Source organism: Tinamus guttatus, unplaced genomic scaffold (genome assembly GCF_059628265.1).
Source record: "Tinamus guttatus ecotype Peru unplaced genomic scaffold, ASM5962826v1 Tinamus_guttatus_pri_ptg000010l, whole genome shotgun sequence".
NCBI lineage: Eukaryota > Metazoa > Chordata > Aves > Tinamiformes > Tinamidae > Tinamus > Tinamus guttatus.
In genome coordinates this window covers 1,884,510-1,953,740 of record NW_028288544.1, presented here as the reverse complement: position 1 = coordinate 1,953,740, position 69,231 = coordinate 1,884,510, and positions in this window count along the sequence as shown.

The following is a 69,231-nucleotide window of genomic DNA, read 5'->3' as shown; positions in this document are numbered from 1 at the left end:
CACGTAAAAGCCCCGGGAAGTCACCTTACAGACCTTCCCGGCTCTGACGTTCTCACTGCATGCAACGAGCAAGGCCTGGGGACAACGAGAGTGAGCGGAAACTCTTTAGTCACGGACACGGAGGACTTTGGGCAGTTCAGAGAGCAGGCCGGCTGCCAGTGACGAGCAGGAGCGGCTGCGAGCCGCAGTGCTGCTCAGGACCTTCTCCTCTGCAACACTGCTGTGTGCCTCCCTGGTGCCTGCCCTCGGATGGCAGCAACGGGCAAGCAGCTCCCAGCAGCCTGCCTTCCTGGTTGCTAAAACCTTCCTGAATGTTCTTGTCTTTCTCCTCTGCCGTTCCTGCAGGTACCTCGGCAACATTCCTTCCCTGGCAGCCCGTGAGACTGCAAGAGGCCTGGGTAGAGACGAAGGACGGGAGGAGAGTCCTTATCTGCCGAGCAAGCATCTGAAAGCAGCTCCCCACCTCTTGTTGTTCAGCCCCAATAAAACAGTCATTTTGTCTCCTCGTCTTCCTGGGTCGTTGTTTCCCCTCCTCTAGCACCTCTTGTGCCTCCAGCTGTGCAGCCTGATGCACGCCTTCACACAGGCTTCCCCATGCTGCCTGTGCCCTTGCAGTGGGCACTGCAGGGCCAAAGACCAAAGGAACCTTTCATGTGCTGTGTGTGAGGTCCCGCGACTGCACTGTGCTCTGCCCACGGCAGCTGCCAGCAGAAGCGGCCGTGCTGGGCTGAAGAGCCCGGAAATGGGCACTTTTCCTCACGGGAAGGGCTGCCCTCCTCAGTGCTCAAAAAGCCCCTCCCGGCTCTGCAAGGAGATGCAAACACGCACGTCGGCTTCCTTGCGGCACCGGCCAAGGGCAGCCTTTGGCTGCTTCTCTTGATCGCTCTTCAGACGCTGCCATTGAAATGCCTGAAGAATCGGAATTCTACCGACTACAGAAGCCAGAACAACAAGAGGAATGCATGTTCACCTTGGTGGTGCTTGCTGAAACCACTTCTGAAACTCGCATCACCTTTTCATTCCCATGCTTTTCCTCTTGCTGGACTTCCCGTACAGTTCCCTGTGTTCTTGCGTGTTCACTCGCTCTCTGTCCGTGTTCCATGTAGCAGTGATGATGTATTTCTTCTGTATTGATGCACTTGCATGTCTAGAGGGAGTAAGGAGCTAAAAGCTAGACTGAGCAGTCTTTCGTCACCCACCGTTTTGAAAGCAGAGAGTGTTTTTCTGCATTCTTGGGTTCCAGTGGTTCCCAACACCAAAAGAAAGGAAAACAAAACACACTCCAACTCGTTTTCCTCCAATTCAAGCGGAACCTACTGGGCTTCCCTTTGTGCTCTGTTGCTTCTTGTCCTCTCACTGCTCGCCACTCAAAAGACTGTGGCCACATGCTCTCGACACCCTGCCTTGAGGTATGTATACACGTTGAGAAGATATCCTCTCCATCTTCCTTTCCTGAGCCTGAACAGGCCCAGCTCTCTCGGCCTCTTCTCACAGAAGAGATGCTCCAGTCCTCTAATCACCTCTCAAGCTCGTCGCTGGACTCTCTCCAGTAGCTCCATGTCTCCCTTGCCCACAGCGGCGAATTGCTGGCCCATGCTCAGCTTCTTTTCCACCAGGACACCCAGGTCCTTCTCGGCAGAGTTGCTCTCCAGCAGCTCAGCACCCAACCTGTCCAGGTGCCCCGGCTTAGTCCTCCCTACGTGCCGCACACGGAGCTGGCCTGTTTCGAACGTCAGAGCTTCCTCTCTGCCCGATTCTCCAGCTTGCCCGGATCCCTGGGGTGTATCTGCCATGCTTCCCACATTTGCATCATCCTCAATCCCGCCAAGGACACACTCTGGCCCTTCAGCCAGCTCAGTGAGGAATACATTGAACAGGATTGCAAGCAATACGGACCTCGGGGGGACACCGCTAGCTACAGGCCTGCAACCAGCCTCTCTGCCACTCATCACAAAAGGCGGAGCTCTGCCATTCAGCCAGTGCTCACACGCACATCGGTGTCCACCCATCTAAGCCACACTTCCTCAGCTTGCCTGTGAGCAGCCGATGGGAGACGCTGTCAAAAGCCTGGCTCCAGGCAAGGTAGACAACATCCGCTGCTCTCCTCTCCTCTTTCCTGTCACTTATTCCATCAGAGAAGGTGATTTCATGGAATAAACAACATTTCCCCTTGGTGAATCCATGCTGACTACTCCTGAGCATCTCCTTGTCCTCCGCATGCTTAGAGACCATATTGAGGATGACTTGTTCTTCACCTCTGCAGGGACGAAGCTGAGGCTGACTCACCTGTACTTGTTTCCTTGCCCTTTCTAGAGACTCACGAGAATTTGCCTTCCTTCCTCCTCTCCACGACCTTCCAAGGATGATGGAGAGCGCCTTAGCAATATCATCCACCAGCTCCTGCAGCACTCTGAGGCACGTTGCCTCCAAGCCATGGAGTGCTGCCTGTCAACTTCAGCTGAAGGATCTCTAAGTGCATCTTCCTCAAACAAGGGCACATCTTCCACACTTGTCCTCTTCTCTCCAGGCTCTCCAATTCCAGAGGGCTGCCCTTAGGGATAGACTGAGGCAAAGGTGGCATTCAGGCACACCGCCTTTTCTGGGCCTTTTGGAACCAGGGCACCCACCCCCTTCACCACCACACCCACATTCTCCCTACTCTTCCTCTTGCTACTGAGCTATTTCTAGAAGCCCTTCTGCTTGTCTTACCAAAGAAGTTGCCAAGGCTGTTAATCAGCCCTGCTGTGGGAACAACAAAGGCAAACTTTCTCTCTGCAGACAGGAAGGCTTGCCCCTGCTCCAACAGCCTTGCCTATAGAGGCTATTTAGGCAAGCTGGACACCCACCAATCTGTGGGCTCCGAGGGGATGCACCCGCACGGGCTAAGGGAACTGGCGGGCATTATTGCTAAGCCGCTCTCTGTCCTTTTCGAGAGCTCAGGGAGAACAGGAGAGCTGCTGGACAACTGGGAGAAAGCCACCGTCACTCCAGTCATCCAAAAGGACAAAAGGAGGAGCCAGGCAACTAGAGGACAGTCAAGTTCACCTCCACCCTTCAAAGGGCATAGAGCAGCTCATCCTGGAGGCCTTCTCCAAGCATGTCTAAGCATTTCTCTAAGCATTGCGCAGGAACCTCAAAGGTAATTGTGTTTTCCTTCTCTAGGCAACTCTGAACTTAAGATTCACTCAAGTGCAGGTACGCAGGGACTATCCTTTTTTTTTTTTTTTGGCAAGCACAGCATCCACCTTTCCTCAACAGATCATTTCCTCCTCCTTCTTCTTACCCTTACAGATGCTGCTGACTGCAGAAACATTTGGTAAAGTGATTTGTAGTGCATGATGAGGCATCTGAATGTGCTGCCTGCTCTCAAGTGTGCTTTCGTCCAGTAACATGAATGTGTGTTGCCTACAATGTGGCTAAAGTACTCTTAAGAGCCTTCTCTATCCGACCTTTCTGCAAACGTTAATGCCTGCACAGAGAGACCTCAGCAAGGTCTCAGGCCACGCAGAACTGGGCTCGCTGCTGATACCTCGGTGGCTGTGCCACATTTCAGAAGGAACTCAACAGGCTGGAGAAATGGGCACAGAGGAACCTCATGAAGTTCAACAGTGGCAACGGCAAAGTCCTGCCCCTTTGGAGTAACAATGAGAGGCACCAGAACAGGCTGGAGTGCAACTCTGCAGAGAAGGATGTGGTGGCAGTCTTGGTGGGTGACAGATTGACTAGGATCCAGAATGGGGCTTTCAGAGCAAACACGGTGATGGGATCCTGGGCTGCTTTAGGCACAGCGAGTGGAAAGAGGGGATGCTCCCCTCTACTCAGCCCTGCTGAGGCCGCATCTGAAGTGCTGTGTCCAGTGCTGTGTCCAGGGTGTCCTAGCACAAGACAGACACGGACATGTTGGAGAGGCTCCAAGCGAAGGGACACAAAGATGAGGAAGGGACGGCAGCATCTGACATATGTGGAGAGGTGAAGAGAGCTGGGCTAGTTCAGCCTGGAGAAGAGGGTGCTCGTGGAGCATTTTACCAAGGTGTGTAAGTATCTGGTGGGAAAGAGTGAAGAAGATGGAGCCAGACGCCCCCCTGGACATCCCCAAGGAGACTGCTTGTGTAGGACATCATCTCTACGTGACCGTCTAGAGTGTTCCTGTTAAAAGCCTTTCCTCTTGAGTGCTGCTACCAGCACCACCGTGCCAGAGATGCCGCACACACCACCTGGACACAGAGCAAAAGGGCCCTTTTTGCCCTTCCCCGGGCATGCTCTCTGCCTCCACAGAGGCCATCGGAGGCTTCTTTTCTCTTTCCGCAAAGACAAAGGGAGAGCCAGAGCCAGAGCCAACAGCCAAAAGAAGTGTGTGCGTGGCTTTTTTTCAACATGCTCGGCACCCAAGTCAGGCTCTCCAGTGCTTCGGAGAAGCCCTGGCTTAACGCAAACACACTGTGACTGAGAGGCTTCCTGCAGCTTTTGGAAGCTCTGCAGAGCAGCATGCGGAAGAGCCTCTGGAGGAGTCCCACTCCCAGCCGCTACCGCTCTGCAGCACCCCAAGGAAATCCAGAGGTGTTGGAGGGGCGGGGCGGGTGGAGAGACTCCCCTTTCCCTGCCTGGAGACCCCACATGGGGACCGCCCGGAGCTGCCCCCGGCCCGGCCACCGCATCACAGTGTGCCCTGGGGGCTCCCGCTGTGACCTCAGCCACGGCCACGGGCGCCCGGCCCTCAGTTCGGTGCTGTGCCAGCGTTGGGAGACACAGGCTCCCGGTTTGGTGGCACACTATAGCATCGAGCGCTGGTGGTTTCACCTGCCTGCCCAAGTCACCATGGGGCAGGCAAACTGCTGCGGCCGCAGGGCCGATCCCGGCCCCGCTCCCGGCACGCAGCCCGAGCCCGGGACGCCTGGCGCCCACCATGGGCTCCATGGGAGGAGAGCCTCCGTGCCCCCAGCGCTGCAGAGACCCTGCGTGGCGCGCAGGAACCCCCGGATCCTGCAAAGCGGCCACGTCTGGGTGATGCGGCAGCGGCGGGCCAAGATGAGGCACCTCCTCCTTTTTCCAGAGGCCATCGCTGTGGCCAGCCTCAAGTAAGAAGAGCAGCCCCCGCCGCGCTTCCTGCCCACCTTTGCCTCTTCCACCAGTCCAGGGCCCTCCTGGGCACGCAGGGAATCAGCAAGCGGCGCTGCCCCCTTCCCCAGCACCGCACTCTCGTGACTCCTGCGGCTCCTGGGGACGCAGGAGGCTCCTTTCCCCTGCCCAGGCTTGCAGGGACACCCCCAGGCTCTGGCCCCGCCACGGCTCTGCCCTGGAGGCTGCTCTGGCAGCCCCCGCCACGGCCAGCTCCAAGGCAGCCCCTGCTCTTGCTCCCGCCAGGTGCCGCACCGCCTTCTGGCTCAAGCACGTGGTGCTGCTGAGCCAGCTGTGGGTGCTGTGCGGCGAGGAGCAGGCGCCCAGCGAGCCCCGCGGCAAGAGGCCGCGGAACAGGGAGGAGGACGAGGAGTGGGACGAGGATGAGCCTTTCAGCCTCTCCTGTCCCAATAACCTTGTCCTGGTGTGGCCAGGCGCAGTGCGCATTGTCACCTTCTGGTGAGTCCTTGCGCCTTCCCCGGCGGGCAAGGCACAGCCTCAGCGGCAAGGAGGCAGGGAGGGAGGGAGGGAGGCAGCCTCCTTTGCAGGAGGAAGGTCAGAGCTCAGCCCCAGGCTCTTGCCCCAGGGAACCCAGGGCGCCTCGCACGCCCTCCTGCCTCTGTGAGCGTGCCCGTGGCTCTGCAGCCCAGCGTAGGTGCTGGCTCGCAGAGAGCTGTGCAGCAAAGCGCAACTGAGGCACGCGCAGGTGTGCACAAGGCAGCCTCTGTCCCCACCACGGACACTGCGGGGGGGGTGCAGAACAGGGGGCTTTGGCTCACGACAGCCCATGGGAGCGGTGCCCAGTGGGTGCCACATGTCTGGGGTTGCGTGTGTCCAGAGGGGGAGCAGCAGCAGCAGGGCCTGAGGCTGTTTCTCCCGCGCTCTGCAGGTCACGGCAGGCGAAGGAGTGCTGGCTGCAGGCCATGCTCAGGTGAGCCCTCACAGGGGATGCAGGGAGCTTCCCGGGTGCTGCAGGCAGCACCAGGGCTGGGGGTGGTTGGGAGCTCCAGGTGGAGCTGTCCCCAGAAACACAGCCGTGCTCTGGGAGGAAGGGACAGCCAGCGCGGAGCTGAGTCCCCACCCAGAGCAGCATCGGGAGCTCAGCCTGGTGCCCGCGAATGAGCTCCATGGCCACGGAGCCCTCTGCACAGCTCCGTGCTTCCATGGACGGCCACCCAAGGTGATGCTCTGCGCTGCTGTGCGCAAGAGCCTGCAGAGCGCAGGAGCAGTGCAAGGGGATGGCTCCAGAGCGGAGATTCCAGCAAAGCGAGGGCTGCGCCAAGCTCTCCTGCTCCGGGGTGGTCTGGAGGCATTGGGCTGGTGGCTGGGAGGGAGCAGAGGGTGCTGGGGCTAACAGAGCTCTTTGTTTGTGCCTGCCATGCCTAGCCGAGGAGAGAGGGGACCCAGGGTGACGCGCCTGCCCTCCCTGCGCTTCCTCGTGGAGGCCGTCCGCTCCTCGAGCGCTGTAAGTGTGGCCAGGCCCTGCGTCCTGCCAAGAGAGCCCCTTGCCTTGCAGAGAGCCCCTGGCACAAGCTGCTCACACCGCTTCTCTGTTCTCTTGCCTAGGGGCTGCCTGCAGAGACGGTGCGGAGCCTGGTCTTGGCACACGTAAGCAGGGGCTCCCTTCTCGCAGGCCCTGGCCGGCCGCTGGCGGGAGGGAGGTGTCGTTGCAGGCTGCAGAGGGGCCCCGCGCGGCGCAGTGCGCGGGAGTCGCCGCGCTGCTCGCAGCTGCAGCACAAGCCTCGGCCAGGAGCAGCGCCGGGGGCCACAGAGGCGCTGTCCCTGCCGCACCAAGGGCGGCAGCTGGCTCAGCACCTCTGGCTTCTCCCTGGAGCCTCTTGCACCTGGGGGCCTTGCTGAAGCAGCTTGCTGGAGGCCTGTGTGCTGCTGAGCGGCGCCTTTGTAAGCTGCGTGTCTTTCCTGCAGGCTGAGGCCAAGCACTACCGCGTCCAGCTCCCGGACGCCCTGGAAGAGGGAATTTGCTCCTCGACGGGTGAGTTTGCAAATGACACCGTGCAGCCGCCCTCTGCCATAGGAGATGCTTGGTAGCTACGCTCTGTGTGCACTTTGTGCCCTTGCCCCATGGCCCTCTGCCAAGAACTCCTGGTGTAAACCTTGGCTTCTAAGAGCTGCTCTGGGAAATGTCCTTGCAGGAGCCGTAGCCCGCAACGTGCTGCAGACATCAGTGAAATCTAGGGAGCCGGCCCCATCAGAGGGGACAACCTGCTCTCAGCTTTAGGCTGCCTTCCAGCTGTTGCTTTTTCCTTCATTGAAGTGCCGTTGCAGCCCGTTCTTTAGCTCTTGTTCTCCCTCGAGAAGTAGGAGGCTTAAACGTGATGACTTGGAGCCAAACAGCATGCAACAGGGAGCTTTTCCTTTGCAGAGCCGCCCTCAGAAGAGCAACTCAGCGAGAAAGTTGAGTTGCAAGGGGAGAGCCAGGAGGTGAGATCAGCCTCTCCCCTCTCCGCCGGGACACCCGGAGGCGGAGACGTGGCTGTGCAAGCAGCACTCTTAGAGGTATGGGGCAAGGGGCGGGCCGCGGGAAGAGTCCAAAGGCCCCCTCATCACAGAGTCCCCGCTGGTGCTCGGCCAGAACTGGCAAGGGGCCCCTGCGGGCACAACTCAGCACAGGGGCTTTGCTGCTCCTCCTGTATCTGCTGCGCTGTTAAGGCACATCGTGATCAAGGGCCTTCTCTCTCTCTTTCTGTGACCGCCATGCTCAGCCGCTGGACTTCGACGCGAAGGTCCAGCCATTGCTGGAGTGGCTCGTGGGCAAGGCTGTGGAGCAAGCTTGCCTGGAGCTGGACGTGGAGGAAGGGCTGGCGCACCCCAGCAAACAGCAGTGCACGTGCATAGAGGGGTGCAACGCCAAGCTCGCCGAGCGCCTGGGAGAGCAGCAGAGGTGCTGCACACAGGAGAAGGTAGGAGCGACTAAGAGCCGCAGGAGCCTCTGCTAACGCTGCTGCTAAGAGACACGTTTGCAGCAGGGTCACACAAGCTGTGCAAGAAGGGGACTTTGCCCCAGAGGCTACTGGCGGCTTGGCCTGCCCACCCTCAGCTCACCCCAGTGCTCCCCATCAGCTTCCAGAAAAGAAGCAGCAAGAGTTGAGGGCCCAAACGTCTCACGTGCAACACTGTCTTAGCAGGAATGCCCCACAGAGCAGCAGGCGTCTGTGCTGCAGGAAGAGGGCAAGAGCCTGCAGCAGAGTGCAGCCCAGGCGCTTGCTGAGTGTCATCTGGCTCCTTCCACCTCCTCCAGCCTGAGCAGCCTCCACGAGCACCAGCGTGTCAGCGACCCAGCACAGACTGGTTAGTATTGGTGGTGTATTGCCTAGATGACCTGAGGAATAGGGCACGTAAAAGACCCGGGAAGTCACCTTACAGACCTTCCCGGCTCTGACGTTCTCACTGCATGCAACGAGCAAGGCCTGGGGACAACGAGAGTGAGCGGAAACTCTTTAGTCACGGACACGGAAGACTTTGGGCAGTTCAGAGAGCAGGCCGGCTGCCAGTGACGAGCAGGAGCGGCTGCGAGCCGCAGTGCTGCTCAGGACCTTCTCCTCTGCAACACTGCTGTGTGCCTCCCTGGTGCCTGCCCTCGGATGGCAGCAACGGGCAAGCAGCTCCCAGCAGCCTGCCTTCCTGGTTGCTAAAACCTTCCTGAATGTTCTTGTCTTTCTCCTCTGCCGTTCCTGCAGGTACCTCGGCAACATTCCTTCCCTGGCAGCCCGTGAGACTGCAAGAGGCCTGGGTAGAGACGAAGGACGGGAGGAGAGTCCTTATCTGCCGAGCAAGCATCTGAAAGCAGCTCCCCACCTCTTGTTGTTCAGCCCCAATAAAACAGTTATTTTGTCTCCTCGTCTTCCTGGGTCGTTGTTTCCCCTCCTCTAGCACCTCTTGTGCCTCCAGCTGTGCAGCCTGATGCACGCCTTCACACAGGCTTCCCCATGCTGCCTGTGCCCTTGCAGTGGGCACTGCAGGGCCAAAGACCAAAGGAACCTTTCATGTGCTGTGTGTGAGGTCCCGCGACTGCACTGTGCTCTGCCCACGGCAGCTGCCAGCAGAAGCGGCCGTGCTGGGCTGAAGAGCCCGGAAATGGGCACTTTTCCTCACGGGAAGGGCTGCCCTCCTCAGTGCTCAAAAAGCCCCTCCCGGCTCTGCAAGGAGATGCAAACACGCACGTCGGCTTCCTTGCGGCACCGGCCAAGGGCAGCCTTTGGCTGCTTCTCTTGATCGCTCTTCAGACGCTGCCATTGAAATGCCTGAAGAATCGGAATTCTACCGACTACAGAAGCCAGAACAACAAGAGGAATGCATGTTCACCTTGGTGGTGCTTGCTGAAACCACTTCTGAAACTCGCATCACCTTTTCATTCCCATGCTTTTCCTCTTGCTGGACTTCCCGTACAGTTCCCTGTGTTCTTGCGTGTTCACTCGCTCTCTGTCCGTGTTCCATGTAGCAGTGATGATGTATTTCTTCTGTATTGATGCACTTGCATGTCTAGAGGGAGTAAGGAGCTAAAAGCTAGACTGAGCAGTCTTTCGTCACCCACCGTTTTGAAAGCAGAGAGTGTTTTTCTGCATTCTTGGGTTCCAGTGGTTCCCAACACCAAAAGAAAGGAAAACAAAACACACTCCAACTCGTTTTCCTCCAATTCAAGCGGAACCTACTGGGCTTCCCTTTGTGCTCTGTTGCTTCTTGTCCTCTCACTGCTCGCCACTCAAAAGACTGTGGCCACATGCTCTCGACACCCTGCCTTGAGGTATGTATACACGTTGAGAAGATATCCTCTCCATCTTCCTTTCCTGAGCCTGAACAGGCCAAGCTCTCTCGGCCTCTTCTCACAGAAGAGATGCTCCAGTCCTCTAATCACCTCTCAAGCTCGTCGCTGGACTCTCTCCAGTAGCTCCATGTCTCCCTTGCCCACAGCGGCGAATTGCTGGCCCATGCTCAGCTTCTTTTCCACCAGGACACCCAGGTCCTTCTCGGCAGAGTTGCTCTCCAGCAGCTCAGCACCCAACCTGTCCAGGTGCCCTGGCTTAGTCCTCCCTACGTGCCGCACACGGAGCTGGCCTGTTTCGAACGTCAGAGCTTCCTCTCTGCCCGACTCTCCAGCTTGCCCGGATCCCTGGGGTGTATCTGCCATGCTTCCCACATTTGCATCATCCTCAATCCCGCCAAGGACACACTCTGGCCCTTCAGCCAGCTCAGTGAGGAATACATTGAACAGGATTGCAAGCAATACGGACCTCGGGGGGACACCGCTAGCTACAGGCCTGCAACCAGCCTCTCTGCCACTCATCACAAAAGGCGGAGCTCTGCCATTCAGCCAGTGCTCACACGCACATCGGTGTCCACCCATCTAAGCCACACTTCCTCAGCTTGCCTGTGAGCAGCCGATGGGAGACGCTGTCAAAAGCCTGGCTCCAGGCAAGGTAGACAACATCCGCTGCTCTCCTCTCCTCTTTCCTGTCACTTATTCCATCAGAGAAGGTGATTTCATGGAATAAACAACATTTCCCCTTGGTGAATCCATGCTGACTACTCCTGAGCATCTCCTTGTCCTCCGCATGCTTAGAGACCATATTGAGGATGACTTGTTCTTCACCTCTGCAGGGACGAAGCTGAGGCTGACTCACCTGTACTTGTTTCCTTGCCCTTTCTAGAGACTCACGAGAATTTGCCTTCCTTCCTCCTCTCCACGACCTTCCAAGGATGATGGAGAGCGCCTTAGCAATATCATCCACCAGCTCCTGCAGCACTCTGAGGCACGTTGCCTCCAAGCCATGGAGTGCTGCCTGTCAACTTCAGCTGAAGGATCTCTAAGTGCATCTTCCTCAAACAAGGGCACATCTTCCACACTTGTCCTCTTCTCTCCAGGCTCTCCAATTCCAGAGGGCTGCCCTTAGGGATAGACTGAGGCAAAGGTGGCATTCAGGCACACCGCCTTTTCTGGGCCTTTTGGAACCAGGGCACCCACCCCCTTCACCACCACACCCACATTCTCCCTACTCTTCCTCTTGCTACTGAGCTATTTCTAGAAGCCCTTCTGCTTGTCTTACCAAAGAAGTTGCCAAGGCTGTTAACCAGCCCTGCTGTGGGAACAACAAAGGCAAACTTTCTCTCTGCAGACAGGAAGGCTTGCCCCTGCTCCAACAGCCTTGCCTATAGAGGCTATTTAGGCAAGCTGGACACCCACCAATCTGTGGGCTCCGAGGGGATGCACCCGCACGGGCTAAGGGAACTGGCGGGCATTATTGCTAAGCCGCTCTCTGTCCTTTTCGAGAGCTCAGGGAGAACAGGAGAGCTGCTGGACAACTGGGAGAAAGCCACCGTCACTCCAGTCATCCAAAAGGACAAAAGGAGGAGCCAGGCAACTAGAGGACAGTCAAGTTCACCTCCACCCTTCAAAGGGCATAGAGCAGCTCATCCTGGAGGCCTTCTCCAAGCATGTCTAAGCATTTCTCTAAGCATTGCGCAGGAACCTCAAAGGTAATTGTGTTTTCCTTCTCTAGGCAACTCTGAACTTAAGATTCACTCAAGTGCAGGTACGCAGGGACTATCCTTTTTTTTTTTTGGCAAGCACAGCATCCACCTTTCCTCAACAGATCATTTCCTCCTCCTTCTTCTTACCCTTACAGATGCTGCTGACTGCAGAAACATTTGGTAAAGTGATTTGTAGTGCATGATGAGGCATCTGAATGTGCTGCCTGCTCTCAAGTGTGCTTTCGTCCAGTAACATGAATGTGTGTTGCCTACAATGTGGCTAAAGTACTCTTAAGAGCCTTCTCTATCCGACCTTTCTGCAAACGTTAATGCCTGCACAGAGAGACCTCAGCAAGGTCTCAGGCCACGCAGAACTGGGCTCGCTGCTGATACCTCGGTGGCTGTGCCGCATTTCAGAAGGAACTCAACAGGCTGGAGAAATGGGCACAGAGGAACCTCATGAAGTTCAACAGTGGCAACGGCAAAGTCCTGCCCCTTTGGAGTAACAATGAGAGGCACCAGAACAGGCTGGAGTGCAACTCTGCAGAGAAGGATGTGGTGGCAGTCTTGGTGGGTGACAGATTGACTAGGATCCAGAATGGGGCTTTCAGAGCAAACACGGTGATGGGATCCTGGGCTGCTTTAGGCACAGCGAGTGGAAAGAGGGGATGCTCCCCTCTACTCAGCCCTGCTGAGGCCGCATCTGAAGTGCTGTGTCCAGTGCTGTGTCCAGGGTGTCCTAGCACAAGACAGACACGGACATGTTGGAGAGGCTCCAAGCGAAGGGACACAAAGATGAGGAAGGGACGGCAGCATCTGACATATGTGGAGAGGTGAAGAGAGCTGGGCTAGTTCAGCCTGGAGAAGAGGGTGCTCGTGGAGCATTTTACCAAGGTGTGTAAGTATCTGGTGGGAAAGAGTGAAGAAGATGGAGCCAGACGCCCCCCTGGACATCCCCAAGGAGACTGCTTGTGTAGGACATCATCTCTACGTGACCGTCTAGAGTGTTCCTGTTAAAAGCCTTTCCTCTTGAGTGCTGCTACCAGCACCACCGTGCCAGAGATGCCGCACACACCACCTGGACACAGAGCAAAAGGGCCCTTTTTGCCCTTCCCCGGGCATGCTCTCTGCCTCCACAGAGGCCATCGGAGGCTTCTTTTCTCTTTCCGCAAAGACAAAGGGAGAGCCAGAGCCAGAGCCAACAGCCAAAAGAAGTGTGTGCGTGGCTTTTTTTCAACATGCTCGGCACCCAAGTCAGGCTCTCCAGTGCTTCGGAGAAGCCCTGGCTTAACGCAAACACACTGTGACTGAGAGGCTTCCTGCAGCTTTTGGAAGCTCTGCAGAGCAGCATGCGGAAGAGCCTCTGGAGGAGTCCCACTCCCAGCCGCTACCGCTCTGCAGCACCCCAAGGAAATCCAGAGGTGTTGGAGGGGCGGGGCGGGTGGAGAGACTCCCCTTTCCCTGCCTGGAGACCCCACATGGGGACCGCCCGGAGCTGCCCCCGGCCCGGCCACCGCATCACAGTGTGCCCTGGGGGCTCCCGCTGTGACCTCAGCCACGGCCACGGGCGCCCGGCCCTCAGTTCGGTGCTGTGCCAGCGTTGGGAGACACAGGCTCCCGGTTTGGTGGCACACTATAGCATCGAGCGCTGGTGGTTTCACCTGCCTGCCCAAGTCACCATGGGGCAGGCAAACTGCTGCGGCCGCAGGGCCGATCCCGGCCCCGCTCCCGGCACGCAGCCCGAGCCCGGGACGCCTGGCGCCCACCATGGGCTCCGTGGGAGGAGAGCCTCCGTGCCCCCAGCGCTGCAGAGACCCTGCGTGGCGCGCAGGAACCCCCGGATCCTGCAAAGCGGCCACGTCTGGGTGATGCGGCAGCGGCGGGCCAAGATGAGGCACCTCCTCCTTTTTCCAGAGGCCATCGCTGTGGCCAGCCTCAAGTAAGAAGAGCAGCCCCCGCCGCGCTTCCTGCCCACCTCTGCCTCTTCCACCAGTCCAGGGCCCTCCTGGGCACGCAGGGAATCAGCAAGCGGCGCTGCCCCCTTCCCCAGCACCGCGCTCTCGTGACTCCTGCGGCTCCTGGGGACGCAGGAGGCTCCTTTCCCCTGCCCAGGCTTGCAGGGACACCCCCAGGCTCTGGCCCTGCCACGGCTCTGCCCTGGAGGCTGCTCTGGCAGCCCCCGCCACGGCCAGCTCCAAGGCAGCCCCTGCTCTTGCTCCCGCCAGGTGCCGCACCGCCTTCTGGCTCAAGCACGTGGTGCTGCTGAGCCAGCTGTGGGTGCTGTGCGGCGAGGAGCAGGCGCCCAGCGAGCCCCGCGGCAAGAGGCCGCGGAACAGGGAGGAGGACGAGGAGTGGGACGAGGATGAGCCTTTCAGCCTCTCCTGTCCCAATAGCCTTGTCCTGGTGTGGCCAGGCGCAGTGCGCATTGTCACCTTCTGGTGAGTCCTTGCGCCTTCCCCGGCGGGCAAGGCACAGCCTCAGCGGCAAGGAGGCAGGGAGGGAGGGAGGGAGGCAGCCTCCTTTGCAGGAGGAAGGTCAGAGCTCAGCCCCAGGCTCTTGCCCCAGGGAACCCAGGGCGCCTCGCACGCCCTCCTGCCTCTGTGAGCGTGCCCGTGGCTCTGCAGCCCAGCGTAGGTGCTGGCTCGCAGAGAGCTGTGCAGCAAAGCGCAACTGAGGCACGCGCAGGTGTGCACAAGGCAGCCTCTGTCCGCACCACGGACACTGCAGGGGGGGGTGCAGAACAGGGGGCTTTGGCTCACGACAGCCCATGGGAGCGGTGCCCAGTGGGTGCCACATGTCTGGGGCTGCGTGTGTCCAGAGGGGGAGCAGCAGCAGCAGGGCCTGAGGCTGTTTCTCCCGTGCTCTGCAGGTCACGGCAGGCGAAGGAGTGCTGGCTGCAGGCCATGCTCAGGTGAGCCCTCACAGGGGATGCAGGGAGCTTCCCGGGTGCTGCAGGCAGCACCAGGGCTGGGGGTGGTTGGGAGCTCCAGGTGGAGCTGTCCCCAGAAACACAGCCGTGCTCTGGGAGGAAGGGACAGCCAGCGCGGAGCTGAGTCCCCACCCAGAGCAGCATCGGGAGCTCAGCCTGGTGCCCGCGAATGAGCTCCATGGCCACGGAGCCCTCTGCACAGCTCCGTGCTTCCATGGACGGCCACCCAAGGTGATGCTCTGCGCTGCTGTGCGCAAGAGCCTGCAGAGCGCAGGAGCAGTGCAAGGGGATGGCTCCAGAGCGGAGATTCCAGCAAAGCGAGGGCTGCGCCAAGCTCTCCTGCTCCGGGGTGGTCTGGAGGCATTGGGCTGGTGGCTGGGAGGGAGCAGAGGGTGCTGGGGCTAACAGAGCTCTTTGTTTGTGCCTGCCATGCCTAGCCGAGGAGAGAGGGGACCCAGGGTGACGCGCCTGCCCTCCCTGCGCTTCCTCGTGGAGGCCGTCCGCTCCTCAAGCGCTGTAAGTGTGGCCAGGCCCTGCGTCCTGCCAAGAGAGCCCCTTGCCTTGCAGAGAGCCCCTGGCACAAGCTGCTCACACCGCTTCTCTGTTCTCTTGCCTAGAGGCTGCCTGCAGAGACGGTGCGGAGCCTGGTCTTGGCACACGTAAGCAGGGGCTCCCTTCTCGCAGGCCCTGGCCGGCCGCTGGCGGGAGGGAGGTGTCGTTGCAGGCTGCAGAGGGGCCCCGCGCGGCGCAGTGCGCGGGAGCCGCCGCGCTGCTCACAGCTGCAGCACAAGCCTCGGCCAGGAGCAGCGCCGGGGGCCACAGAGGCGCTGTCCCTGCCGCACCAAGGGCGGCAGCTGGCTCAGCACCTCTGGCTTCTCCCTGGAGCCTCTTGCACCTGGGGGCCTTGCTGAAGCAGCTTGCTGGAGGCCTGTGTGCTGCTGAGGGGCGCCTTTGTAAGCTGCGTGTCTTTCCTGCAGGCTGAGGCCAAGCACTACCGCGTCCAGCTCCCGGACGCCCTGGAAGAGGGAATTTGCTCCTCGACGGGTGAGTTTGCAAACGACACCGTGCAGCCGCCCTCTGCCATAGGAGATGCTTGGTAGCTACGCTCTGTGTGCACTTTGTGCCCTTGCCCCATGGCCCTCTGCCAAGAACTCCTGGTGTAAACCTTGGCTTCTAAGAGCTGCTCTGGGAAATGTCCTTGCAGGAGCCGTAGCCCGCAACGTGCTGCAGACATCAGTGAAATCTAGGGAGCCGGCCCCATCAGAGGGGACAACCTGCTCTCAGCTTTAGGCTGCCTTCCAGCTGTTGCTTTTTCCTTCATTGAAGTGCCGTTGCAGCCCGTTCTTTAGCTCTTGTTCTCCCTCGAGAAGTAGGAGGCTTAAACGTGATGACTTGGAGCCAAACAGCATGCAACAGGGAGCTTTTCCTTTGCAGAGCCGCCCTCAGAAGAGCAACTCAGCGAGAAAGTTGAGTTGCAAGGGGAGAGCCAGGAGGTGAGATCAGCCTCTCCCCTCTCCGCCGGGACACCCGGAGGCGGAGACGTGGCTGTGCAAGCAGCACTCTTAGAGGTATGGGGCAAGGGGCGGGCCGCGGGAAGAGTCCAAAGGCCCCCTCATCACAGAGTCCCCGCTGGTGCTCGGCCAGAGCTGGCAAGGGGCCCCTGCGGGCACAACTCAGCACAGGGGCTTTGCTGCTCCTCCTGTATCTGCTGCGCTGTTAAGGCACATCGTGATCAAGGGCCTTCTCTCTCTCTTTCTGTGACCGCCATGCTCAGCCGCTGGACTTCGACGCGAAGGTCCAGCCATTGCTGGAGTGGCTCGTGGGCAAGGCTGTGGAGCAAGCTTGCCTGGAGCTGGACGTGGAGGAAGGGCTGGCGCACCCCAGCAAACAGCAGTGCACGTGCATAGAGGGGTGCAACGCCAAGCTCGCCGAGCGCCTGGGAGAGCAGCAGAGGTGCTGCACACAGGAGAAGGTAGGAGCGACTAAGAGCCGCAGGAGCCTCTGCTAACGCTGCTGCTAAGAGACACGTTTGCAGCAGGGTCACACAAGCTGTGCAAGAAGGGGACTTTGCCCCAGAGGCTACTGGCGGCTTGGCCTGCCCACCCTCAGCTCACCCCAGTGCTCCCCATCAGCTTGCAGAAAAGAAGCAGCAAGAGTTGAGGGCCCAAACGTCTCACGTGCAACACTGTCTTAGCAGGAATGCCCCACAGAGCAGCAGGCGTCTGTGCTGCAGGAAGAGGGCAAGAGCCTGCAGCAGAGTGCAGCCCAGGCGCTTGCTGAGTGTCATCTGGCTCCTTCCACCTCCTCCAGCCTGAGCAGCCTCCACGAGCACCAGCGTGTCAGCGACCCAGCACAGACTGGTTAGTATTGGTGGTGTATTGCCTAGATGACCTGAGGAATAGGGCACGTAAAAGCCCCGGGAAGTCACCTTACAGACCTTCCCGGCTCTGACGTTCTCACTGCATGCAACGAGCAAGGCCTGGGGACAACGAGAGTGAGCGGAAACTCTTTAGTCACAGACACGGAGGACTTTGGGCAGTTCAGAGAGCAGGCCGGCTGCCAGTGACGAGCAGGAGCGGCTGCGAGCCGCAGTGCTGCTCAGGACCTTCTCCTCTGCAACACTGCTGTGTGCCTCCCTGGTGCCTGCCCTCGGATGGCAGCAACGGGCAAGCAGCTCCCAGCAGCCTGCCTTCCTGGTTGCTAAAACCTTCCTGAATGTTCTTGTCTTTCTCCTCTGCCGTTCCTGCAGGTACCTCGGCAACATTCCTTCCCTGGCAGCCCGTGAGACTGCAAGAGGCCTGGGTAGAGACGAAGGACGGGAGGAGAGTCCTTATCTGCCGAGCAAGCATCTGAAAGCAGCTCCCCACCTCTTGTTGTTCAGCCCCAATAAAACAGTTATTTTGTCTCCTCGTCTTCCTGGGTCGTTGTTTCCCCTCCTCTAGCACCTCTTGTGCCTCCAGCTGTGCAGCCTGATGCACGCCTTCACACAGGCTTCCCCATGCTGCCTGTGCCCTTGCAGTGGGCACTGCAGGGCCAAAGACCAAAGGAACCTTTCATGTGCTGTGTGTGAGGTCCCGCGACTGCACTGTGCTCTGCCCACGGCAGCTGCCAGCAGAAGCGGCCGTGCTGGGCTGAAGAGCCCGGAAATGGGCACTTTTCCTCACGGGAAGGGCTGCCCTCCTCAGTGCTCAAAAAGCCCCTCCCGGCTCTGCAAGGAGATGCAAACACGCACGTCGGCTTCCTTGCGGCACCGGCCAAGGGCAGCCTTTGGCTGCTTCTCTTGATCGCTCTTCAGACGCTGCCATTGAAATGCCTGAAGAATCGGAATTCTACCGACTACAGAAGCCAGAACAACAAGAGGAATGCATGTTCACCTTGGTGGTGCTTGCTGAAACCACTTCTGAAACTCGCATCACCTTTTCATTCCCATGCTTTTCCTCTTGCTGGACTTCCCGTACAGTTCCCTGTGTTCTTGCGTGTTCACTCGCTCTCTGTCCGTGTTCCATGTAGCAGTGATGATGTATTTCTTCTGTATTGATGCACTTGCATGTCTAGAGGGAGTAAGGAGCTAAAAGCTAGACTGAGCAGTCTTTCGTCACCCACCGTTTTGAAAGCAGAGAGTGTTTTTCTGCATTCTTGGGTTCCAGTGGTTCCCAACACCAAAAGAAAGGAAAACAAAAAACACTCCAACTCGTTTTCCTCCAATTCAAGCGGAACCTACTGGGCTTCCCTTTGTGCTCTGTTGCTTCTTGTCCTCTCACTGCTCGCCACTCAAAAGACTGTGGCCACATGCTCTCGACACCCTGCCTTCAGGTATGTATACACGTTGAGAAGATATCCTCTCCATCTTCCTTTCCTGAGCCTGAACAGGCCAAGCTCTCTCGGCCTCTTCTCACAGAAGAGATGCTCCAGTCCTCTAATCACCTCTCAAGCTCGTCGCTGGACTCTCTCCAGTAGCTCCATGTCTCCCTTGCCCACAGCGGCGAATTGCTGGCCCATGCTCAGCTTCTTTTCCACCAGGACACCCAGGTCCTTCTCGGCAGAGTTGCTCTCCAGCAGCTCAGCACCCAACCTGTCCAGGTGCCCTGGCTTAGTCCTCCCTACGTGCCGCACACGGAGCTGGCCTGTTTCGAACGTCAGAGCTTCCTCTCTGCCCGACTCTCCAGCTTGCCCGGATCCCTGGGGTGTATCTGCCATGCTTCCCACATTTGCATCATCCTCAATCCCGCCAAGGACACACTCTGGCCCTTCAGCCAGCTCAGTGAGGAATACATTGAACAGGATTGCAAGCAATACGGACCTCGGGGGGACACCGCTAGCTACAGGCCTGCAACCAGCCTCTCTGCCACTCATCACAAAAGGCGGAGCTCTGCCATTCAGCCAGTGCTCACACGCACATCGGTGTCCACCCATCTAAGCCACACTTCCTCAGCTTGCCTGTGAGCAGCCGATGGGAGACGCTGTCAAAAGCCTGGCTCCAGGCAAGGTAGACAACATCCGCTGCTCTCCTCTCCTCTTTCCTGTCACTTATTCCATCAGAGAAGGTGATTTCATGGAATAAACAACATTTCCCCTTGGTGAATCCATGCTGACTACTCCTGAGCATCTCCTTGTCCTCCGCATGCTTAGAGACCATATTGAGGATGACTTGTTCTTCACCTCTGCAGGGACGAAGCTGAGGCTGACTCACCTGTACTTGTTTCCTTGCCCTTTCTAGAGACTCACGAGAATTTGCCTTCCTTCCTCCTCTCCACGACCTTCCAAGGATGATGGAGAGCGCCTTAGCAATATCATCCACCAGCTCCTGCAGCACTCTGAGGCACGTTGCCTCCAAGCCATGGAGTGCTGCCTGTCAACTTCAGCTGAAGGATCTCTAAGTGCATCTTCCTCAAACAAGGGCACATCTTCCACACTTGTCCTCTTCTCTCCAGGCTCTCCAATTCCAGAGGGCTGCCCTTAGGGATAGACTGAGGCAAAGGTGGCATTCAGGCACACCGCCTTTTCTGGGCCTTTTGGAACCAGGGCACCCACCCCCTTCACCACCACACCCACATTCTCCCTACTCTTCCTCTTGCTACTGAGCTATTTCTAGAAGCCCTTCTGCTTGTCTTACCAAAGAAGTTGCCAAGGCTGTTAACCAGCCCTGCTGTGGGAACAACAAAGGCAAACTTTCTCTCTGCAGACAGGAAGGCTTGCCCCTGCTCCAACAGCCTTGCCTATAGAGGCTATTTAGGCAAGCTGGACACCCACCAATCTGTGGGCTCCGAGGGGATGCACCCGCACGGGCTAAGGGAACTGGCGGGCATTATTGCTAAGCCGCTCTCTGTCCTTTTCGAGAGCTCAGGGAGAACAGGAGAGCTGCTGGACAACTGGGAGAAAGCCACCGTCACTCCAGTCATCCAAAAGGACAAAAGGAGGAGCCAGGCAACTAGAGGACAGTCAAGTTCACCTCCACCCTTCAAAGGGCATAGAGCAGCTCATCCTGGAGGCCTTCTCCAAGCATGTCTAAGCATTTCTCTAAGCATTGCGCAGGAACCTCAAAGGTAATTGTGTTTTCCTTCTCTAGGCAACTCTGAACTTAAGATTCACTCAAGTGCAGGTACGCAGGGACTATCCTTTTTTTTTTTTTTTTTGGCAAGCACAGCATCCACCTTTCCTCAACAGATCATTTCCTCCTCCTTCTTCTTACCCTTACAGATGCTGCTGACTGCAGAAACATTTGGTAAAGTGATTTGTAGTGCATGATGAGGCATCTGAATGTGCTGCCTGCTCTCAAGTGTGCTTTCGTCCAGTAACATGAATGTGTGTTGCCTACAATGTGGCTAAAGTACTCTTAAGAGCCTTCTCTATCCGACCTTTCTGCAAACGTTAATGCCTGCACAGAGAGACCTCAGCAAGGTCTCGGGCCACGCAGAACTGGGCTCGCTGCTGATACCTCGGTGGCTGTGCCGCATTTCAGAAGGAACTCAACAGGCTGGAGAAATGGGCACAGAGGAACCTCATGAAGTTCAACAGTGGCAACGGCAAAGTCCTGCCCCTTTGGAGTAACAATGAGAGGCACCAGAACAGGCTGGAGTGCAACTCTGCAGAGAAGGATGTGGTGGCAGTCTTGGTGGGTGACAGATTGACTAGGATCCAGAATGGGGCTTTCAGAGCAAACACGGTGATGGGATCCTGGGCTGCTTTAGGCACAGCGAGTGGAAAGAGGGGATGCTCCCCTCTACTCAGCCCTGCTGAGGCCGCATCTGAAGTGCTGTGTCCAGTGCTGTGTCCAGGGTGTCCTAGCACAAGACAGACACGGACATGTTGGAGAGGCTCCAAGCGAAGGGACACAAAGATGAGGAAGGGACGGCAGCATCTGACATATGTGGAGAGGTGAAGAGAGCTGGGCTAGTTCAGCCTGGAGAAGAGGGTGCTCGTGGAGCATTTTACCAAGGTGTGTAAGTATCTGGTGGGAAAGAGTGAAGAAGATGGAGCCAGACGCCCCCCTGGACATCCCCAAGGAGACTGCTTGTGTAGGACATCATCTCTACGTGACCGTCTAGAGTGTTCCTGTTAAAAGCCTTTCCTCTTGAGTGCTGCTACCAGCACCACCGTGCCAGAGATGCCGCACACACCACCTGGACACAGAGCAAAAGGGCCCTTTTTGCCCTTCCCCGGGCATGCTCTCTGCCTCCACAGAGGCCATCGGAGGCTTCTTTTCTCTTTCCGCAAAGACAAAGGGAGAGCCAGAGCCAGAGCCAACAGCCAAAAGAAGTGTGTGCGTGGCTTTTTTTCAACATGCTCGGCACCCAAGTCAGGCTCTCCAGTGCTTCGGAGAAGCCCTGGCTTAACGCAAACACACTGTGACTGAGAGGCTTCCTGCAGCTTTTGGAAGCTCTGCAGAGCAGCATGCGGAAGAGCCTCTGGAGGAGTCCCACTCCCAGCCGCTACCGCTCTGCAGCACCCCAAGGAAATCCAGAGGTGTTGGAGGGGCGGGGCGGGTGGAGAGACTCCCCTTTCCCTGCCTGGAGACCCCACATGGGGACCGCCCGGAGCTGCCCCCGGCCCGGCCACCGCATCACAGTGTGCCCTGGGGGCTCCCGCTGTGACCTCAGCCACGGCCACGGGCGCCCGGCCCTCAGTTCGGTGCTGTGCCAGCGTTGGGAGACACAGGCTCCCGGTTTGGTGGCACACTATAGCATCGAGCGCTGGTGGTTTCACCTGCCTGCCCAAGTCACCATGGGGCAGGCAAACTGCTGCGGCCGCAGGGCCGATCTCGGCCCCGCTCCCGGCACGCAGCCCGAGCCCGGGACGCCTGGCGCCCACCATGGGCTCCATGGGAGGAGAGCCTCCGTGCCCCCAGCGCTGCAGAGACCCTGCGTGGCGCGCAGGAACCCCCGGATCCTGCAAAGCGGCCACGTCTGGGTGATGCGGCAGCGGCGGGCCAAGATGAGGCACCTCCTCCTTTTTCCAGAGGCCATCGCTGTGGCCAGCCTCAAGTAAGAAGAGCAGCCCCCGCCGCGCTTCCTGCCCACCTCTGCCTCTTCCACCAGTCCAGGGCCCTCCTGGGCACGCAGGGAATCAGCAAGCGGCGCTGCCCCCTTCCCCAGCAACGCGCTCTCATGACTCCTGTGGCTCCTGGGGACGCAGGAGGCTCCTTTCCCCTGCCCAGGCTTGCAGGGACACCCCCAGGCTCTGGCCCCGCCACGGCTCTGCCCTGGAGGCTGCTCTGGCAGCCCCCGCCACGGCCAGCTCCAAGGCAGCCCCTGCTCTTGCTCCCGCCAGGTGCCGCACCGCCTTCTGGCTCAAGCACGTGGTGCTGCTGAGCCAGCTGTGGGTGCTGTGCGGCGAGGAGCAGGCGCCCAGCGAGCCCCGCGGCAAGAGGCCGCGGAACAGGGAGGAGGACGAGGAGTGGGACGAGGATGAGCCTTTCAGCCTCTCCTGTCCCAATAGCCTTGTCCTGGTGTGGCCAGGCGCAGTGCGCATTGTCACCTTCTGGTGAGTCCTTGCGCCTTCCCCGGCGGGCAAGGCACAGCCTCAGCGGCAAGGAGGCAGGGAGGGAGGGAGGGAGGCAGCCTCCTTTGCAGGAGGAAGGTCAGAGCTCAGCCCCAGGCTCTTGCCCCAGGGAACCCAGGGCGCCTCGCATGCCCTCCTGCCTCTGTGAGCGTGCCCGTGGCTCTGCAGCCCAGCGTAGGTGCTGGCTCGCAGAGAGCTGTGCAGCAAAGCGCAACTGAGGCACGCGCAGGTGTGCACAAGGCAGCCTCTGTCCGCACCACGGACACTGCAGGGGGGGGTGCAGAACAGGGGGCTTTGGCTCACGACAGCCCATGGGAGCGGTGCCCAGTGGGTGCCACATGTCTGGGGCTGCGTGTGTCCAGAGGGGGAGCAGCAGCAGCAGGGCCTGAGGCTGTTTCTCCCGTGCTCTGCAGGTCACGGCAGGCGAAGGAGTGCTGGCTGCAGGCCATGCTCAGGTGAGCCCTCACAGGGGATGCAGGGAGCTTCCCGGGTGCTGCAGGCAGCACCAGGGCTGGGGGTGGTTGGGAGCTCCAGGTGGAGCTGTCCCCAGAAACACAGCCGTGCTCTGGGAGGAAGGGACAGCCAGCGCGGAGCTGAGTCCCCACCCAGAGCAGCATCGGGAGCTCAGCCTGGTGCCCGCGAATGAGCTCCATGGCCACGGAGCCCTCTGCACAGCTCCGTGCTTCCATGGACGGCCACCCAAGGTGATGCTCTGCGCTGCTGTGCGCAAGAGCCTGCAGAGCGCAGGAGCAGTGCAAGGGGATGGCTCCAGAGCGGAGATTCCAGCAAAGCGAGGGCTGCGCCAAGCTCTCCTGCTCCGGGGTGGTCTGGAGGCATTGGGCTGGTGGCTGGGAGGGAGCAGAGGGTGCTGGGGCTAACAGAGCTCTTTGTTTGTGCCTGCCATGCCTAGCCGAGGAGAGAGGGGACCCAGGGTGACGCGCCTGCCCTCCCTGCGCTTCCTCGTGGAGGCCGTCCGCTCCTCGAGCGCTGTAAGTGTGGCCAGGCCCTGCGTCCTGCCAAGAGAGCCCCTTGCCTTGCAGAGAGCCCCTGGCACAAGCTGCTCACACCGCTTCTCTGTTCTCTTGCCTAGGGGCTGCCTGCAGAGACGGTGCGGAGCCTGGTCTTGGCACACGTAAGCAGGGGCTCCCTTCTCGCAGGCCCTGGCCGGCCGCTGGCGGGAGGGAGGTGTCGTTGCAGGCTGCAGAGGGGCCCCGCGCGGCGCAGTGCGTGGGAGCCGCCGCGCTGCTCACAGCTGCAGCACAAGCCTCGGCCAGGAGCAGCGCCGGGGGCCACAGAGGCGCTGTCCCTGCCGCACCAAGGGCGGCAGCTGGCTCAGCACCTCTGGCTTCTCCCTGGAGCCTCTTGCACCTGGGGGCCTTGCTGAAGCAGCTTGCTGGAGGCCTGTGTGCTGCTGAGGGGCGCCTTTGTAAGCTGCGTGTCTTTCCTGCAGGCTGAGGCCAAGCACTACCGCGTCCAGCTCCCGGACGCCCTGGAAGAGGGAATTTGCTCCTCGACGGGTGAGTTTGCAAACGACACCGTGCAGCCGCCCTCTGCCATAGGAGATGCTTGGTAGCTACGCTCTGTGTGCACTTTGTGCCCTTGCCCCATGGCCCTCTGCCAAGAACTCCTGGTGTAAACCTTGGCTTCTAAGAGCTGCTCTGGGAAATGTCCTTGCAGGAGCCGTAGCCCGCAACGTGCTGCAGACATCAGTGAAATCTAGGGAGCCGGCCCCATCAGAGGGGACAACCTGCTCTCAGCTTTAGGCTGCCTTCCAGCTGTTGCTTTTTCCTTCATTGAAGTGCCGTTGCAGCCCGTTCTTTAGCTCTTGTTCTCCCTCGAGAAGTAGGAGGCTTAAACGTGATGACTTGGAGCCAAACAGCATGCAACAGGGAGCTTTTCCTTTGCAGAGCCGCCCTCAGAAGAGCAACTCAGCGAGAAAGTTGAGTTGCAAGGGGAGAGCCAGGAGGTGAGATCAGCCTCTCCCCTCTCCGCCGGGACACCCGGAGGCGGAGACGTGGCTGTGCAAGCAGCACTCTTAGAGGTATGGGGCAAGGGGCGGGCCGCGGGAAGAGTCCAAAGGCCCCCTCATCACAGAGTCCCCGCTGGTGCTCGGCCAGAGCTGGCAAGGGGCCCCTGCGGGCACAACTCAGCACAGGGGCTTTGCTGCTCCTCCTGTATCTGCTGCGCTGTTAAGGCACATCGTGATCAAGGGCCTTCTCTCTCTCTTTCTGTGACCGCCATGCTCAGCCGCTGGACTTCGACGCGAAGGTCCAGCCATTGCTGGAGTGGCTCGTGGGCAAGGCTGTGGAGCAAGCTTGCCTGGAGCTGGACGTGGAGGAAGGGCTGGCGCACCCCAGCAAACAGCAGTGCACGTGCATAGAGGGGTGCAACGCCAAGCTCGCCGAGCGCCTGGGAGAGCAGCAGAGGTGCTGCACACAGGAGAAGGTAGGAGCGACTAAGAGCCGCAGGAGCCTCTGCTAACGCTGCTGCTAAGAGACACGTTTGCAGCAGGGTCACACAAGCTGTGCAAGAAGGGGACTTTGCCCCAGAGGCTACTGGCGGCTTGGCCTGCCCACCCTCAGCTCACCCCAGTGCTCCCCATCAGCTTGCAGAAAAGAAGCAGCAAGAGTTGAGGGCCCAAACGTCTCACGTGCAACACTGTCTTAGCAGGAATGCCCCACAGAGCAGCAGGCGTCTGTGCTGCAGGAAGAGGGCAAGAGCCTGCAGCAGAGTGCAGCCCAGGCGCTTGCTGAGTGTCATCTGGCTCCTTCCACCTCCTCCAGCCTGAGCAGCCTCCACGAGCACCAGCGTGTCAGCGACCCAGCACAGACTGGTTAGTATTGGTGGTGTATTGCCTAGATGACCTGAGGAATAGGGCACGTAAAAGCCCCGGGAAGTCACCTTACAGACCTTCCCGGCTCTGACGTTCTCACTGCATGCAACGAGCAAGGCCTGGGGACAACGAGAGTGAGCGGAAACTCTTTAGTCACAGACACGGAGGACTTTGGGCAGTTCAGAGAGCAGGCCGGCTGCCAGTGACGAGCAGGAGCGGCTGCGAGCCGCAGTGCTGCTCAGGACCTTCTCCTCTGCAACACTGCTGTGTGCCTCCCTGGTGCCTGCCCTCGGATGGCAGCAACGGGCAAGCAGCTCCCAGCAGCCTGCCTTCCTGGTTGCTAAAACCTTCCTGAATGTTCTTGTCTTTCTCCTCTGCCGTTCCTGCAGGTACCTCGGCAACATTCCTTCCCTGGCAGCCCGTGAGACTGCAAGAGGCCTGGGTAGAGACGAAGGACGGGAGGAGAGTCCTTATCTGCCGAGCAAGCATCTGAAAGCAGCTCCCCACCTCTTGTTGTTCAGCCCCAATAAAACAGTTATTTTGTCTCCTCGTCTTCCTGGGTCGTTGTTTCCCCTCCTCTAGCACCTCTTGTGCCTCCAGCTGTGCAGCCTGATGCACGCCTTCACACAGGCTTCCCCATGCTGCCTGTGCCCTTGCAGTGGGCACTGCAGGGCCAAAGACCAAAGGAACCTTTCATGTGCTGTGTGTGAGGTCCCGCGACTGCACTGTGCTCTGCCCACGGCAGCTGCCAGCAGAAGCGGCCGTGCTGGGCTGAAGAGCCCGGAAATGGGCACTTTTCCTCACGGGAAGGGCTGCCCTCCTCAGTGCTCAAAAAGCCCCTCCCGGCTCTGCAAGGAGATGCAAACACGCACGTCGGCTTCCTTGAGGCACCGGCCAAGGGCAGCCTTTGGCTGCTTCTCTTGATCGCTCTTCAGACGCTGCCATTGAAATGCCTGAAGAATCGGAATTCTACCGACTACAGAAGCCAGAACAACAAGAGGAATGCATGTTCACCTTGGTGGTGCTTGCTGAAACCACTTCTGAAACTCGCATCACCTTTTCATTCCCATGCTTTTCCTCTCGCTGGACTTCCCGTACAGTTCCCTGTGTTCTTGCGTGTTCACTCGCTCTCTGTCCGTGTTCCATGTAGCAGTGATGATGTATTTCTTCTGTATTGATGCACTTGCATGTCTAGAGGGAGTAAGGAGCTAAAAGCTAGACTGAGCAGTCTTTCGTCACCCACCGTTTTGAAAGCAGAGAGTGTTTTTCTGCATTCTTGGGTTCCAGTGGTTCCCAACACCAAAAGAAAGGAAAACAAAACACACTCCAACTCGTTTTCCTCCAATTCAAGCGGAACCTACTGGGCTTCCCTTTGTGCTCTGTTGCTTCTTGTCCTCTCACTGCTCGCCACTCAAAAGACTGTGGCCACATGCTCTCGACACCCTGCCTTCAGGTATGTATACACGTTGAGAAGATATCCTCTCCATCTTCCTTTCCTGAGCCTGAACAGGCCAAGCTCTCTCGGCCTCTTCTCACAGAAGAGATGCTCCAGTCCTCTAATCACCTCTCAAGCTCGTCGCTGGACTCTCTCCAGTAGCTCCATGTCTCCCTTGCCCACAGCGGCGAATTGCTGGCCCATGCTCAGCTTCTTTTCCACCAGGACACCCAGGTCCTTCTCGGCAGAGTTGCTCTCCAGCAGCTCAGCACCCAACCTGTCCAGGTGCCCCGGCTTAGTCCTCCCTACGTGCCGCACACGGAGCTGGCCTGTTTCGAACATCAGAGCTTCCTCTCTGCCCGACTCTCCAGCTTGCCCGGATCCCTGGGGTGTATCTGCCATGCTTCCCACATTTGCATCATCCTCAATCCCGCCAAGGACACACTCTGGCCCTTCAGCCAGCTCAGTGAGGAATACATTGAACAGGATTGCAAGCAATACGGACCTCGGGGGGACACCGCTAGCTACAGGCCTGCAACCAGCCTCTCTGCCACTCATCACAAAAGGCGGAGCTCTGCCATTCAGCCAGTGCTCACACGCACATCGGTGTCCACCCATCTAAGCCACACTTCCTCAGCTTGCCTGTGAGCAGCCGATGGGAGACGCTGTCAAAAGCCTGGCTCCAGGCAAGGTAGACAACATCCGCTGCTCTCCTCTCCTCTTTCCTGTCACTTATTCCATCAGAGAAGGTGATTTCATGGAATAAACAACATTTCCCCTTGGTGAATCCATGCTGACTACTCCTGAGCATCTCCTTGTCCTCCGCATGCTTAGAGACCATATTGAGGATGACTTGTTCTTCACCTCTGCAGGGACGAAGCTGAGGCTGACTCACCTGTACTTGTTTCCTTGCCCTTTCTAGAGACTCACGAGAATTTGCCTTCCTTCCTCCTCTCCACGACCTTCCAAGGATGATGGAGAGCGCCTTAGCAATATCATCCACCAGCTCCTGCAGCACTCTGAGGCACGTTGCCTCCAAGCCATGGAGTGCTGCCTGTCAACTTCAGCTGAAGGATCTCTAAGTGCATCTTCCTCAAACAAGGGCACATCTTCCACACTTGTCCTCTTCTCTCCAGGCTCTCCAATTCCAGAGGGCTGCCCTTAGGGATAGACTGAGGCAAAGGTGGCATTCAGGCACACCGCCTTTTCTGGGCCTTTTGGAACCAGGGCACCCACCCCCTTCACCACCACACCCACATTCTCCCTACTCTTCCTCTTGCTACTGAGCTATTTCTAGAAGCCCTTCTGCTTGTCTTACCAAAGAAGTTGCCAAGGCTGTTAACCAGCCCTGCTGTGGGAACAACAAAGGCAAACTTTCTCTCTGCAGACAGGAAGGCTTGCCCCTGCTCCAACAGCCTTGCCTATAGAGGCTATTTAGGCAAGCTGGACACCCACCAATCTGTGGGCTCCGAGGGGATGCACCCGCACGGGCTAAGGGAACTGGCGGGCATTATTGCTAAGCCGCTCTCTGTCCTTTTCGAGAGCTCAGGGAGAACAGGAGAGCTGCTGGACAACTGGGAGAAAGCCACCGTCACTCCAGTCATCCAAAAGGACAAAAGGAGGAGCCAGGCAACTAGAGGACAGTCAAGTTCACCTCCACCCTTCAAAGGGCATAGAGCAGCTCATCCTGGAGGCCTTCTCCAAGCATGTCTAAGCATTTCTCTAAGCATTGCGCAGGAACCTCAAAGGTAATTGTGTTTTCCTTCTCTAGGCAACTCTGAACTTAAGATTCACTCAAGTGCAGGTACGCAGGGACTATCCTTTTTTTTTTTTTTTTTTGGCAAGCACAGCATCCACCTTTCCTCAACAGATCATTTCCTCCTCCTTCTTCTTACCCTTACAGATGCTGCTGACTGCAGAAACATTTGGTAAAGTGATTTGTAGTGCATGATGAGGCATCTGAATGTGCTGCCTGCTCTCAAGTGTGCTTTCGTCCAGTAACATGAATGTGTGTTGCCTACAATGTGGCTAAAGTACTCTTAAGAGCCTTCTCTATCCGACCTTTCTGCAAACGTTAATGCCTGCACAGAGAGACCTCAGCAAGGTCTCGGGCCACGCAGAACTGGGCTCGCTGCTGATACCTCGGTGGCTGTGCCGCATTTCAGAAGGAACTCAACAGGCTGGAGAAATGGGCACAGAGGAACCTCATGAAGTTCAACAGTGGCAACGGCAAAGTCCTGCCCCTTTGGAGTAACAATGAGAGGCACCAGAACAGGCTGGAGTGCAACTCTGCAGAGAAGGATGTGGTGGCAGTCTTGGTGGGTGACAGATTGACTAGGATCCAGAATGGGGCTTTCAGAGCAAACACGGTGATGGGATCCTGGGCTGCTTTAGGCACAGCGAGTGGAAAGAGGGGATGCTCCCCTCTACTCAGCCCTGCTGAGGCCGCATCTGAAGTGCTGTGTCCAGTGCTGTGTCCAGGGTGTCCTAGCACAAGACAGACACGGACATGTTGGAGAGGCTCCAAGCGAAGGGACACAAAGATGAGGAAGGGACGGCAGCATCTGACATATGTGGAGAGGTGAAGAGAGCTGGGCTAGTTCAGCCTGGAGAAGAGGGTGCTCGTGGAGCATTTTACCAAGGTGTGTAAGTATCTGGTGGGAAAGAGTGAAGAAGATGGAGCCAGACGCCCCCCTGGACATCCCCAAGGAGACTGCTTGTGTAGGACATCATCTCTACGTGACCGTCTAGAGTGTTCCTGTTAAAAGCCTTTCCTCTTGAGTGCTGCTACCAGCACCACCGTGCCAGAGATGCCGCACACACCACCTGGACACAGAGCAAAAGGGCCCTTTTTGCCCTTCCCCGGGCATGCTCTCTGCCTCCACAGAGGCCATCGGAGGCTTCTTTTCTCTTTCCGCAAAGACAAAGGGAGAGCCAGAGCCAGAGCCAACAGCCAAAAGAAGTGTGTGCGTGGCTTTTTTTCAACATGCTCGGCACCCAAGTCAGGCTCTCCAGTGCTTCGGAGAAGCCCTGGCTTAACGCAAACACACTGTGACTGAGAGGCTTCCTGCAGCTTTTGGAAGCTCTGCAGAGCAGCATGCGGAAGAGCCTCTGGAGGAGTCCCACTCCCAGCCGCTACCGCTCTGCAGCACCCCAAGGAAATCCAGAGGTGTTGGAGGGGCGGGGCGGGTGGAGAGACTCCCCTTTCCCTGCCTGGAGACCCCACATGGGGACCGCCCGGAGCTGCCCCCGGCCCGGCCACCGCATCACAGTGTGCCCTGGGGGCTCCCGCTGTGACCTCAGCCACGGCCACGGGCGCCCGGCCCTCAGTTCGGTGCTGTGCCAGCGTTGGGAGACACAGGCTCCCGGTTTGGTGGCACACTATAGCATCGAGCGCTGGTGGTTTCACCTGCCTGCCCAAGTCACCATGGGGCAGGCAAACTGCTGCGGCCGCAGGGCCGATCTCGGCCCCGCTCCCGGCACGCAGCCCGAGCCCGGGACGCCTGGCGCCCACCATGGGCTCCATGGGAGGAGAGCCTCCGTGCCCCCAGCGCTGCAGAGACCCTGCGTGGCGCGCAGGAACCCCCGGATCCTGCAAAGCGGCCACGTCTGGGTGATGCGGCAGCGGCGGGCCAAGATGAGGCACCTCCTCCTGTTTCCAGAGGCCATCGCTGTGGCCAGCCTCAAGTAAGAAGAGCAGCCCCCGCCGCGCTTCCTGCCCACCTCTGCCTCTTCCACCAGTCCAGGGCCCTCCTGGGCACGCAGGGAATCAGCAAGCGGCGCTGCCCCCTTCCCCAGCACCGCGCTCTCATGACTCCTGCGGCTCCTGGGGACGCAGGAGGCTCCTTTCCCCTGCCCAGGCTTGCAGGGACACCCCCAGGCTCTGGCCCTGCCACGGCTCTGCCCTGGAGGATGCTCTGGCAGCCCCCGCCACGGCCAGCTCCAAGGCAGCCCCTGCTCTTGCTCCCGCCAGGTGCCGCACCGCCTTCTGGCTCAAGCACGTGGTGCTGCTGAGCCAGCTGTGGGTGCTGTGCGGCGAGGAGCAGGCGCCCAGCGAGCCCCGCGGCAAGAGGCCGCGGAACAGGGAGGAGGACGAGGAGTGGGACGAGGATGAGCCTTTCAGCCTCTCCTGTCCCAATAGCCTTGTCCTGGTGTGGCCAGGCGCAGTGCGCATTGTCACCTTCTGGTGAGTCCTTGCGCCTTCCCCGGCGGGCAAGGCACAGCCTCAGCGGCAAGGAGGCAGGGAGGGAGGGAGGGAGGCAGCCTCCTTTGCAGGAGGAAGGTCAGAGCTCAGCCCCAGGCTCTTGCCCCAGGGAACCCAGGGCGCCTCGCACGCCCTCCTGCCTCTGTGAGCGTGCCCGTGGCTCTGCAGCCCAGCATAGGTGCTGGCTCGCAGAGAGCTGTGCAGCAAAGCGCAACTGAGGCACGCGCAGGTGTGCACAAGGCAGCCTCTGTCCCCACCACGGACACTGCAGGGAGGGGTGCAGAACAGGGGGCTTTGGCTCACGACAGCCCATGGGAGCGGTGCCCAGTGGGTGCCACATGTCTGGGGCTGCGTGTGTCCAGAGGGGGAGCAGCAGCAGCAGGGCCTGAGGCTGTTTCTCCCGTGCTCTGCAGGTCACGGCAGGCGAAGGAGTGCTGGCTGCAGGCCATGCTCAGGTGAGCCCTCACAGGGGATGCAGGGAGCTTCCCGGGTGCTGCAGGCAGCACCAGGGCTGGGGGTGGTTGGGAGCTCCAGGTGGAGCTGTCCCCAGAAACACAGCCGTGCTCTGGGAGGAAGGGACAGCCAGCGCGGAGCTGAGTCCCCACCCAGAGCAGCATCGGGAGCTCAGCCTGGTGCCCGCGAATGAGCTCCATGGCCACGGAGCCCTCTGCACAGCTCCGTGCTTCCATGGACGGCCACCCAAGGTGATGCTCTGCGCTGCTGTGCGCAAGAGCCTGCAGAGCGCAGGAGCAGTGCAAGGGGATGGCTCCAGAGCGGAGATTCCAGCAAAGCGAGGGCTGCGCCAAGCTCTCCTGCTCCGGGGTGGTCTGGAGGCATTGGGCTGGTGGCTGGGAGGGAGCAGAGGGTGCTGGGGCTAACAGAGCTCTTTGTTTGTGCCTGCCATGCCTAGCCGAGGAGAGAGGGGACCCAGGGTGACGCGCCTGCCCTCCCTGCGCTTCCTCGTGGAGGCCGTCCGCTCCTCGAGCGCTGTAAGTGTGGCCAGGCCCTGCGTCCTGCCAAGAGAGCCCCTTGCCTTGCAGAGAGCCCCTGGCACAAGCTGCTCACACCGCTTCTCTGTTCTCTTGCCTAGGGGCTGCCTGCAGAGACGGTGCGGAGCCTGGTCTTGGCACACGTAAGCAGGGGCTCCCTTCTCGCAGGCCCTGGCCGGCCGCTGGCGGGAGGGAGGTGTCGTTGCAGGCTGCAGAGGGGCCCCGCGCGGCGCAGTGCGCGGGAGCCGCCGCGCTGCTCACAGCTGCAGCACAAGCCTCGGCCAGGAGCAGCGCCGGGGGCCACAGAGGCGCTGTCCCTGCCGCACCAAGGGCGGCAGCTGGCTCAGCACCTCTGGCTTCTCCCTGGAGCCTCTTGCACCTGGGGGCCTTGCTGAAGCAGCTTGCTGGAGGCCTGTGTGCTGCTGAGGGGCGCCTTTGTAAGCTGCGTGTCTTTCCTGCAGGCTGAGGCCAAGCACTACCGCGTCCAGCTCCCGGACGCCCTGGAAGAGGGAATTTGCTCCTCGACGGGTGAGTTTGCAAACGACACCGTGCAGCCGCCCTCTGCCATAGGAGATGCTTGGTAGCTACGCTCTGTGTGCACTTTGTGCCCTTGCCCCATGGCCCTCTGCCAAGAACTCCTGGTGTAAACCTTGGCTTCTAAGAGCTGCTCTGGGAAATGTCCTTGCAGGAGCCGTAGCCCGCAACGTGCTGCAGACATCAGTGAAATCTAGGGAGCCGGCCCCATCAGAGGGGACAACCTGCTCTCAGCTTTAGGCTGCCTTCCAGCTGTTGCTTTTTCCTTCATTGAAGTGCCGTTGCAGCCCGTTCTTTAGCTCTTGTTCTCCCTCGAGAAGTAGGAGGCTTAAACGTGATGACTTGGAGCCAAACAGCATGCAACAGGGAGCTTTTCCTTTGCAGAGCCGCCCTCAGAAGAGCAACTCAGCGAGAAAGTTGAGTTGCAAGGGGAGAGCCAGGAGGTGAGATCAGCCTCTCCCCTCTCCGCCGGGACACCCGGAGGCGGAGACGTGGCTGTGCAAGCAGCACTCTTAGAGGTATGGGGCAAGGGGCGGGCCGCGGGAAGAGTCCAAAGGCCCCCTCATCACAGAGTCCCCGCTGGTGCTCGGCCAGAGCTGGCAAGGGGCCCCTGCGGGCACAACTCAGCACAGGGGCTTTGCTGCTCCTCCTGTATCTGCTGCGCTGTTAAGGCACATCGTGATCAAGGGCCTTCTCTCTCTCTTTCTGTGACCGCCATGCTCAGCCGCTGGACTTCGACGCGAAGGTCCAGCCATTGCTGGAGTGGCTCGTGGGCAAGGCTGTGGAGCAAGCTTGCCTGGAGCTGGACGTGGAGGAAGGGCTGGCGCACCCCAGCAAACAGCAGTGCACGTGCATAGAGGGGTGCAACGCCAAGCTCGCCGAGCGCCTGGGAGAGCAGCAGAGGTGCTGCACACAGGAGAAGGTAGGAGCGACTAAGAGCCGCAGGAGCCTCTGCTAACGCTGCTGCTAAGAGACACGTTTGCAGCAGGGTCACACAAGCTGTGCAAGAAGGGGACTTTGCCCCAGAGGCTACTGGCGGCTTGGCCTGCCCACCCTCAGCTCACCCCAGTGCTCCCCATCAGCTTGCAGAAAAGAAGCAGCAAGAGTTGAGGGCCCAAACGTCTCACGTGCAACACTGTCTTAGCAGGAATGCCCCACAGAGCAGCAGGCGTCTGTGCTGCAGGAAGAGGGCAAGAGCCTGCAGCAGAGTGCAGCCCAGGCGCTTGCTGAGTGTCATCTGGCTCCTTCCACCTCCTCCAGCCTGAGCAGCCTCCACGAGCACCAGCGTGTCAGCGACCCAGCACAGACTGGTTAGTATTGGTGGTGTATTGCCTAGATGACCTGAGGAATAGGGCACGTAAAAGACCCGGGAAGTCACCTTACAGACCTTCCCGGCTCTGACGTTCTCACTGCATGCAACGAGCAAGGCCTGGGGACAACGAGAGTGAGCGGAAACTCTTTAGTCACAGACACGGAGGACTTTGGGCAGTTCAGAGAGCAGGCCGGCTGCCAGTGACGAGCAGGAGCGGCTGCGAGCCGCAGTGCTGCTCAGGACCTTCTCCTCTGCAACACTGCTGTGTGCCTCCCTGGTGCCTGCCCTCGGATGGCAGCAACGGGCAAGCAGCTCCCAGCAGCCTGCCTTCCTGGTTGCTAAAACCTTCCTGAATGTTCTTGTCTTTCTCCTCTGCCGTTCCTGCAGGTACCTCGGCAACATTCCTTCCCTGGCAGCCCGTGAGACTGCAAGAGGCCTGGGTAGAGACGAAGGACGGGAGGAGAGTCCTTATCTGCCGAGCAAGCATCTGAAAGCAGCTCCCCACCTCTTGTTGTTCAGCCCCAATAAAACAGTTATTTTGTCTCCTCGTCTTCCTGGGTCGTTGTTTCCCCTCCTCTAGCACCTCTTGTGCCTCCAGCTGTGCAGCCTGATGCACGCCTTCACACAGGCTTCCCCATGCTGCCTGTGCCCTTGCAGTGGGCACTGCAGGGCCAAAGACCAAAGGAACCTTTCATGTGCTGTGTGTGAGGTCCCGCGACTGCACTGTGCTCTGCCCACGGCAGCTGCCAGCAGAAGCGGCCGTGCTGGGCTGAAGAGCCCGGAAATGGGCACTTTTCCTCACGGGAAGGGCTGCCCTCCTCAGTGCTCAAAAAGCCCCTCCCGGCTCTGCAAGGAGATGCAAACACGCACGTCGGCTTCCTTGAGGCACCGGCCAAGGGCAGCCTTTGGCTGCTTCTCTTGATCGCTCTTCAGACGCTGCCATTGAAATGCCTGAAGAATCGGAATTCTACCGACTACAGAAGCCAGAACAACAAGAGGAATGCATGTTCACCTTGGTGGTGCTTGCTGAAACCACTTCTGAAACTCGCATCACCTTTTCATTCCCATGCTTTTCCTCTCGCTGGACTTCCCGTACAGTTCCCTGTGTTCTTGCGTGTTCACTCGCTCTCTGTCCGTGTTCCATGTAGCAGTGATGATGTATTTCTTCTGTATTGATGCACTTGCATGTCTAGAGGGAGTAAGGAGCTAAAAGCTAGACTGAGCAGTCTTTCGTCACCCACCGTTTTGAAAGCAGAGAGTGTTTTTCTGCATTCTTGGGTTCCAGTGGTTCCCAACACCAAAAGAAAGGAAAACAAAACACACTCCAACTCGTTTTCCTCCAATTCAAGCGGAACCTACTGGGCTTCCCTTTGTGCTCTGTTGCTTCTTGTCCTCTCACTGCTCGCCACTCAAAAGACTGTGGCCACATGCTCTCGACACCCTGCCTTCAGGTATGTATACACGTTGAGAAGATATCCTCTCCATCTTCCTTTCCTGAGCCTGAACAGGCCAAGCTCTCTCGGCCTCTTCTCACAGAAGAGATGCTCCAGTCCTCTAATCACCTCTCAAGCTCGTCGCTGGACTCTCTCCAGTAGCTCCATGTCTCCCTTGCCCACAGCGGCGAATTGCTGGCCCATGCTCAGCTTCTTTTCCACCAGGACACCCAGGTCCTTCTCGGCAGAGTTGCTCTCCAGCAGCTCAGCACCCAACCTGTCCAGGTGCCCCGGCTTAGTCCTCCCTACGTGCCGCACACGGAGCTGGCCTGTTTCGAACATCAGAGCTTCCTCTCTGCCCGACTCTCCAGCTTGCCCGGATCCCTGGGGTGTATCTGCCATGCTTCCCACATTTGCATCATCCTCAATCCCGCCAAGGACACACTCTGGCCCTTCAGCCAGCTCAGTGAGGAATACATTGAACAGGATTGCAAGCAATACGGACCTCGGGGGGACACCGCTAGCTACAGGCCTGCAACCAGCCTCTCTGCCACTCATCACAAAAGGCGGAGCTCTGCCATTCAGCCAGTGCTCACACGCACATCGGTGTCCACCCATCTAAGCCACGCTTCCTCAGCTTGCCTGTGAGCAGCCGATGGGAGACGCTGTCAAAAGCCTGGCTCCAGGCAAGGTAGACAACATCCGCTGCTCTCCTCTCCTCTTTCCTGTCACTTATTCCATCAGAGAAGGTGATTTCATGGAATAAACAACATTTCCCCTTGGTGAATCCATGCTGACTACTCCTGAGCATCTCCTTGTCCTCCGCATGCTTAGAGACCATATTGAGGATGACTTGTTCTTCACCTCTGCAGGGACGAAGCTGAGGCTGACTCACCTGTACTTGTTTCCTTGCCCTTTCTAGAGACTCACGAGAATTTGCCTTCCTTCCTCCTCTCCACGACCTTCCAAGGATGATGGAGAGCGCCTTAGCAATATCATCCACCAGCTCCTGCAGCACTCTGAGGCACGTTGCCTCCAAGCCATGGAGTGCTGCCTGTCAACTTCAGCTGAAGGATCTCTAAGTGCATCTTCCTCAAACAAGGGCACATCTTCCACACTTGTCCTCTTCTCTCCAGGCTCTCCAATTCCAGAGGGCTGCCCTTAGGGATAGACTGAGGCAAAGGTGGCATTCAGGCACACCGCCTTTTCTGGGCCTTTTGGAACCAGGGCACCCACCCCCTTCACCACCACACCCACATTCTCCCTACTCTTCCTCTTGCTACTGAGCTATTTCTAGAAGCCCTTCTGCTTGTCTTACCAAAGAAGTTGCCAAGGCTGTTAACCAGCCCTGCTGTGGGAACAACAAAGGCAAACTTTCTCTCTGCAGACAGGAAGGCTTGCCCCTGCTCCAACAGCCTTGCCTATAGAGGCTATTTAGGCAAGCTGGACACCCACCAATCTGTGGGCTCCGAGGGGATGCACCCGCACGGGCTAAGGGAACTGGCGGGCATTATTGCTAAGCCGCTCTCTGTCCTTTTCGAGAGCTCAGGGAGAACAGGAGAGCTGCTGGACAACTGGGAGAAAGCCACCGTCACTCCAGTCATCCAAAAGGACAAAAGGAGGAGCCAGGCAACTAGAGGACAGTCAAGTTCACCTCCACCCTTCAAAGGGCATAGAGCAGCTCATCCTGGAGGCCTTCTCCAAGCATGTCTAAGCATTTCTCTAAGCATTGCGCAGGAACCTCAAAGGTAATTGTGTTTTCCTTCTCTAGGCAACTCTGAACTTAAGATTCACTCAAGTGCAGGTACGCAGGGACTATCCTTTTTTTTTTTTTTTTTTTGGCAAGCACAGCATCCACCTTTCCTCAACAGATCATTTCCTCCTCCTTCTTCTTACCCTTACAGATGCTGCTGACTGCAGAAACATTTGGTAAAGTGATTTGTAGTGCATGATGAGGCATCTGAATGTGCTGCCTGCTCTCAAGTGTGCTTTCGTCCAGTAACATGAATGTGTGTTGCCTACAATGTGGCTAAAGTACTCTTAAGAGCCTTCTCTATCCGACCTTTCTGCAAACGTTAATGCCTGCACAGAGAGACCTCAGCAAGGTCTCGGGCCACGCAGAACTGGGCTCGCTGCTGATACCTCGGTGGCTGTGCCGCATTTCAGAAGGAACTCAACAGGCTGGAGAAATGGGCACAGAGGAACCTCATGAAGTTCAACAGTGGCAACGGCAAAGTCCTGCCCCTTTGGAGTAACAATGAGAGGCACCAGAACAGGCTGGAGTGCAACTCTGCAGAGAAGGATGTGGTGGCAGTCTTGGTGGGTGACAGATTGACTAGGATCCAGAATGGGGCTTTCAGAGCAAACACGGTGATGGGATCCTGGGCTGCTTTAGGCACAGCGAGTGGAAAGAGGGGATGCTCCCCTCTACTCAGCCCTGCTGAGGCCGCATCTGAAGTGCTGTGTCCAGTGCTGTGTCCAGGGTGTCCTAGCACAAGACAGACACGGACATGTTGGAGAGGCTCCAAGCGAAGGGACACAAAGATGAGGAAGGGACGGCAGCATCTGACATATGTGGAGAGGTGAAGAGAGCTGGGCTAGTTCAGCCTGGAGAAGAGGGTGCTCGTGGAGCATTTTACCAAGGTGTGTAAGTATCTGGTGGGAAAGAGTGAAGAAGATGGAGCCAGACGCCCCCCTGGACATCCCCAAGGAGACTGCTTGTGTAGGACATCATCTCTACGTGACCGTCTAGAGTGTTCCTGTTAAAAGCCTTTCCTCTTGAGTGCTGCTACCAGCACCACCGTGCCAGAGATGCCGCACACACCACCTGGACACAGAGCAAAAGGGCCCTTTTTGCCCTTCCCCGGGCATGCTCTCTGCCTCCACAGAGGCCATCGGAGGCTTCTTTTCTCTTTCCGCAAAGACAAAGGGAGAGCCAGAGCCAGAGCCAACAGCCAAAAGAAGTGTGTGCGTGGCTTTTTTTCAACATGCTCGGCACCCAAGTCAGGCTCTCCAGTGCTTCGGAGAAGCCCTGGCTTAACGCAAACACACTGTGACTGAGAGGCTTCCTGCAGCTTTTGGAAGCTCTGCAGAGCAGCATGCGGAAGAGCCTCTGGAGGAGTCCCACTCCCAGCCGCTACCGCTCTGCAGCACCCCAAGGAAATCCAGAGGTGTTGGAGGGGCGGGGCGGGTGGAGAGACTCCCCTTTCCCTGCCTGGAGACCCCACATGGGGACCGCCCGGAGCTGCCCCCGGCCCGGCCACCGCATCACAGTGTGCCCTGGGGGCTCCCGCTGTGACCTCAGCCACGGCCACGGGCGCCCGGCCCTCAGTTCGGTGCTGTGCCAGCGTTGGGAGACACAGGCTCCCGGTTTGGTGGCACACTATAGCATCGAGCGCTGGTGGTTTCACCTGCCTGCCCAAGTCACCATGGGGCAGGCAAACTGCTGCGGCCGCAGGGCCGATCTCGGCCCCGCTCCCGGCACGCAGCCCGAGCCCGGGACGCCTGGCGCCCACCATGGGCTCCATGGGAGGAGAGCCTCCGTGCCCCCAGCGCTGCAGAGACCCTGCGTGGCGCGCAGGAACCCCCGGATCCTGCAAAGCGGCCACGTCTGGGTGATGCGGCAGCGGCGGGCCAAGATGAGGCACCTCCTCCTGTTTCCAGAGGCCATCGCTGTGGCCAGCCTCAAGTAAGAAGAGCAGCCCCCGCCGCGCTTCCTGCCCACCTCTGCCTCTTCCACCAGTCCAGGGCCCTCCTGGGCACGCAGGGAATCAGCAAGCGGCGCTGCCCCCTTCCCCAGCACCGCGCTCTCGTGACTCCTGCGGCTCCTGGGGACGCAGGAGGCTCCTTTCCCCTGCCCAGGCTTGCAGGGACACCCCCAGGCTCTGGCCCTGCCACGGCTCTGCCCTGGAGGATGCTCTGGCAGCCCCCGCCACGGCCAGCTCCAAGGCAGCCCCTGCTCTTGCTCCCGCCAGGTGCCGCACCGCCTTCTGGCTCAAGCACGTGGTGCTGCTGAGCCAGCTGTGGGTGCTGTGCGGCGAGGAGCAGGCGCCCAGCGAGCCCCGCGGCAAGAGGCCGCGGAACAGGGAGGAGGACGAGGAGTGGGACGAGGATGAGCCTTTCAGCCTCTCCTGTCCCAATAGCCTTGTCCTGGTGTGGCCAGGCGCAGTGCGCATTGTCACCTTCTGGTGAGTCCTTGCGCCTTCCCCGGCGGGCAAGGCACAGCCTCAGCGGCAAGGAGGCAGGGAGGGAGGGAGGGAGGCAGCCTCCTTTGCAGGAGGAAGGTCAGAGCTCAGCCCCAGGCTCTTGCCCCAGGGAACCCAGGGCGCCTCGCACGCCCTCCTGCCTCTGTGAGCGTGCCCGTGGCTCTGCAGCCCAGCATAGGTGCTGGCTCGCAGAGAGCTGTGCAGCAAAGCGCAACTGAGGCACGCGCAGGTGTGCACAAGGCAGCCTCTGTCCCCACCACGGACACTGCAGGGAGGGGTGCAGAACAGGGGGCTTTGGCTCACGACAGCCCATGGGAGCGGTGCCCAGTGGGTGCCACATGTCTGGGGCTGCGTGTGTCCAGAGGGGGAGCAGCAGCAGCAGGGCCTGAGGCTGTTTCTCCCGTGCTCTGCAGGTCACGGCAGGCGAAGGAGTGCTGGCTGCAGGCCATGCTCAGGTGAGCCCTCACAGGGGATGCAGGGAGCTTCCCGGGTGCTGCAGGCAGCACCAGGGCTGGGGGTGGTTGGGAGCTCCAGGTGGAGCTGTCCCCAGAAACACAGCCGTGCTCTGGGAGGAAGGGACAGCCAGCGCGGAGCTGAGTCCCCACCCAGAGCAGCATCGGGAGCTCAGCCTGGTGCCCGCGAATGAGCTCCATGGCCACGGAGCCCTCTGCACAGCTCCGTGCTTCCATGGACGGCCACCCAAGGTGATGCTCTGCGCTGCTGTGCGCAAGAGCCTGCAGAGCGCAGGAGCAGTGCAAGGGGATGGCTCCAGAGCGGAGATTCCAGCAAAGCGAGGGCTGCGCCAAGCTCTCCTGCTCCGGGGTGGTCTGGAGGCATTGGGCTGGTGGCTGGGAGGGAGCAGAGGGTGCTGGGGCTAACAGAGCTCTTTGTTTGTGCCTGCCATGCCTAGCCGAGGAGAGAGGGGACCCAGGGTGACGCGCCTGCCCTCCCTGCGCTTCCTCGTGGAGGCCGTCCGCTCCTCGAGCGCTGTAAGTGTGGCCAGGCCCTGCGTCCTGCCAAGAGAGCCCCTTGCCTTGCAGAGAGCCCCTGGCACAAGCTGCTCACACCGCTTCTCTGTTCTCTTGCCTAGGGGCTGCCTGCAGAGACGGTGCGGAGCCTGGTCTTGGCACACGTAAGCAGGGGCTCCCTTCTCGCAGGCCCTGGCCGGCCGCTGGCGGGAGGGAGGTGTCGTTGCAGGCTGCAGAGGGGCCCCGCGCGGCGCAGTGCGCGGGAGCCGCCGCGCTGCTCACAGCTGCAGCACAAGCCTCGGCCAGGAGCAGCGCCGGGGGCCACAGAGGCGCTGTCCCTGCCGCACCAAGGGCGGCAGCTGGCTCAGCACCTCTGGCTTCTCCCTGGAGCCTCTTGCACCTGGGGGCCTTGCTGAAGCAGCTTGCTGGAGGCCTGTGTGCTGCTGAGGGGCGCCTTTGTAAGCTGCGTGTCTTTCCTGCAGGCTGAGGCCAAGCACTACCGCGTCCAGCTCCCGGACGCCCTGGAAGAGGGAATTTGCTCCTCGACGGGTGAGTTTGCAAACGACACCGTGCAGCCGCCCTCTGCCATAGGAGATGCTTGGTAGCTACGCTCTGTGTGCACTTTGTGCCCTTGCCCCATGGCCCTCTGCCAAGAACTCCTGGTGTAAACCTTGGCTTCTAAGAGCTGCTCTGGGAAATGTCCTTGCAGGAGCCGTAGCCCGCAACGTGCTGCAGACATCAGTGAAATCTAGGGAGCCGGCCCCATCAGAGGGGACAACCTGCTCTCAGCTTTAGGCTGCCTTCCAGCTGTTGCTTTTTCCTTCACTGAAGTGCCGTTGCAGCCCGTTCTTTAGCTCTTGTTCTCCCTCGAGAAGTAGGAGGCTTAAACGTGATGACTTGGAGCCAAACAGCATGCAACAGGGAGCTTTTCCTTTGCAGAGCCGCCCTCAGAAGAGCAACTCAGCGAGAAAGTTGAGTTGCAAGGGGAGAGCCAGGAGGTGAGATCAGCCTCTCCCCTCTCCGCCGGGACACCCGGAGGCGGAGACGTGGCTGTGCAAGCAGCACTCTTAGAGGTATGGGGCAAGGGGCGGGCCGCGGGAAGAGTCCAAAGGCCCCCTCATCACAGAGTCCCCGCTGGTGCTCGGCCAGAGCTGGCAAGGGGCCCCTGCGGGCACAACTCAGCACAGGGGCTTTGCTGCTCCTCCTGTATCTGCTGCGCTGTTAAGGCACATCGTGATCAAGGGCCTTCTCTCTCTCTTTCTGTGACCGCCATGCTCAGCCGCTGGACTTCGACGCGAAGGTCCAGCCATTGCTGGAGTGGCTCGTGGGCAAGGCTGTGGAGCAAGCTTGCCTGGAGCTGGACGTGGAGGAAGGGCTGGCGCACCCCAGCAAACAGCAGTGCACGTGCATAGAGGGGTGCAACGCCAAGCTCGCCGAGCGCCTGGGAGAGCAGCAGAGGTGCTGCACACAGGAGAAGGTAGGAGCGACTAAGAGCCGCAGGAGCCTCTGCTAACGCTGCTGCTAAGAGACACGTTTGCAGCAGGGTCACACAAGCTGTGCAAGAAGGGGACTTTGCCCCAGAGGCTACTGGCGGCTTGGCCTGCCCACCCTCAGCTCACCCCAGTGCTCCCCATCAGCTTCCAGAAAAGAAGCAGCAAGAGTTGAGGGCCCAAACGTCTCACGTGCAACACTGTCTTAGCAGGAATGCCCCACAGAGCAGCAGGCGTCTGTGCTGCAGGAAGAGGGCAAGAGCCTGCAGCAGAGTGCAGCCCAGGCGCTTGCTGAGTGTCATCTGGCTCCTTCCACCTCCTCCAGCCTGAGCAGCCTCCACGAGCACCAGCGTGTCAGCGACCCAGCACAGACTGGTTAGTATTGGTGGTGTATTGCCTAGATGACCTGAGGAATAGGGCACGTAAAAGCCCCGGGAAGTCACCTTACAGACCTTCCCGGCTCTGACGTTCTCACTGCATGCAACGAGCAAGGCCTGGGGACAACGAGAGTGAGCGGAAACTCTTTAGTCACGGACACGGAGGACTTTGGGCAGTTCAGAGAGCAGGCTGGCTGCCAGTGACGAGCAGGAGCGGCTGCGAGCCGCAGTGCTGCTCAGGACCTTCTCCTCTGCAACACTGCTGTGTGCCTCCCTGGTGCCTGCCCTCGGATGGCAGCAACGGGCAAGCAGCTCCCAGCAGCCTGCCTTCCTGGTTGCTAAAACCTTCCTGAATGTTCTTGTCTTTCTCCTCTGCCGTTCCTGCAGGTACCTCGGCAACATTCCTTCCCTGGCAGCCCGTGAGACTGCAAGAGGCCTGGGTAGAGACGAAGGACGGGAGGAGAGTCCTTATCTGCCGAGCAAGCATCTGAAAGCAGCTCCCCACCTCTTGTTGTTCAGCCCCAATAAAACAGTTATTTTGTCTCCTCGTCTTCCTGGGTCGTTGTTTCCCCTCCTCTAGCACCTCTTGTGCCTCCAGCTGTGCAGCCTGATGCACGCCTTCACACAGGCTTCCCCATGCTGCCTGTGCCCTTGCAGTGGGCACTGCAGGGCCAAAGACCAAAGGAACCTTTCATGTGCTGTGTGTGAGGTCCCGCGACTGCACTGTGCTCTGCCCACGGCAGCTGCCAGCAGAAGCGGCCGTGCTGGGCTGAAGAGCCCGGAAATGGGCACTTTTCCTCACGGGAAGGGCTGCCCTCCTCAGTGCTCAAAAAGCCCCTCCCGGCTCTGCAAGGAGATGCAAACACGCACGTCGGCTTCCTTGCGGCACCGGCCAAGGGCAGCCTTTGGCTGCTTCTCTTGATCGCTCTTCAGACGCTGCCATTGAAATGCCTGAAGAATCGGAATTCTACCGACTACAGAAGCCAGAACAACAAGAGGAATGCATGTTCACCTTGGTGGTGCTTGCTGAAACCACTTCTGAAACTCGCATCACCTTTTCATTCCCATGCTTTTCCTCTTGCTGGACTTCCCGTACAGTTCCCTGTGTTCTTGCGTGTTCACTCGCTCTCTGTCCGTGTTCCATGTAGCAGTGATGATGTATTTCTTCTGTATTGATGCACTTGCATGTCTAGAGGGAGTAAGGAGCTAAAAGCTAGACTGAGCAGTCTTTCGTCACCCACCGTTTTGAAAGCAGAGAGTGTTTTTCTGCATTCTTGGGTTCCAGTGGTTCCCAACACCAAAAGAAAGGAAAACAAAACACACTCCAACTCGTTTTCCTCCAATTCAAGCGGAACCTACTGGGCTTCCCTTTGTGCTCTGTTGCTTCTTGTCCTCTCACTGCTCGCCACTCAAAAGACTGTGGCCACATGCTCTCGACAGCCTGCCTTGAGGTATGTATACACGTTGAGAAGATATCCTCTCCATCTTCCTTTCCTGAGCCTGAACAGGCCAAGCTCTCTCGGCCTCTTCTCACAGAAGAGATGCTCCAGTCCTCTAATCACCTCTCAAGCTCGTCGCTGGACTCTCTCCAGTAGCTCCATGTCTCCCTTGCCCACAGCGGCGAATTGCTGGCCCATGCTCAGCTTCTTTTCCACCAGGACACCCAGGTCCTTCTCGGCAGAGTTGCTCTCCAGCAGCTCAGCACCCAACCTGTCCAGGTGCCCCGGCTTAGTCCTCCCTACGTGCCGCACACGGAGCTGGCCTGTTTCGAACGTCAGAGCTTCCTCTCTGCCCGACTCTCCAGCTTGCCCGGATCCCTGGGGTGTATCTGCCATGCTTCCCACATTTGCATCATCCTCAATCCCGCCAAGGACACACTCTGGCCCTTCAGCCAGCTCAGTGAGGAATACATTGAACAGGATTGCAAGCAATACGGACCTCGGGGGGACACCGCTAGCTACAGGCCTGCAACCAGCCTCTCTGCCACTCATCACAAAAGGCGGAGCTCTGCCATTCAGCCAGTGCTCACACGCACATCGGTGTCCACCCATCTAAGCCACGCTTCCTCAGCTTGCCTGTGAGCAGCCGATGGGAGACGCTGTCAAAAGCCTGGCTCCAGGCAAGGTAGACAACATCCGCTGCTCTCCTCTCCTCTTTCCTGTCACTTATTCCATCAGAGAAGGTGATTTCATGCAATAAACAACATTTCCCCTTGGTGAATCCATGCTGACTACTCCTGAGCATCTCCTTGTCCTCCGCATGCTTAGAGACCATATTGAGGATGACTTGTTCTTCACCTCTGCAGGGACGAAGCTGAGGCTGACTCACCTGTACTTGTTTCCTTGCCCTTTCTAGAGACTCACGAGAATTTGCCTTCCTTCCTCCTCTCCACGACCTTCCAAGGATGATGGAGAGCGCCTTAGCAATATCATCCACCAGCTCCTGCAGCACTCTGAGGCACGTTGCCTCCAAGCCATGGAGTGCTGCCTGTCAACTTCAGCTGAAGGATCTCTAAGTGCATCTTCCTCAAACAAGGGCACATCTTCCACACTTGTCCTCTTCTCTCCAGGCTCTCCAATTCCAGAGGGCTGCCCTTAGGGATAGACTGAGGCAAAGGTGGCATTCAGGCACACCGCCTTTTCTGGGCCTTTTGGAACCAGGGCACCCACCCCCTTCACCACCACACCCACATTCTCCCTACTCTTCCTCTTGCTACTGAGCTATTTCTAGAAGCCCTTCTGCTTGTCTTACCAAAGAAGTTGCCAAGGCTGTTAACCAGCCCTGCTGTGGGAACAACAAAGGCAAACTTTCTCTCTGCAGACAGGAAGGCTTGCCCCTGCTCCAACAGCCTTGCCTATAGAGGCTATTTAGGCAAGCTGGACACCCACCAATCTGTGGGCTCCGAGGGGATGCACCCGCACGGGCTAAGGGAACTGGCGGGCATTATTGCTAAGCCGCTCTCTGTCCTTTTCGAGAGCTCAGGGAGAACAGGAGAGCTGCTGGACAACTGGGAGAAAGCCACCGTCACTCCAGTCATCCAAAAGGACAAAAGGAGGAGCCAGGCAACTAGAGGACAGTCAAGTTCACCTCCACCCTTCAAAGGGCATAGAGCAGCTCATCCTGGAGGCCTTCTCCAAGCATGTCTAAGCATTTCTCTAAGCATTGCGCAGGAACCTCAAAGGTAATTGTGTTTTCCTTCTCTAGGCAACTCTGAACTTAAGATTCACTCAAGTGCAGGTACGCAGGGACTATCCTTTTTTTTTTTTTTTTTTTGGCAAGCACAGCATCCACCTTTCCTCAACAGATCATTTCCTCCTCCTTCTTCTTACCCTTACAGATGCTGCTGACTGCAGAAACATTTGGTAAAGTGATTTGTAGTGCATGATGAGGCATCTGAATGTGCTGCCTGCTCTCAAGTGTGCTTTCGTCCAGTAACATGAATGTGTGTTGCCTACAATGTGGCTAAAGTACTCTTAAGAGCCTTCTCTATCCGACCTTTCTGCAAACGTTAATGCCTGCACAGAGAGACCTCAGCAAGGTCTCAGGCCACGCAGAACTGGGCTCGCTGCTGATACCTCGGTGGCTGTGCCGCATTTCAGAAGGAACTCAACAGGCTGGAGAAATGGGCACAGAGGAACCTCATGAAGTTCAACAGTGGCAACGGCAAAGTCCTGCCCCTTTGGAGTAACAATGAGAGGCACCAGAACAGGCTGGAGTGCAACTCTGCAGAGAAGGATGTGGTGGCAGTCTTGGTGGGTGACAGATTGACTAGGATCCAGAATGGGGCTTTCAGAGCAAACACGGTGATGGGATCCTGGGCTGCTTTAGGCACAGCGAGTGGAAAGAGGGGATGCTCCCCTCTACTCAGCCCTGCTGAGGCCGCATCTGAAGTGCTGTGTCCAGTGCTGTGTCCAGGGTGTCCTAGCACAAGACAGACACGGACATGTTGGAGAGGCTCCAAGCGAAGGGACACAAAGATGAGGAAGGGACGGCAGCATCTGACATATGTGGAGAGGTGAAGAGAGCTGGGCTAGTTCAGCCTGGAGAAGAGGGTGCTCGTGGAGCATTTTACCAAGGTGTGTAAGTATCTGGTGGGAAAGAGTGAAGAAGATGGAGCCAGACGCCCCCCTGGACATCCCCAAGGAGACTGCTTGTGTAGGACATCATCTCTACGTGACCGTCTAGAGTGTTCCTGTTAAAAGCCTTTCCTCTTGAGTGCTGCTACCAGCACCACCGTGCCAGAGATGCCGCACACACCACCTGGACACAGAGCAAAAGGGCCCTTTTTGCCCTTCCCCGGGCATGCTCTCTGCCTCCACAGAGGCCATCGGAGGCTTCTTTTCTCTTTCCGCAAAGACAAAGGGAGAGCCAGAGCCAGAGCCAACAGCCAAAAGAAGTGTGTGCGTGGCTTTTTTTCAACATGCTCGGCACCCAAGTCAGGCTCTCCAGTGCTTCGGAGAAGCCCTGGCTTAACGCAAACACACTGTGACTGAGAGGCTTCCTGCAGCTTTTGGAAGCTCTGCAGAGCAGCATGCGGAAGAGCCTCTGGAGGAGTCCCACTCCCAGCCGCTACCGCTCTGCAGCACCCCAAGGAAATCCAGAGGTGTTGGAGGGGCGGGGCGGGTGGAGAGACTCCCCTTTCCCTGCCTGGAGACCCCACATGGGGACCGCCCGGAGCTGCCCCCGGCCCGGCCACCGCATCACAGTGTGCCCTGGGGGCTCCCGCTGTGACCTCAGCCACGGCCACGGGCGCCCGGCCCTCAGTTCGGTGCTGTGCCAGCGTTGGGAGACACAGGCTCCCGGTTTGGTGGCACACTATAGCATCGAGCGCTGGTGGTTTCACCTGCCTGCCCAAGTCACCATGGGGCAGGCAAACTGCTGCGGCCGCAGGGCCGATCTCGGCCCCGCTCCCGGCACGCAGCCCGAGCCCGGGACGCCTGGCGCCCACCATGGGCTCCATGGGAGGAGAGCCTCCGTGCCCCCAGCGCTGCAGAGACCCTGCGTGGCGCGCAGGAACCCCCGGATCCTGCAAAGCGGCCACGTCTGGGTGATGCGGCAGCGGCGGGCCAAGATGAGGCACCTCCTCCTGTTTCCAGAGGCCATCGCTGTGGCCAGCCTCAAGTAAGAAGAGCAGCCCCCGCCGCGCTTCCTGCCCACCTCTGCCTCTTCCACCAGTCCAGGGCCCTCCTGGGCACGCAGGGAATCAGCAAGCGGCGCTGCCCCCTTCCCCAGCACCGCGCTCTCGTGACTCCTGCGGCTCCTGGGGACGCAGGAGGCTCCTTTCCCCTGCCCAGGCTTGCAGGGACACCCCCAGGCTCTGGCCCTGCCACGGCTCTGCCCTGGAGGATGCTCTGGCAGCCCCCGCCACGGCCAGCTCCAAGGCAGCCCCTGCTCTTGCTCCCGCCAGGTGCCGCACCGCCTTCTGGCTCAAGCACGTGGTGCTGCTGAGCCAGCTGTGGGTGCTGTGCGGCGAGGAGCAGGCGCCCAGCGAGCCCCGCGGCAAGAGGCCGCGGAACAGGGAGGAGGACGAGGAGTGGGACGAGGATGAGCCTTTCAGCCTCTCCTGTCCCAATAGCCTTGTCCTGGTGTGGCCAGGCGCAGTGCGCATTGTCACCTTCTGGTGAGTCCTTGCGCCTTCCCCGGCGGGCAAGGCACAGCCTCAGCGGCAAGGAGGCAGGGAGGGAGGGAGGGAGGCAGCCTCCTTTGCAGGAGGAAGGTCAGAGCTCAGCCCCAGGCTCTTGCCCCAGGGAACCCAGGGCGCCTCGCACGCCCTCCTGCCTCTGTGAGCGTGCCCGTGGCTCTGCAGCCCAGCATAGGTGCTGGCTCGCAGAGAGCTGTGCAGCAAAGCGCAACTGAGGCACGCGCAGGTGTGCACAAGGCAGCCTCTGTCCCCACCACGGACACTGCAGGGAGGGGTGCAGAACAGGGGGCTTTGGCTCACGACAGCCCATGGGAGCGGTGCCCAGTGGGTGCCACATGTCTGGGGCTGCGTGTGTCCAGAGGGGGAGCAGCAGCAGCAGGGCCTGAGGCTGTTTCTCCCGTGCTCTGCAGGTCACGGCAGGCGAAGGAGTGCTGGCTGCAGGCCATGCTCAGGTGAGCCCTCACAGGGGATGCAGGGAGCTTCCCGGGTGCTGCAGGCAGCACCAGGGCTGGGGGTGGTTGGGAGCTCCAGGTGGAGCTGTCCCCAGAAACACAGCCGTGCTCTGGGAGGAAGGGACAGCCAGCGCGGAGCTGAGTCCCCACCCAGAGCAGCATCGGGAGCTCAGCCTGGTGCCCGCGAATGAGCTCCATGGCCACGGAGCCCTCTGCACAGCTCCGTGCTTCCATGGACGGCCACCCAAGGTGATGCTCTGCGCTGCTGTGCGCAAGAGCCTGCAGAGCGCAGGAGCAGTGCAAGGGGATGGCTCCAGAGCGGAGATTCCAGCAAAGCGAGGGCTGCGCCAAGCTCTCCTGCTCCGGGGTGGTCTGGAGGCATTGGGCTGGTGGCTGGGAGGGAGCAGAGGGTGCTGGGGCTAACAGAGCTCTTTGTTTGTGCCTGCCATGCCTAGCCGAGGAGAGAGGGGACCCAGGGTGACGCGCCTGCCCTCCCTGCGCTTCCTCGTGGAGGCCGTCCGCTCCTCGAGCGCTGTAAGTGTGGCCAGGCCCTGCGTCCTGCCAAGAGAGCCCCTTGCCTTGCAGAGAGCCCCTGGCACAAGCTGCTCACACCGCTTCTCTGTTCTCTTGCCTAGGGGCTGCCTGCAGAGACGGTGCGGAGCCTGGTCTTGGCACACGTAAGCAGGGGCTCCCTTCTCGCAGGCCCTGGCCGGCCGCTGGCGGGAGGGAGGTGTCGTTGCAGGCTGCAGAGGGGCCCCGCGCGGCGCAGTGCGCGGGAGCCGCCGCGCTGCTCACAGCTGCAGCACAAGCCTCGGCCAGGAGCAGCGCCGGGGGCCACAGAGGCGCTGTCCCTGCCGCACCAAGGGCGGCAGCTGGCTCAGCACCTCTGGCTTCTCCCTGGAGCCTCTTGCACCTGGGGGCCTTGCTGAAGCAGCTTGCTGGAGGCCTGTGTGCTGCTGAGGGGCGCCTTTGTAAGCTGCGTGTCTTTCCTGCAGGCTGAGGCCAAGCACTACCGCGTCCAGCTCCCGGACGCCCTGGAAGAGGGAATTTGCTCCTCGACGGGTGAGTTTGCAAACGACACCGTGCAGCCGCCCTCTGCCATAGGAGATGCTTGGTAGCTACGCTCTGTGTGCACTTTGTGCCCTTGCCCCATGGCCCTCTGCCAAGAACTCCTGGTGTAAACCTTGGCTTCTAAGAGCTGCTCTGGGAAATGTCCTTGCAGGAGCCGTAGCCCGCAACGTGCTGCAGACATCAGTGAAATCTAGGGAGCCGGCCCCATCAGAGGGGACAACCTGCTCTCAGCTTTAGGCTGCCTTCCAGCTGTTGCTTTTTCCTTCACTGAAGTGCCGTTGCAGCCCGTTCTTTAGCTCTTGTTCTCCCTCGAGAAGTAGGAGGCTTAAACGTGATGACTTGGAGCCAAACAGCATGCAACAGGGAGCTTTTCCTTTGCAGAGCCGCCCTCAGAAGAGCAACTCAGCGAGAAAGTTGAGTTGCAAGGGGAGAGCCAGGAGGTGAGATCAGCCTCTCCCCTCTCCGCCGGGACACCCGGAGGCGGAGACGTGGCTGTGCAAGCAGCACTCTTAGAGGTATGGGGCAAGGGGCGGGCCGCGGGAAGAGTCCAAAGGCCCCCTCATCACAGAGTCCCCGCTGGTGCTCGGCCAGAGCTGGCAAGGGGCCCCTGCGGGCACAACTCAGCACAGGGGCTTTGCTGCTCCTCCTGTATCTGCTGCGCTGTTAAGGCACATCGTGATCAAGGGCCTTCTCTCTCTCTTTCTGTGACCGCCATGCTCAGCCGCTGGACTTCGACGCGAAGGTCCAGCCATTGCTGGAGTGGCTCGTGGGCAAGGCTGTGGAGCAAGCTTGCCTGGAGCTGGACGTGGAGGAAGGGCTGGCGCACCCCAGCAAACAGCAGTGCACGTGCATAGAGGGGTGCAACGCCAAGCTCGCCGAGCGCCTGGGAGAGCAGCAGAGGTGCTGCACACAGGAGAAGGTAGGAGCGACTAAGAGCCGCAGGAGCCTCTGCTAACGCTGCTGCTAAGAGACACGTTTGCAGCAGGGTCACACAAGCTGTGCAAGAAGGGGACTTTGCCCCAGAGGCTACTGGCGGCTTGGCCTGCCCACCCTCAGCTCACCCCAGTGCTCCCCATCAGCTTCCAGAAAAGAAGCAGCAAGAGTTGAGGGCCCAAACGTCTCACGTGCAACACTGTCTTAGCAGGAATGCCCCACAGAGCAGCAGGCGTCTGTGCTGCAGGAAGAGGGCAAGAGCCTGCAGCAGAGTGCAGCCCAGGCGCTTGCTGAGTGTCATCTGGCTCCTTCCACCTCCTCCAGCCTGAGCAGCCTCCACGAGCACCAGCGTGTCAGCGACCCAGCACAGACTGGTTAGTATTGGTGGTGTATTGCCTAGATGACCTGAGGAATAGGGCACGTAAAAGCCCCGGGAAGTCACCTTACAGACCTTCCCGGCTCTGACGTTCTCACTGCATGCAACGAGCAAGGCCTGGGGACAACGAGAGTGAGCGGAAACTCTTTAGTCACGGACACGGAGGACTTTGGGCAGTTCAGAGAGCAGGCTGGCTGCCAGTGACGAGCAGGAGCGGCTGCGAGCCGCAGTGCTGCTCAGGACCTTCTCCTCTGCAACACTGCTGTGTGCCTCCCTGGTGCCTGCCCTCGGATGGCAGCAACGGGCAAGCAGCTCCCAGCAGCCTGCCTTCCTGGTTGCTAAAACCTTCCTGAATGTTCTTGTCTTTCTCCTCTGCCGTTCCTGCAGGTACCTCGGCAACATTCCTTCCCTGGCAGCCCGTGAGACTGCAAGAGGCCTGGGTAGAGACGAAGGACGGGAGGAGAGTCCTTATCTGCCGAGCAAGCATCTGAAAGCAGCTCCCCACCTCTTGTTGTTCAGCCCCAATAAAACAGTTATTTTGTCTCCTCGTCTTCCTGGGTCGTTGTTTCCCCTCCTCTAGCACCTCTTGTGCCTCCAGCTGTGCAGCCTGATGCACGCCTTCACACAGGCTTCCCCATGCTGCCTGTGCCCTTGCAGTGGGCACTGCAGGGCCAAAGACCAAAGGAACCTTTCATGTGCTGTGTGTGAGGTCCCGCGACTGCACTGTGCTCTGCCCACGGCAGCTGCCAGCAGAAGCGGCCGTGCTGGGCTGAAGAGCCCGGAAATGGGCACTTTTCCTCACGGGAAGGGCTGCCCTCCTCAGTGCTCAAAAAGCCCCTCCCGGCTCTGCAAGGAGATGCAAACACGCACGTCGGCTTCCTTGCGGCACCGGCCAAGGGCAGCCTTTGGCTGCTTCTCTTGATCGCTCTTCAGACGCTGCCATTGAAATGCCTGAAGAATCGGAATTCTACCGACTACAGAAGCCAGAACAACAAGAGGAATGCATGTTCACCTTGGTGGTGCTTGCTGAAACCACTTCTGAAACTCGCATCACCTTTTCATTCCCATGCTTTTCCTCTTGCTGGACTTCCCGTACAGTTCCCTGTGTTCTTGCGTGTTCACTCGCTCTCTGTCCGTGTTCCATGTAGCAGTGATGATGTATTTCTTCTGTATTGATGCACTTGCATGTCTAGAGGGAGTAAGGAGCTAAAAGCTAGACTGAGCAGTCTTTCGTCACCCACCGTTTTGAAAGCAGAGAGTGTTTTTCTGCATTCTTGGGTTCCAGTGGTTCCCAACACCAAAAGAAAGGAAAACAAAACACACTCCAACTCGTTTTCCTCCAATTCAAGCGGAACCTACTGGGCTTCCCTTTGTGCTCTGTTGCTTCTTGTCCTCTCACTGCTCGCCACTCAAAAGACTGTGGCCACATGCTCTCGACAGCCTGCCTTGAGGTATGTATACACGTTGAGAAGATATCCTCTCCATCTTCCTTTCCTGAGCCTGAACAGGCCAAGCTCTCTCGGCCTCTTCTCACAGAAGAGATGCTCCAGTCCTCTAATCACCTCTCAAGCTCGTCGCTGGACTCTCTCCAGTAGCTCCATGTCTCCCTTGCCCACAGCGGCGAATTGCTGGCCCATGCTCAGCTTCTTTTCCACCAGGACACCCAGGTCCTTCTCGGCAGAGTTGCTCTCCAGCAGCTCAGCACCCAACCTGTCCAGGTGCCCTGGCTTAGTCCTCCCTACGTGCCGCACACGGAGCTGGCCTGTTTCGAACGTCAGAGCTTCCTCTCTGCCCGACTCTCCAGCTTGCCCGGATCCCTGGGGTGTATCTGCCATGCTTCCCACATTTGCATCATCCTCAATCCCGCCAAGGACACACTCTGGCCCTTCAGCCAGCTCAGTGAGGAATACATTGAACAGGATTGCAAGCAATACGGACCTCGGGGGGACACCGCTAGCTACAGGCCTGCAACCAGCCTCTCTGCCACTCATCACAAAAGGCGGAGCTCTGCCATTCAGCCAGTGCTCACACGCACATCGGTGTCCACCCATCTAAGCCACGCTTCCTCAGCTTGCCTGTGAGCAGCCGATGGGAGACGCTGTCAAAAGCCTGGCTCCAGGCAAGGTAGACAACATCCGCTGCTCTCCTCTCCTCTTTCCTGTCACTTATTCCATCAGAGAAGGTGATTTCATGCAATAAACAACATTTCCCCTTGGTGAATCCATGCTGACTACTCCTGAGCATCTCCTTGTCCTCCGCATGCTTAGAGACCATATTGAGGATGACTTGTTCTTCACCTCTGCAGGGACGAAGCTGAGGCTGACTCACCTGTACTTGTTTCCTTGCCCTTTCTAGAGACTCACGAGAATTTGCCTTCCTTCCTCCTCTCCACGACCTTCCAAGGATGATGGAGAGCGCCTTAGCAATATCATCCACCAGCTCCTGCAGCACTCTGAGGCACGTTGCCTCCAAGCCATGGAGTGCTGCCTGTCAACTTCAGCTGAAGGATCTCTAAGTGCATCTTCCTCAAACAAGGGCACATCTTCCACACTTGTCCTCTTCTCTCCAGGCTCTCCAATTCCAGAGGGCTGCCCTTAGGGATAGACTGAGGCAAAGGTGGCATTCAGGCACACCGCCTTTTCTGGGCCTTTTGGAACCAGGGCACCCACCCCCTTCACCACCACACCCACATTCTCCCTACTCTTCCTCTTGCTACTGAGCTATTTCTAGAAGCCCTTCTGCTTGTCTTACCAAAGAAGTTGCCAAGGCTGTTAACCAGCCCTGCTGTGGGAACAACAAAGGCAAACTTTCTCTCTGCAGACAGGAAGGCTTGCCCCTGCTCCAACAGCCTTGCCTATAGAGGCTATTTAGGCAAGCTGGACACCCACCAATCTGTGGGCTCCGAGGGGATGCACCCGCACGGGCTAAGGGAACTGGCGGGCATTATTGCTAAGCCGCTCTCTGTCCTTTTCGAGAGCTCAGGGAGAACAGGAGAGCTGCTGGACAACTGGGAGAAAGCCACCGTCACTCCAGTCATCCAAAAGGACAAAAGGAGGAGCCAGGCAACTAGAGGACAGTCAAGTTCACCTCCACCCTTCAAAGGGCATAGAGCAGCTCATCCTGGAGGCCTTCTCCAAGCATGTCTAAGCATTTCTCTAAGCATTGCGCAGGAACCTCAAAGGTAATTGTGTTTTCCTTCTCTAGGCAACTCTGAACTTAAGATTCACTCAAGTGCAGGTACGCAGGGACTATCCTTTTTTTTTTTTTTTTTTTGGCAAGCACAGCATCCACCTTTCCTCAACAGATCATTTCCTCCTCCTTCTTCTTACCCTTACAGATGCTGCTGACTGCAGAAACATTTGGTAAAGTGATTTGTAGTGCATGATGAGGCATCTGAATGTGCTGCCTGCTCTCAAGTGTGCTTTCGTCCAGTAACATGAATGTGTGTTGCCTACAATGTGGCTAAAGTACTCTTAAGAGCCTTCTCTATCCGACCTTTCTGCAAACGTTAATGCCTGCACAGAGAGACCTCAGCAAGGTCTCAGGCCACGCAGAACTGGGCTCGCTGCTGATACCTCGGTGGCTGTGCCGCATTTCAGAAGGAACTCAACAGGCTGGAGAAATGGGCACAGAGGAACCTCATGAAGTTCAACAGTGGCAACGGCAAAGTCCTGCCCCTTTGGAGTAACAATGAGAGGCACCAGAACAGGCTGGAGTGCAACTCTGCAGAGAAGGATGTGGTGGCAGTCTTGGTGGGTGACAGATTGACTAGGATCCAGAATGGGGCTTTCAGAGCAAACACGGTGATGGGATCCTGGGCTGCTTTAGGCACAGCGAGTGGAAAGAGGGGATGCTCCCCTCTACTCAGCCCTGCTGAGGCCGCATCTGAAGTGCTGTGTCCAGTGCTGTGTCCAGGGTGTCCTAGCACAAGACAGACACGGACATGTTGGAGAGGCTCCAAGCGAAGGGACACAAAGATGAGGAAGGGACGGCAGCATCTGACATATGTGGAGAGGTGAAGAGAGCTGGGCTAGTTCAGCCTGGAGAAGAGGGTGCTCGTGGAGCATTTTACCAAGGTGTGTAAGTATCTGGTGGGAAAGAGTGAAGAAGATGGAGCCAGACGCCCCCCTGGACATCCCCAAGGAGACTGCTTGTGTAGGACATCATCTCTACGTGACCGTCTAGAGTGTTCCTGTTAAAAGCCTTTCCTCTTGAGTGCTGCTACCAGCACCACCGTGCCAGAGATGCCGCACACACCACCTGGACACAGAGCAAAAGGGCCCTTTTTGCCCTTCCCCGGGCATGCTCTCTGCCTCCACAGAGGCCATCGGAGGCTTCTTTTCTCTTTCCGCAAAGACAAAGGGAGAGCCAGAGCCAGAGCCAACAGCCAAAAGAAGTGTGTGCGTGGCTTTTTTTCAACATGCTCGGCACCCAAGTCAGGCTCTCCAGTGCTTCGGAGAAGCCCTGGCTTAACGCAAACACACTGTGACTGAGAGGCTTCCTGCAGCTTTTGGAAGCTCTGCAGAGCAGCATGCGGAAGAGCCTCTGGAGGAGTCCCACTCCCAGCCGCTACCGCTCTGCAGCACCCCAAGGAAATCCAGAGGTGTTGGAGGGGCGGGGCGGGTGGAGAGACTCCCCTTTCCCTGCCTGGAGACCCCACATGGGGACCGCCCGGAGCTGCCCCCGGCCCGGCCACCGCATCACAGTGTGCCCTGGGGGCTCCCGCTGTGACCTCAGCCACGGCCACGGGCGCCCGGCCCTCAGTTCGGTGCTGTGCCAGCGTTGGGAGACACAGGCTCCCGGTTTGGTGGCACACTATAGCATCGAGCGCTGGTGGTTTCACCTGCCTGCCCAAGTCACCATGGGGCAGGCAAACTGCTGCGGCCGCAGGGCCGATCTCGGCCCCGCTCCCGGCACGCAGCCCGAGCCCGGGACGCCTGGCGCCCACCATGGGCTCCATGGGAGGAGAGCCTCCGTGCCCCCAGCGCTGCAGAGACCCTGCGTGGCGCGCAGGAACCCCCGGATCCTGCAAAGCGGCCACGTCTGGGTGATGCGGCAGCGGCGGGCCAAGATGAGGCACCTCCTCCTGTTTCCAGAGGCCATCGCTGTGGCCAGCCTCAAGTAAGAAGAGCAGCCCCCGCCGCGCTTCCTGCCCACCTCTGCCTCTTCCACCAGTCCAGGGCCCTCCTGGGCACGCAGGGAATCAGCAAGCGGCGCTGCCCCCTTCCCCAGCACCGCGCTCTCATGACTCCTGCGGCTCCTGGGGACGCAGGAGGCTCCTTTCCCCTGCCCAGGCTTGCAGGGACACCCCCAGGCTCTGGCCCTGCCACGGCTCTGCCCTGGAGGATGCTCTGGCAGCCCCCGCCACGGCCAGCTCCAAGGCAGCCCCTGCTCTTGCTCCCGCCAGGTGCCGCACCGCCTTCTGGCTCAAGCACGTGGTGCTGCTGAGCCAGCTGTGGGTGCTGTGCGGCGAGGAGCAGGCGCCCAGCGAGCCCCGCGGCAAGAGGCCGCGGAACAGGGAGGAGGACGAGGAGTGGGACGAGGATGAGCCTTTCAGCCTCTCCTGTCCCAATAGCCTTGTCCTGGTGTGGCCAGGCGCAGTGCGCATTGTCACCTTCTGGTGAGTCCTTGCGCCTTCCCCGGCGGGCAAGGCACAGCCTCAGCGGCAAGGAGGCAGGGAGGGAGGGAGGGAGGCAGCCTCCTTTGCAGGAGGAAGGTCAGAGCTCAGCCCCAGGCTCTTGCCCCAGGGAACCCAGGGCGCCTCGCACGCCCTCCTGCCTCTGTGAGCGTGCCCGTGGCTCTGCAGCCCAGCATAGGTGCTGGCTCGCAGAGAGCTGTGCAGCAAAGCGCAACTGAGGCACGCGCAGGTGTGCACAAGGCAGCCTCTGTCCCCACCACGGACACTGCAGGGAGGGGTGCAGAACAGGGGGCTTTGGCTCACGACAGCCCATGGGAGCGGTGCCCAGTGGGTGCCACATGTCTGGGGCTGCGTGTGTCCAGAGGGGGAGCAGCAGCAGCAGGGCCTGAGGCTGTTTCTCCCGTGCTCTGCAGGTCACGGCAGGCGAAGGAGTGCTGGCTGCAGGCCATGCTCAGGTGAGCCCTCACAGGGGATGCAGGGAGCTTCCCGGGTGCTGCAGGCAGCACCAGGGCTGGGGGTGGTTGGGAGCTCCAGGTGGAGCTGTCCCCAGAAACACAGCCGTGCTCTGGGAGGAAGGGACAGCCAGCGCGGAGCTGAGTCCCCACCCAGAGCAGCATCGGGAGCTCAGCCTGGTGCCCGCGAATGAGCTCCATGGCCACGGAGCCCTCTGCACAGCTCCGTGCTTCCATGGACGGCCACCCAAGGTGATGCTCTGCGCTGCTGTGCGCAAGAGCCTGCAGAGCGCAGGAGCAGTGCAAGGGGATGGCTCCAGAGCGGAGATTCCAGCAAAGCGAGGGCTGCGCCAAGCTCTCCTGCTCCGGGGTGGTCTGGAGGCATTGGGCTGGTGGCTGGGAGGGAGCAGAGGGTGCTGGGGCTAACAGAGCTCTTTGTTTGTGCCTGCCATGCCTAGCCGAGGAGAGAGGGGACCCAGGGTGACGCGCCTGCCCTCCCTGCGCTTCCTCGTGGAGGCCGTCCGCTCCTCGAGCGCTGTAAGTGTGGCCAGGCCCTGCGTCCTGCCAAGAGAGCCCCTTGCCTTGCAGAGAGCCCCTGGCACAAGCTGCTCACACCGCTTCTCTGTTCTCTTGCCTAGGGGCTGCCTGCAGAGACGGTGCGGAGCCTGGTCTTGGCACACGTAAGCAGGGGCTCCCTTCTCGCAGGCCCTGGCCGGCCGCTGGCGGGAGGGAGGTGTCGTTGCAGGCTGCAGAGGGGCCCCGCGCGGCGCAGTGCGCGGGAGCCGCCGCGCTGCTCACAGCTGCAGCACAAGCCTCGGCCAGGAGCAGCGCCGGGGGCCACAGAGGCGCTGTCCCTGCCGCACCAAGGGCGGCAGCTGGCTCAGCACCTCTGGCTTCTCCCTGGAGCCTCTTGCACCTGGGGGCCTTGCTGAAGCAGCTTGCTGGAGGCCTGTGTGCTGCTGAGGGGCGCCTTTGTAAGCTGCGTGTCTTTCCTGCAGGCTGAGGCCAAGCACTACCGCGTCCAGCTCCCGGACGCCCTGGAAGAGGGAATTTGCTCCTCGACGGGTGAGTTTGCAAACGACACCGTGCAGCCGCCCTCTGCCATAGGAGATGCTTGGTAGCTACGCTCTGTGTGCACTTTGTGCCCTTGCCCCATGGCCCTCTGCCAAGAACTCCTGGTGTAAACCTTGGCTTCTAAGAGCTGCTCTGGGAAATGTCCTTGCAGGAGCCGTAGCCCGCAACGTGCTGCAGACATCAGTGAAATCTAGGGAGCCGGCCCCATCAGAGGGGACAACCTGCTCTCAGCTTTAGGCTGCCTTCCAGCTGTTGCTTTTTCCTTCACTGAAGTGCCGTTGCAGCCCGTTCTTTAGCTCTTGTTCTCCCTCGAGAAGTAGGAGGCTTAAACGTGATGACTTGGAGCCAAACAGCATGCAACAGGGAGCTTTTCCTTTGCAGAGCCGCCCTCAGAAGAGCAACTCAGCGAGAAAGTTGAGTTGCAAGGGGAGAGCCAGGAGGTGAGATCAGCCTCTCCCCTCTCCGCCGGGACACCCGGAGGCGGAGACGTGGCTGTGCAAGCAGCACTCTTAGAGGTATGGGGCAAGGGGCGGGCCGCGGGAAGAGTCCAAAGGCCCCCTCATCACAGAGTCCCCGCTGGTGCTCGGCCAGAGCTGGCAAGGGGCCCCTGCGGGCACAACTCAGCACAGGGGCTTTGCTGCTCCTCCTGTATCTGCTGCGCTGTTAAGGCACATCGTGATCAAGGGCCTTCTCTCTCTCTTTCTGTGACCGCCATGCTCAGCCGCTGGACTTCGACGCGAAGGTCCAGCCATTGCTGGAGTGGCTCGTGGGCAAGGCTGTGGAGCAAGCTTGCCTGGAGCTGGACGTGGAGGAAGGGCTGGCGCACCCCAGCAAACAGCAGTGCACGTGCATAGAGGGGTGCAACGCCAAGCTCGCCGAGCGCCTGGGAGAGCAGCAGAGGTGCTGCACACAGGAGAAGGTAGGAGCGACTAAGAGCCGCAGGAGCCTCTGCTAACGCTGCTGCTAAGAGACACGTTTGCAGCAGGGTCACACAAGCTGTGCAAGAAGGGGACTTTGCCCCAGAGGCTACTGGCGGCTTGGCCTGCCCACCCTCAGCTCACCCCAGTGCTCCCCATCAGCTTCCAGAAAAGAAGCAGCAAGAGTTGAGGGCCCAAACGTCTCACGTGCAACACTGTCTTAGCAGGAATGCCCCACAGAGCAGCAGGCGTCTGTGCTGCAGGAAGAGGGCAAGAGCCTGCAGCAGAGTGCAGCCCAGGCGCTTGCTGAGTGTCATCTGGCTCCTTCCACCTCCTCCAGCCTGAGCAGCCTCCACGAGCACCAGCGTGTCAGCGACCCAGCACAGACTGGTTAGTATTGGTGGTGTATTGCCTAGATGACCTGAGGAATAGGGCACGTAAAAGCCCCGGGAAGTCACCTTACAGACCTTCCCGGCTCTGACGTTCTCACTGCATGCAACGAGCAAGGCCTGGGGACAACGAGAGTGAGCGGAAACTCTTTAGTCACGGACACGGAGGACTTTGGGCAGTTCAGAGAGCAGGCTGGCTGCCAGTGACGAGCAGGAGCGGCTGCGAGCCGCAGTGCTGCTCAGGACCTTCTCCTCTGCAACACTGCTGTGTGCCTCCCTGGTGCCTGCCCTCGGATGGCAGCAACGGGCAAGCAGCTCCCAGCAGCCTGCCTTCCTGGTTGCTAAAACCTTCCTGAATGTTCTTGTCTTTCTCCTCTGCCGTTCCTGCAGGTACCTCGGCAACATTCCTTCCCTGGCAGCCCGTGAGACTGCAAGAGGCCTGGGTAGAGACGAAGGACGGGAGGAGAGTCCTTATCTGCCGAGCAAGCATCTGAAAGCAGCTCCCCACCTCTTGTTGTTCAGCCCCAATAAAACAGTTATTTTGTCTCCTCGTCTTCCTGGGTCGTTGTTTCCCCTCCTCTAGCACCTCTTGTGCCTCCAGCTGTGCAGCCTGATGCACGCCTTCACACAGGCTTCCCCATGCTGCCTGTGCCCTTGCAGTGGGCACTGCAGGGCCAAAGACCAAAGGAACCTTTCATGTGCTGTGTGTGAGGTCCCGCGACTGCACTGTGCTCTGCCCACGGCAGCTGCCAGCAGAAGCGGCCGTGCTGGGCTGAAGAGCCCGGAAATGGGCACTTTTCCTCACGGGAAGGGCTGCCCTCCTCAGTGCTCAAAAAGCCCCTCCCGGCTCTGCAAGGAGATGCAAACACGCACGTCGGCTTCCTTGCGGCACCGGCCAAGGGCAGCCTTTGGCTGCTTCTCTTGATCGCTCTTCAGACGCTGCCATTGAAATGCCTGAAGAATCGGAATTCTACCGACTACAGAAGCCAGAACAACAAGAGGAATGCATGTTCACCTTGGTGGTGCTTGCTGAAACCACTTCTGAAACTCGCATCACCTTTTCATTCCCATGCTTTTCCTCTTGCTGGACTTCCCGTACAGTTCCCTGTGTTCTTGCGTGTTCACTCGCTCTCTGTCCGTGTTCCATGTAGCAGTGATGATGTATTTCTTCTGTATTGATGCACTTGCATGTCTAGAGGGAGTAAGGAGCTAAAAGCTAGACTGAGCAGTCTTTCGTCACCCACCGTTTTGAAAGCAGAGAGTGTTTTTCTGCATTCTTGGGTTCCAGTGGTTCCCAACACCAAAAGAAAGGAAAACAAAACACACTCCAACTCGTTTTCCTCCAATTCAAGCGGAACCTACTGGGCTTCCCTTTGTGCTCTGTTGCTTCTTGTCCTCTCACTGCTCGCCACTCAAAAGACTGTGGCCACATGCTCTCGACAGCCTGCCTTGAGGTATGTATACACGTTGAGAAGATATCCTCTCCATCTTCCTTTCCTGAGCCTGAACAGGCCAAGCTCTCTCGGCCTCTTCTCACAGAAGAGATGCTCCAGTCCTCTAATCACCTCTCAAGCTCGTCGCTGGACTCTCTCCAGTAGCTCCATGTCTCCCTTGCCCACAGCGGCGAATTGCTGGCCCATGCTCAGCTTCTTTTCCACCAGGACACCCAGGTCCTTCTCGGCAGAGTTGCTCTCCAGCAGCTCAGCACCCAACCTGTCCAGGTGCCCTGGCTTAGTCCTCCCTACGTGCCGCACACGGAGCTGGCCTGTTTCGAACGTCAGAGCTTCCTCTCTGCCCGACTCTCCAGCTTGCCCGGATCCCTGGGGTGTATCTGCCATGCTTCCCACATTTGCATCATCCTCAATCCCGCCAAGGACACACTCTGGCCCTTCAGCCAGCTCAGTGAGGAATACATTGAACAGGATTGCAAGCAATACGGACCTCGGGGGGACACCGCTAGCTACAGGCCTGCAACCAGCCTCTCTGCCACTCATCACAAAAGGCGGAGCTCTGCCATTCAGCCAGTGCTCACACGCACATCGGTGTCCACCCATCTAAGCCACGCTTCCTCAGCTTGCCTGTGAGCAGCCGATGGGAGACGCTGTCAAAAGCCTGGCTCCAGGCAAGGTAGACAACATCCGCTGCTCTCCTCTCCTCTTTCCTGTCACTTATTCCATCAGAGAAGGTGATTTCATGCAATAAACAACATTTCCCCTTGGTGAATCCATGCTGACTACTCCTGAGCATCTCCTTGTCCTCCGCATGCTTAGAGACCATATTGAGGATGACTTGTTCTTCACCTCTGCAGGGACGAAGCTGAGGCTGACTCACCTGTACTTGTTTCCTTGCCCTTTCTAGAGACTCACGAGAATTTGCCTTCCTTCCTCCTCTCCACGACCTTCCAAGGATGATGGAGAGCGCCTTAGCAATATCATCCACCAGCTCCTGCAGCACTCTGAGGCACGTTGCCTCCAAGCCATGGAGTGCTGCCTGTCAACTTCAGCTGAAGGATCTCTAAGTGCATCTTCCTCAAACAAGGGCACATCTTCCACACTTGTCCTCTTCTCTCCAGGCTCTCCAATTCCAGAGGGCTGCCCTTAGGGATAGACTGAGGCAAAGGTGGCATTCAGGCACACCGCCTTTTCTGGGCCTTTTGGAACCAGGGCACCCACCCCCTTCACCACCACACCCACATTCTCCCTACTCTTCCTCTTGCTACTGAGCTATTTCTAGAAGCCCTTCTGCTTGTCTTACCAAAGAAGTTGCCAAGGCTGTTAACCAGCCCTGCTGTGGGAACAACAAAGGCAAACTTTCTCTCTGCAGACAGGAAGGCTTGCCCCTGCTCCAACAGCCTTGCCTATAGAGGCTATTTAGGCAAGCTGGACACCCACCAATCTGTGGGCTCCGAGGGGATGCACCCGCACGGGCTAAGGGAACTGGCGGGCATTATTGCTAAGCCGCTCTCTGTCCTTTTCGAGAGCTCAGGGAGAACAGGAGAGCTGCTGGACAACTGGGAGAAAGCCACCGTCACTCCAGTCATCCAAAAGGACAAAAGGAGGAGCCAGGCAACTAGAGGACAGTCAAGTTCACCTCCACCCTTCAAAGGGCATAGAGCAGCTCATCCTGGAGGCCTTCTCCAAGCATGTCTAAGCATTTCTCTAAGCATTGCGCAGGAACCTCAAAGGTAATTGTGTTTTCCTTCTCTAGGCAACTCTGAACTTAAGATTCACTCAAGTGCAGGTACGCAGGGACTATCCTTTTTTTTTTTTTTTTTTGGCAAGCACAGCATCCACCTTTCCTCAACAGATCATTTCCTCCTCCTTCTTCTTACCCTTACAGATGCTGCTGACTGCAGAAACATTTGGTAAAGTGATTTGTAGTGCATGATGAGGCATCTGAATGTGCTGCCTGCTCTCAAGTGTGCTTTCGTCCAGTAACATGAATGTGTGTTGCCTACAATGTGGCTAAAGTACTCTTAAGAGCCTTCTCTATCCGACCTTTCTGCAAACGTTAATGCCTGCACAGAGAGACCTCAGCAAGGTCTCGGGCCACGCAGAACTGGGCTCGCTGCTGATACCTCGGTGGCTGTGCCGCATTTCAGAAGGAACTCAACAGGCTGGAGAAATGGGCACAGAGGAACCTCATGAAGTTCAACAGTGGCAACGGCAAAGTCCTGCCCCTTTGGAGTAACAATGAGAGGCACCAGAACAGGCTGGAGTGCAACTCTGCAGAGAAGGATGTGGTGGCAGTCTTGGTGGGTGACAGATTGACTAGGATCCAGAATGGGGCTTTCAGAGCAAACACGGTGATGGGATCCTGGGCTGCTTTAGGCACAGCGAGTGGAAAGAGGGGATGCTCCCCTCTACTCAGCCCTGCTGAGGCCGCATCTGAAGTGCTGTGTCCAGTGCTGTGTCCAGGGTGTCCTAGCACAAGACAGACACGGACATGTTGGAGAGGCTCCAAGCGAAGGGACACAAAGATGAGGAAGGGACGGCAGCATCTGACATATGTGGAGAGGTGAAGAGAGCTGGGCTAGTTCAGCCTGGAGAAGAGGGTGCTCGTGGAGCATTTTACCAAGGTGTGTAAGTATCTGGTGGGAAAGAGTGAAGAAGATGGAGCCAGACGCCCCCCTGGACATCCCCAAGGAGACTGCTTGTGTAGGACATCATCTCTACGTGACCGTCTAGAGTGTTCCTGTTAAAAGCCTTTCCTCTTGAGTGCTGCTACCAGCACCACCGTGCCAGAGATGCCGCACACACCACCTGGACACAGAGCAAAAGGGCCCTTTTTGCCCTTCCCCGGGCATGCTCTCTGCCTCCACAGAGGCCATCGGAGGCTTCTTTTCTCTTTCCGCAAAGACAAAGGGAGAGCCAGAGCCAGAGCCAACAGCCAAAAGAAGTGTGTGCGTGGCTTTTTTTCAACATGCTCGGCACCCAAGTCAGGCTCTCCAGTGCTTCGGAGAAGCCCTGGCTTAACGCAAACACACTGTGACTGAGAGGCTTCCTGCAGCTTTTGGAAGCTCTGCAGAGCAGCATGCGGAAGAGCCTCTGGAGGAGTCCCACTCCCAGCCGCTACCGCTCTGCAGCACCCCAAGGAAATCCAGAGGTGTTGGAGGGGCGGGGCGGGTGGAGAGACTCCCCTTTCCCTGCCTGGAGACCCCACATGGGGACCGCCCGGAGCTGCCCCCGGCCCGGCCACCGCATCACAGTGTGCCCTGGGGGCTCCCGCTGTGACCTCAGCCACGGCCACGGGCGCCCGGCCCTCAGTTCGGTGCTGTGCCAGCGTTGGGAGACACAGGCTCCCGGTTTGGTGGCACACTATAGCATCGAGCGCTGGTGGTTTCACCTGCCTGCCCAAGTCACCATGGGGCAGGCAAACTGCTGCGGCCGCAGGGCCGATCCCGGCCCCGCTCCCGGCACGCAGCCCGAGCCCGGGACGCCTGGCGCCCACCATGGGCTCCATGGGAGGAGAGCCTCCGTGCCCCCAGCGCTGCAGAGACCCTGCGTGGCGCGCAGGAACCCCCGGATCCTGCAAAGCGGCCACGTCTGGGTGATGCGGCAGCGGCGGGCCAAGATGAGGCACCTCCTCCTTTTTCCAGAGGCCATCGCTGTGGCCAGCCTCAAGTAAGAAGAGCAGCCCCCGCCGCGCTTCCTGCCCACCTCTGCCTCTTCCACCAGTCCAGGGCCCTCCTGGGCACGCAGGGAATCAGCAAGCGGCGCTGCCCCCTTCCCCAGCACCGCGCTCTCGTGACTCCTGCGGCTCCTGGGGACGCAGGAGGCTCCTTTCCCCTGCCCAGGCTTGCAGGGACACCCCCAGGCTCTGGCCCTGCCACGGCTCTGCCCTGGAGGCTGCTCTGGCAGCCCCCGCCACGGCCAGCTCCAAGGCAGCCCCTGCTCTTGCTCCCGCCAGGTGCCGCACCGCCTTCTGGCTCAAGCACGTGGTGCTGCTGAGCCAGCTGTGGGTGCTGTGCGGCGAGGAGCAGGCGCCCAGCGAGCCCCGCGGCAAGAGGCCGCGGAACAGGGAGGAGGACGAGGAGTGGGACGAGGATGAGCCTTTCAGCCTCTCCTGTCCCAATAGCCTTGTCCTGGTGTGGCCAGGCGCAGTGCGCATTGTCACCTTCTGGTGAGTCCTTGCGCCTTCCCCGGCGGGCAAGGCACAGCCTCAGCGGCAAGGAGGCAGGGAGGGAGGGAGGGAGGCAGCCTCCTTTGCAGGAGGAAGGTCAGAGCTCAGCCCCAGGCTCTTGCCCCAGGGAACCCAGGGCGCCTCGCACGCCCTCCTGCCTCTGTGAGCGTGCCCGTGGCTCTGCAGCCCAGCGTAGGTGCTGGCTCGCAGAGAGCTGTGCAGCAAAGCGCAACTGAGGCACGCGCAGGTGTGCACAAGGCAGCCTCTGTCCGCACCACGGACACTGCAGGGGGGGGTGCAGAACAGGGGGCTTTGGCTCACGACAGCCCATGGGAGCGGTGCCCAGTGGGTGCCACATGTCTGGGGCTGCGTGTGTCCAGAGGGGGAGCAGCAGCAGCAGGGCCTGAGGCTGTTTCTCCCGTGCTCTGCAGGTCACGGCAGGCGAAGGAGTGCTGGCTGCAGGCCATGCTCAGGTGAGCCCTCACAGGGGATGCAGGGAGCTTCCCGGGTGCTGCAGGCGGCACCAGGGCTGGGGGCGGTGGGGAGCTCCAGGTGGAGCTGTCCCCAGAAACACAGCCGTGCTCTGGGAGGAAGGGACAGCCAGCGCGGAGCTGAGTCCCCACCCAGAGCAGCATCGGGAGCTCAGCCTGGTGCCCGCGAATGAGCTCCATGGCCACGGAGCCCTCTGCACAGCTCCGTGCTTCCATGGACGGCCACCCAAGGTGATGCTCTGCGCTGCTGTGCGCAAGAGCCTGCAGAGCGCAGGAGCAGTGCAAGGGGATGGCTCCAGAGCGGAGATTCCAGCAAAGCGAGGGCTGCGCCAAGCTCTCCTGCTCCGGGGTGGTCTGGAGGCATTGGGCTGGTGGCTGGGAGGGAGCAGAGGGTGCTGGGGCTAACAGAGCTCTTTGTTTGTGCCTGCCATGCCTAGCCGAGGAGAGAGGGGACCCAGGGTGACGCGCCTGCCCTCCCTGCGCTTCCTCGTGGAGGCCGTCCGCTCCTCGAGCGCTGTAAGTGTGGCCAGGCCCTGCGTCCTGCCAAGAGAGCCCCTTGCCTTGCAGAGAGCCCCTGGCACAAGCTGCTCACACCGCTTCTCTGTTCTCTTGCCTAGGGGCTGCCTGCAGAGACGGTGCGGAGCCTGGTCTTGGCACACGTAAGCAGGGGCTCCCTTCTCGCAGGCCCTGGCCGGCCGCTGGCGGGAGGGAGGTGTCGTTGCAGGCTGCAGAGGGGCCCCGCGCGGCGCAGTGCGCGGGAGCCGCCGCGCTGCTCACAGCTGCAGCACAAGCCTCGGCCAGGAGCAGCGCCGGGGGCCACAGAGGCGCTGTCCCTGCCGCACCAAGGGCGGCAGCTGGCTCAGCACCTCTGGCTTCTCCCTGGAGCCTCTTGCACCTGGGGGCCTTGCTGAAGCAGCTTGCTGGAGGCCTGTGTGCTGCTGAGGGGCGCCTTTGTAAGCTGCGTGTCTTTCCTGCAGGCTGAGGCCAAGCACTACCGCGTCCAGCTCCCGGACGCCCTGGAAGAGGGAATTTGCTCCTCGACGGGTGAGTTTGCAAACGACACCGTGCAGCCGCCCTCTGCCATAGGAGATGCTTGGTAGCTACGCTCTGTGTGCACTTTGTGCCCTTGCCCCATGGCCCTCTGCCAAGAACTCCTGGTGTAAACCTTGGCTTCTAAGAGCTGCTCTGGGAAATGTCCTTGCAGGAGCCGTAGCCCGCAACGTGCTGCAGACATCAGTGAAATCTAGGGAGCCGGCCCCATCAGAGGGGACAACCTGCTCTCAGCTTTAGGCTGCCTTCCAGCTGTTGCTTTTTCCTTCACTGAAGTGCCGTTGCAGCCTGTTCTTTAGCTCTTGTTCTCCCTCGAGAAGTAGGAGGCTTAAACGTGATGACTTGGAGCCAAACAGCATGCAACAGGGAGCTTTTCCTTTGCAGAGCCGCCCTCAGAAGAGCAACTCAGCGAGAAAGTTGAGTTGCAAGGGGAGAGCCAGGAGGTGAGATCAGCCTCTCCCCTCTCCGCCGGGACACCCGGAGGCGGAGACGTGGCTGTGCAAGCAGCACTCTTAGAGGTATGGGGCAAGGGGCGGGCCGCGGGAAGAGTCCAAAGGCCCCCTCATCACAGAGTCCCCGCTGGTGCTCGGCCAGAGCTGGCAAGGGGCCCCTGCGGGCACAACTCAGCACAGGGGCTTTGCTGCTCCTCCTGTATCTGCTGCGCTGTTAAGGCACATCGTGATCAAGGGCCTTCTCTCTCTCTTTCTGTGACCGCCATGCTCAGCCGCTGGACTTCGACGCGAAGGTCCAGCCACTGCTGGAGTGGCTCGTGGGCAAGGCTGTGGAGCAAGCTTGCCTGGAGCTGGACGTGGAGGAAGGGCTGGCGCACCCCAGCAAACAGCAGTGCACGTGCATAGAGGGGTGCAACGCCAAGCTCGCCGAGCGCCTGGGAGAGCAGCAGAGGTGCTGCACACAGGAGAAGGTAGGAGCGACTAAGAGCCGCAGGAGCCTCTGCTAACGCTGCTGCTAAGAGACACGTTTGCAGCAGGGTCACACAAGCTGTGCAAGAAGGGGACTTTGCCCCAGAGGCTACTGGCGGCTTGGCCTGCCCACCCTCAGCTCACCCCAGTGCTCCCCATCAGCTTCCAGAAAAGAAGCAGCAAGAGTTGAGGGCCCAAACGTCTCACGTGCAACACTGTCTTAGCAGGAATGCCCCACAGAGCAGCAGGCGTCTGTGCTGCAGGAAGAGGGCAAGAGCCTGCAGCAGAGTGCAGCCCAGGCGCTTGCTGAGTGTCATCTGGCTCCTTCCACCTCCTCCAGCCTGAGCAGCCTCCACGAGCACCAGCGTGTCAGCGACCCAGCACAGACTGGTTAGTATTGGTGGTGTATTGCCTAGATGACCTGAGGAATAGGGCACGTAAAAGACCCGGGAAGTCACCTTACAGACCTTCCCGGCTCTGACGTTCTCACTGCATGCAACGAGCAAGGCCTGGGGACAACGAGAGTGAGCGGAAACTCTTTAGTCACGGACACGGAGGACTTTGGGCAGTTCAGAGAGCAGGCCGGCTGCCAGTGACGAGCAGGAGCGGCTGCGAGCCGCAGTGCTGCTCAGGACCTTCTCCTCTGCAACACTGCTGTGTGCCTCCCTGGTGCCTGCCCTCGGATGGCAGCAACGGGCAAGCAGCTCCCAGCAGCCTGCCTTCCTGGTTGCTAAAACCTTCCTGAATGTTCTTGTCTTTCTCCTCTGCCGTTCCTGCAGGTACCTCGGCAACATTCCTTCCCTGGCAGCCCGTGAGACTGCAAGAGGCCTGGGTAGAGACGAAGGACGGGAGGAGAGTCCTTATCTGCCGAGCAAGCATCTGAAAGCAGCTCCCCACCTCTTGTTGTTCAGCCCCAATAAAACAGTTATTTTGTCTCCTCGTCTTCCTGGGTCGTTGTTTCCCCTCCTCTAGCACCTCTTGTGCCTCCAGCTGTGCAGCCTGATGCACGCCTTCACACAGGCTTCCCCATGCTGCCTGTGCCCTTGCAGTGGGCACTGCAGGGCCAAAGACCAAAGGAACCTTTCATGTGCTGTGTGTGAGGTCCCGCGACTGCACTGTGCTCTGCCCACGGCAGCTGCCAGCAGAAGCGGCCGTGCTGGGCTGAAGAGCCCGGAAATGGGCACTTTTCCTCACGGGAAGGGCTGCCCTCCTCAGTGCTCAAAAAGCCCCTCCCGGCTCTGCAAGGAGATGCAAACACGCACGTCGGCTTCCTTGCGGCACCGGCCAAGGGCAGCCTTTGGCTGCTTCTCTTGATCGCTCTTCAGACGCTGCCATTGAAATGCCTGAAGAATCTGAATTCTACCGACTACAGAAGCCAGAACAACAAGAGGAATGCATGTTCACCTTGGTGGTGCTTGCTGAAACCACTTCTGAAACTCACATCACCTTTTCATTCCCATGCTTTTCCTCTTGCTGGACTTTCCTTACAGTTCCCTGTGTTCTCGAGTGTTCACTCGCTCTCTGTCCGTGTTCCATGTAGCAGTGATGATGTATTTCTTCTGTATTGATGCACTTGCATGTCTAGAGGGAGTAAGGAGCTGAAAGCTAGACTGAGCAGTCTTTCGTCACCCACCATTCTGGAAGCAGAGAGTGTTTTTCTGCATTCTTGGGTTCCAGTGGTTCCCAACACCAAAAGAAAGGAAAACAAAACACACTCCAACTCGTTTTCCTCCAATTCAAGCGGAACCTACTGGGCTTCCCTTTGTGCTCTGTTGCTTCTTGTCCTCTCACTGCTCGCCACTCAAAAGACTGTGGCCACATGCTCTCGACACCCTGCCTTGAGGTATGTATACACGTTGAGAAGATATCCTCTCCATCTTCCTTTCCTGAGCCTGAA